This window comes from Podarcis vaucheri (genome assembly GCF_965113315.1).
Source record: "Podarcis vaucheri genome assembly, chromosome: 7".
In the NCBI taxonomy this organism is placed as follows: domain Eukaryota; kingdom Metazoa; phylum Chordata; class Lepidosauria; order Squamata; family Lacertidae; genus Podarcis; species Podarcis vaucheri.
In genome coordinates, this window is record NC_138765.1 from 27,493,003 (window position 1) to 27,553,950 (window position 60,948).

The following is a 60,948-nucleotide window of genomic DNA, read 5'->3' on the forward strand; positions in this document are numbered from 1 at the left end:
TTGCTCTGTCACATTTTTTCACCAATACTTTCGTTTTGCTTTTATTTGGTCTAAAACCTGCTACTTCTCCAAACTTGAGAATCTGTTCGAAGACCTTTGATATGCTAGCCACAGGGTCTTCTACTGTTTTCCTTTGGACCAGAACACCAAGGCCAAAGGTGGGCAGCCCTTGTCGTCTGGGCAGCCCAGGGCCTCCATACATACTGCCTAGGCTTGTGCCCCAGGGACGTCACTTCGATGCTGCTACCGCTGCAGTTTGACTTCACCTCTGAAGGCGCACTCCATTGTCTCTGTTATAAGAATTCTAAGGTCCCAAATATAAAATAAACCTTCATAAATGTACAAGGCAAACACATACATAAGTATATAAACCACGTGTCTGAAATAGTGCTATCCTGAAGCCATTTGCTGAAGCCATTTTGACTCTCCCAGTGAACTGAAATATTTCTCTGCAAGGAGAAAGGAAATGGGAAAGCCTCCCCATTGTCTTTTGCTTTCAAATCCTGTCTTAAGGGTGTATTTGTGTATGAATAGGGTGAGCCTGTGACCTGGATTCAGGAACTAGAAGTATTTACCATCACAAAAGAATGGCCAGGCTGCCCATGTAAAGCAATCAGTGACCATTATCAGATTTCCTGGCAGACAGGATTTATGCTGTAGACTGCCTCCTTCTGTGATGTATGTATGATGTTTTAGGAGGGTGGTCTTGGGCTACAGGGTGGGCAATTTCAAAAGTCTGTGTAAGGGCTTGTGCACCATCGTTCTGGGTTCTCTTCTCCCTCCTGTGTGTGGTGAGTGGGGACCCTGTTGCAACAGTTAATAAAGATCAGGTTTACAAGCTGCTTTGCTTCTCAATATACTTTGGTTGGCCTCTGTTATTTTCTCCAACCGATAGGGAACCCACTTAAGGACTGTATACAGGCTCTTGGATACCCCATAAGGGAAAAGGAGCAGGGGGTTTTTTCCTATAACATCTCTCAAGACAGACGGAGGCCAACAACGACTTTCACAAAATCCACACCCTGGCTTAAGCACAATGTCACATCATGTTGCCAAAAGGAGAGAAAAAAAGGCAGTCACTTTCAGTATGGCCTCTAGCTACTCTCAACTTGTGAGAAATCTTTTCCAGAAGAGCAGTTTGCCAGAGTATCTCTTGCTAATTACGAAGCTTCTCTCCACTCTGCCAGCTCCACTAAGTTGGCCAGGATCACGCAGTCAGAAATGAAAGGGCGAGGGAACATCTCCATCGACCCTCTGGCACAAATCAAACCCATTGCTGCCCTGCAGGGATACTAATTGGCGATGTGCTTGCCTTTGGAAGCATCTGAAAAGGCACCCCGTAGGGGTGCAGCATTGGCAGTGAAAAACATACAATGAGATTAAACCAAGCGGCTCTGGGGAAAGATACACCTCCCGTCAGGATCACCTGCTTCGTAGTCCTCGCCTGAGTATTTACACAGAGAGTTTTCCGCAAATGCATCTGTGCTCAAACAGGTTCACGTTAAATAAATAAATAAACAAAGCTAAAACCAGTATAGTATAATAATGGTACAAAATAAAAAGTACAATATCTCTGCCAACATAAAAAAAGCATTTAAAAAGAAAGTCGAACGTCAGCATTCATTTAACATTCATCAAAAGCGAAGTGAACTTAAAGCTCACCAATAAGTCCAATAGAAACATCCATCAACTTCACATCCCAAAGTAGCCCCCAAGCTGATGACTTACCGTATACCTGAAGGAGCATCTCCACCCCCATCGTTCAGCCATGATATCCAGCTCCAAGAGCCTTCTGGCGGTTCCCTCCCTGCGAGAAGCAAGGTTACAAGGAACCAGGCAGAGGGCCTTCTCGGTAGTGGCACCCGCCCTGTGGAACGCCCTCCCGTCAGATGTCAAGAAAATAAAAAACTATCAGACTTTTAGAAGACATCTGAAGGCAGCCCTGTTTAGGGAAGTTTTTAATGTTTGGTGTTTTATCGTGTTTTTAATATTCTGTTGGGAGCCGCCCAGAGTGGCTGGGGAAACCCAGCCAGATGGGCGGGGTATAAATAATTATTATTTGTAGCCAACTACTGTAACTTTTACTCAGAGTAGACCCATTGAAATTAATGGTCCTAACATAAGCCCCATCTGCACTACACATTTAATCAGCCATGGCTTCCCCCAAAGAATCCTGGGAGCTGTACGCTAAGGGTGCTGAGAGTCATTAGGAGACCTCCATCTGCCTCAGAGAACTACAGTTCCCAGAGTTCCCTGGGAAGAGAGATTGGCTGTTAAACAACCCTGGAAATTGTCACTCTTTGTTGGAAACAGGGGTGTCCTAACAACTGTCAGGACCATCAACAAACTACCAGTCCCAGAATTCTTTGAGCGAAGCCATGGGCAATAACCCTGCAAAAAGCATTCATTCCATTGTTCCTACATGCTGCCCTTCCAACCAAATTCTCTGGGTGACTCGCAGAAGCAATAAAACACAGAAGACAATTCGCAATGCAGTCACTGAATGCGGAACAAAATGACGCCCCAAAATCCCATTCCCCAAAATCCCACCAACCCACCCCGCCTACCGAAAATAACCACCAATGAAATCAGCATGAATCACAGCAGCTCAGACAATTAAAAACCAGCATAAAATCCAGCAATGGGGGAACTTGGCACAAAAATGGGAACACCCAATGGAATGCATTTTAAAAACATGGGAGAACATAGAAGACAGGAGTGCTCCTGTTGGATCAGACCCAAGACTCATCTGTTTGGTCCAATTGAGTGCTAAAGAGAGGTTTTCCCTGGGGGGGGGGGAGCAGTGGGACAAGAGGAAGTGTGGATGACACTTCAATTGAATCACTCCCCCAATCCATAATTCAGTGGCAAACTCTGTCTGATACTGGAGACTAGTAGAAGAATGGCAGATGAAGACGATGGATTTTATGGAGCTAGCCGATCTAACCAGCAGAGTCCGCGACCAGAAGGAGGAGGAACACCACGAAGAATGGAAGAAATTCAATGATTATTTAGCTAAATTTGTTAAACTAAAAGAACAGGAAATAGCGTCCAGATACTTAATGGGCTTAGGATTGTATTTATGTTAACTGATAAAATAATATGTTTAATACAAGAAGGAGAAGATTTAAGGATGTTAATGTTTAATGTTTAAAGGGTATTAAAATTGGGATTTGGAAAACCGATATAAGGATATGCAATGAAATTCAACTAAGGGGAAACGAGGAAGTCGTCCTACAAAGTAAATAACTGTTATTTTCAATAAGGTTATGATTTATGTTTGTTATGTTTTGTTTGTCTCATGTTTTTGTTTGTCGTTGATATTGTAAAAACCAATTTAAAAAAATTTGGGGGGGAAAAGATACTGGAGACTTGGGGCTTCTAAAACCAGCACTTTGAAAAGTAGAACTGGAAACAGAATGGAAGGAATTGCAAATGTGACAGAGCATTGGTGACATACAAAGCTATTAAAAATTCCCCTGGCCACCTACTGCGTGGGCCAACTGAGGCACAGGGTATATGTCATGAACAGATAGCTAGCTCTCCAGAGACAGACGGACAGAGAATGAGAGACCTTCTGGAGCATGTCAAACATTTTCTGACTGATCCATATAACACCTCCCCAACTGTAAAAACATGATTTCCCCCTGAATAACCCAAGCTCTCTTGTATCCTCAGAGGCAGTTTCCAACAAAGTGAATCCGAGCTGGGAACGCGGCCCAGATGTTCTCCCATCTATATTGGCTACCCCATTCTTTCTGTGTGCAAAGTTAATTACTATTTATGAAGAGCTTTCATCTTTATTTCAAAAGTGTCATTGTTTGGTGAGCCACAACGCTGGCACATGCATATAGATAGATAGATGTATGCTCATCTGGCAACATCATGATTCAGATCTGCACCTACCAAGATAAAGGACACAGATGGAGGAGAATTGGGGTGGAGCAAGGTGCAGCAAAAGGGCTGCTGGAGCAGCAAGGATAGGGCCGGCCCTATCATTAGGTAGAAGGAGGCAGCTGCCTCAGGGGATCAGGAATAGGCACTGAGGAGTTGGAGGACAGGGCTGGGTATGCTGCTCTGTACTCCTCAAGTTGCCCAGCTGCCCCTGTGGTGGCCAAGGATGCTTTCTCAGTGACGTAGTGTCAGGGGGCACGAGGCCCAAAAGTGTTACAGGGTGCAAAATTACAACACCTGGCGCTGCCTCAATATAGCTGTGTGCTTCTGTCACTGGGCTCCATTGAAAATGGATTTTCTTTGAAAACCAGGAATTCACCTCTCCAGACAACGGAACGATTCTTCTTTTCTATATCTCTGTGGCTGCACTCTCCTGGGTGATGCGGACCCTATTAAGCAGTTGAATGTGCACGTGTACTCTTTTCTGTTTCCCTCCTGCACCGCCCCAGCCCCAGGCACTGGCAACCCACGCTACACCACTGCCAGAGTTGAAATGAGATTCAACACAAGTGTGGTAAACTCAGAATAAACCTTGGCGACAGCCAAGGCTTTTTTCAGTAGGAACTTGCCGGAACTCAATTCCAACACCTCTCAGGGGGGCGCCATTGCCATTATAAGATAACAAGGGAGATGTTCGTGGTGAGTTCCTGCACCTCTTTTTCTAGAAAAATAGCACTGGTTACAGCTCATGGTTTGCCTGGAGCAAGAATGATGCACTAGGCCAAGCCATAACTTAGTTTGCAGCAACAGGAGGACAGAACAGCTATGATCTCTTTTTTGGGAGCCCACACACTCACACATCTGCTCTAAGCCGTGGTTTGGCTTAGCATTCCACCTAAAATTTACTGCGAAGAAATTCCAGAATCAAGCACTCAAGGACTGGGAAGCAAATCCTCCAATGGGGACTGTGCAAAGACAGCTTTATATACATGAAGAAATATCCACAAAGAATTTTCCATCTAAAAGGAGTTGGGAAGTAAAAGACTCTGGTGCTTGCAGAGACCTTGGAGACAGATGTGTCCTTGCTGGCAGCTGGCCTTGTTTGATTTAGAGATGCTGTTGAGAGAGCACCTTTCAAACACCAGACCATGCCTTTAAGATTTACACCCCGGTCGGTACCTAGGAGATAACTCTTTTTGTTCAAACTGCTCTGCCCTGGTGAAATTATTTCGGGCTAGGTCATACATATTTGCAACTTCAGGTATTAGATCTTATCATTAATTCAGTTTTGGAGATTACATCCCACTGCCATTCGATTTCAGAATGGTTTATGATATAAAGTTCTGTTTTTAAAAGGGTGTGTGTGTGGATTTCTCCACTGTAAGGGAATACATTTATCTCTACAACATCCATTACTTATGGAACATTTTAACGCAAATCTGGACATCAGCTTCCTCAGTGACAGTAGCACCAAATTAGGAAATAAAAGAGATTGTGCATAGTTGCCGGTTTGACAATACCATTTTTGCTAGTTGTGTTTGTGTCTCTCGGCTGCTGAGTTGTCCATAGGGGTAGGTGAATGTATCAATTTCAGTGTGTCATTTTCCCACTCTTAATTCCATTCTCCAGGTTGCTGCATCAGTTTGCATAAAAAAAATAATCCTAAAATTCATCAGTATTTTAGTGCTAATTTTCCCTAATGTAAACATTTGGGTAGACACTATATTTTCCAAATATAATGCATTTTTATGTATTATTTTCAGCAATATACCCAGTATGCATTTCTGTGCACTCTTTCCACTAATAACTGCATTTTTCTACACATTATTTCATTGAAGAACTGCACCACAAAATTCAAGATATGCAGATTTAAAGGATTAACTGTGTTTTAGTTTGCATATTGCATCAGAATGAGCAAACTTAGTAGGTATGCATTCAAATTTGAACTGAATTAAATTATGTTCCCCATCCCTAGGCTAGGTTAGGCTGTGATTCGTTTTGTGCTTTGTACAGAAAGTAGGAAACCAGTAAATTTGCCTTTATACGTGTGCTGGATCGAATTCCACCCCCACCCCCCAATCCCTACTCTCTTGTAAACACACAGGATCTTAGCCTTAGTGACTTGAGCTGCAGAAGCCAATCCAAACTGAATGGAATTCCTATACTCCTGCAACTCATCAATCTTTCCATTTTATAATTGGTTTTCCACCACACTCATGCATCATCACCCCTTTCTGGAAAATAAATGCTCTGAATTAATTTCATAGGGATTATTTATTGGTCCTCAATTGTCAACGGTCTGTTCCATGTTGTGCTTTCCAGTTTTATAGCATCTATGAGTTAAATAGCGTGGCGGGGGGTGGGGTGGGGAGGGACCGTTAAGACTCATGCTGGTGGATGAGGGCTGAAATAATTTCCTCTCTGTTCCTGAATGCGAAACTGAAAATCATCTGGGCATCAACAAAGCCATCATCATTCGCAAAGACAAAGTCCTGCTGTTCCCCAGTATTGTTACTGATTGACTCCCCACACACACCAGCAGCATTCTCCCCACCCCCACCCCCAGATATCCACTTCTAAATTGTGGGGGAAGGCTTTAATCCCCATATTTTTTTAAAAAAATACATTTCTCCCCCCCCCCAAATAAAGACACTCCTATGCTTCTCTGAACAAATTCTTCTCATCCATTTGCAACAAGATTAGTGGCAAAAAAAACACACCCTCTGATTAATAAAAATATATATAATTGCTGAATAGAGATGACTTGGCCACATGCTCTGGTAACTTCCAGACTGGATTCTTGTCATCCACTCTACGTGGAACTGCCCTTGAAGACAACTCAGAAACTTCAAGTGGTCCAAAATGCAGACGCCAGATTGTTGGCTGGGGTTCCCTTCAGGTCTCATATGCTAATCGCTGTTTTAAAACAGTTGCACTAGCTTCCTGTTTGTTTCTGGGCCCAATTAAAAGGTGTTCACATTGGTGTTTTGTTATGTACTGAGCTGAATCCTAGAACTATAGGATCCAGAATGCAGCAGTCTGATTGGTCCACAGGAGCCACCCAATCCAGCTCCAGGTGGAAGTGACTCAGTGACCTGATTGGCCTGCAGGAGCAGCCAATCAGGCTCCTGGAGGAAGTGAATCAGCAACCTGATTGGCTTACAGGAGCAGCCCGGAATTAGCCAATCACGCGGGGGCCATTGTGTAAATAATGTATATATAGCTAGACGTTTTGGGGGAAGTTTCATTCATTGCTACTACGAGCTGAATAAAGAGCATGAAATTCACACTCAGCTCCAAGTATAAAAGGTAAAGGGACCCCTGACCATTAGGTCCAGTCGTGGCTGACTCTGGGGTTGCGGCGCTCATCTCGCTTTATTGGCCGAGGGAGCCAGCACACAGCTTCCAGGTCATGTGGCCAGCATGACTAAGCCGCTTCTAGCGAACCAAAGCAGCGCACAGAAACGCCATTTACCTTCCCACCAGAGCGGTGCCTATTTATCTACTTGCACTATGACATGCTTTCGAACTGCTTGGTTGGCAGGAGCAGGGACCAAGCAACGGGAGCTCACCCTGTCGCGGGGATTCAAACCACTGACCTTCTGATTGGCAAGTCCTAGGCTCTGTGGTTTAACCCACAGCGCCACCCACGTCCCAAGTATATTTCATGTTTAAAGCCCTACGTGACTCAGGCCCCAAACACCTCCTTCCTTACAGACCTTCTCAAGTACTAAGATCAGCGGAAGATGCCCTATTGGTTGTTCCACTGCCTTCAAATCTCAAAATTCACTCACACACCCCCCCCACCGCCTCTCACTTTCCATTCTACAGCATAGTTGCAGTGCCTCCTGCTGCTACACGCCCAGTGGAACTGAACTGGTTGTGATCTCCTAAATCCACCTCTAGTAGGCCAGCTCCTGCAGCCTTTTGCCTAATTTTATGAGGGTGGCAAGGAGGAAGAAACTTGAGGAGGGGGCAACATAAAGAGAGAGAGAATGAGGTGGCCCCACTCACTCTGCTAGCCACAATAGAGGGTTCTACCTCCACATTTAGAGGCAATACTGTTCTGAACCAATCCTTTGGTTCCAACACTGTCCTCTTTTGACTCACCCATTGCCAGCACACAAACCTGCAAACTACCCCCCACTGAATGCAGCCTTTGACAGAAAAAATGGTTTCCCAGCTTCTCTCTTTGTGTGCCACGAACAAATCTGTTTCTTTTGCAAGTCTGGCAGAGAGAGATGAGTGCTTCTAGGCACCTTGACAATCCAGTCAGCTGAGCACCCCGTCAGCGCCAAAACCCCAGCACAACAGTCCTTATAAAGCCTTGGGACTTGCACCTCTGTTCAAGCAATCTGCCTCTGGCAAGAGGACTCTGCTTGTCTCCTGACAGTCAGTATTTTTTGGGGAGTGTCCGAGCACATATCTGGAAATGCAGATCTGTGCAATGAATGTGTATTAAAGCAGTCCATCACCCTTTCAATTTATTTATTTATTTTTAAACAGACTTTATACATTGAGTGAAACAATGGGGAAACGTGCTGAAAAGTATGGGATGAAGGAACAATTAATGGGATGACTCTTACAGTAAGTACCATGCAAGCAAATCAGGAAGAATTCAGAAGGATAAATGCTTGTTGTCATATAACCAGCCCACAAACAAATCAGAAAGAATTAGCAATAGAGGCCAGGTATAGTCTAACCCAGGGGTCAGCAAAAAAAATTAGCCGCAGGCCAGTCCACTGTCCCTCAGACCTTGTGGCAGGCCAGAGAAGTGGCACTGGGGGGAGAGTTGGAAGAGGTGAGGGGGGCAAGTAGTCCTCCTCCACACACCCCAGACCCAGCTGCTGCACTTACCTTCCCAGGGGCTGCCACCACCATCACTATCACTACCACCACCATCACCACTTCTGCTGCTTCTTGTGGGTAATAATAATAATAATAATATATTATTTATACCCCATCCATCTGGCTGGGTCTCCCCAGCCACCCTAGGCGACTTCCAACAAAGTGTTAAAATACAGTGATCAGTTAAATATTAAAAGCTTCCTTAAACAGGGCTGCCTTCAGATGTCTTCTAAAAGTCTGGTAGTTGTTCTTCTCTTTGACATCTGGTGGGAGGGAGTTCCACAGGGCGGGTGCCACTACCGAGAAGGCCCTCTCCCTGGTTCCCTGCAACTAGGCTTCTCGCAGTGAGGGAACCGTCAGAAGGCCCTCGGTGCTGGACCTCAGTGTCCGGGTAGAACGATGGAGGTGGAGACTGTCAGGAAAAAGCAGCAATGCAAAAGCCAGCTGCAGGTGGCTGGAATGCAAAACAGGATGTTGATGTCTGCAACTGTACTAGTGGAGAAAGGGGGCAGTCCATTCTCTGTACTGAGCACCGGATGTTAGCTCAGGGTGTCATCTAACCTGTACTGGAAGTACAGGGGCGGAGCTGTGACTCTACTGCCAGAGTCTGGAGGGTACAGACACGTTTCTCTGTACTGCTGAACGACAGGAATAAAAGACATGTAAAAGGACTCCTGTCTGTCTTTCTTCCCCTCCCTGGGGGAGTGCAGGGAGGGAGAGAAGGAGGAGGGTGTGTTCTCCTCACGTTTGAGGAGGATCGCCGATTTACGACCTTGCCTGCCGGAGGACGCAGACGGAAGGTCAGCAAGGATCCCAGCCGAACGCCTGGAGTGAGGCCAGTTTACCTGTGACCTCGGCTGGAATCCTCCTTTGGGAATACAGGACCGAGGTCATTTAGGGCTTTAAAGGTCAGCACCAACACTTTGAATTGTGCTCGGAAACGCAGAGCAAGCTTGTCCGCTCCGCTCTTTGGCCCACAGGAGCACCAGGGAGGCAGTGGCGGCGAAGGGAAGATGAGTGGTGAGAAAGGGCTGGCTCCAGAGAGGGGCTGCTTAAAATGGCGCTCAGTCAGCTCAGCCCAGCCCCCTTCCTCCTCTAGGCAGGGCAGGGAGAAGCCAGGAGGAAGGAGGGAGGAGGCACTGCCATGGTGTGTGTGAGGGAGGGGCGGGATGGAATGGCGCAGGGGGGAAATGGTGCAGCCCAAACGAACAGAATCCCCACATCAATCCATGGACAGTCCACGAGCCAGATCCTGAAGGCAATTTGGCCTGATCCAGCCCGTGGACCTTAGTTTGCTGACCCCTGGTCTAACCTGTGCATTAGCTTTGTGCAAGCAACTCAGGATGAATGCTCAATCAATGGGTCATCTGCAAGACCCATCTTCCTGGCTTCTGATTCTTCGGCTCCTGAGCTCTCTATCTGACTTTGATTGCCTGCCCAATTCTGTCTCCCCTGATTCTCATTTGCTGCTCTGGAAGTCAAATGTTGCCTGATCTGAATTACCAACCCACTTATTGGACAGGCAGGAGTCTGGTGTCCTGAAGTCCGACCCTGCCGAGGCCAGATGCAGACAAAAGGATCAATTGGATGCTCTAATTGCCTATCACCAACAGCCAGATGTTCCAACCTCCTCTTGCCCTCATCTGCCTCATCTTCTCTTTCCTTCAACGTAACTTCTCTCCCCAGCTTTAATTAGCCCATAGCAAAGGTCAGCATTACAATGAGGAATACCAAATGACAGATCATTACACCAGCCAGACTTCAAGGTCTAGGGGTAGCAGTCCCCTTCATCTCATAAATACCAAAGAGGGAAATGTGGTCAAGAAGAGGTCATCCCATTCCAAAGATCAGTTCAAAAAACTGCTGATTGGACGTCAGTGTATTCTGCATCATTGGCTGGGGCTGCAGCCTGCTAATCTTTTTCTACACCAGGAAAAAAATTCTAGGAAATGCTTGCCGTGGAAATAGACATTGATTATTCCTTTTAGTCACCCTGTAGTACACAAAACGTGATATTTAATTGGATCAAATCCGTATTCTGAATGAAGTGTCAAAGCTAATCAGTTATTTCCAGCTTGTTAAAAACTTCCTGTGCCTCAGCTGTGATTCTTAATTGGGAGGGGGGGCATTCCTTAATGGATCTCAGGAGGAAAATAGGGAATGTATCAGAACAGTAGATGAAATGCTTAAGTGTAGATGTCACACTGATGAAAGGAGATTGGTTCGTGTTAATACGAATCATACAAAGTTATAGAAACAGAAACTAAGTGAAGCAACAGGGCAAATTAAATATTGAACCTGCTAGTAGAAAGCTGATGGAGCTCTTCTTCAGACAGAATTAGAAAAACTCAGGATCCAAAAATGGCTCCTCCAGGATTTAGTTTATTGTTAAATATCAAGGTGGAAAACAACAATATATACCAATACAAGTAAACACAAGATTCATAAAGACAATACAAGATAATCACAAAGATGGCAGGCTCATTTTGGAAAACAACTGAATAGGACTGTTGACATATTGTTTTAGGTAACTCCTCCCCTTAGGAGACAGAGCTTTTAAGAATTATTTGCCAAAGAACCCTGTTATCCAGTCAAGTTGCTGGAAAGAAATACAGTTCTTTTTGAATAACATAATATAACAGAAGCATGAAAGGAATATTAGAAAACCACACAGAAGCAGCAGTTTTATAATAATGAAAGCTAACAAAATATTCCTCATGTCTGACTGCACCCCTGATATACTCAGGAGAATTCTGAGCCAGACCTAGAATCATAGAATCATAGAATCATAGAATCATAGAGTTGGAAGAGACCACAAGGGCCATCGAGTCCAACCCCCTGCCAAGCAGGAAACACCATCAGAGCACTCCTGACATATGGTTGTCAAGCCTCTGCTTAAAGACCTCCAAAGTAGGAGACTCCACCACACTCCTTGGCAGCAAATTCCACTGTCGAACAGCTCTTACTGTCAGGAAGTTCTTCCTAATGTTTAGGTGGAATCTTCTTTCTTGTAGTTTGGATCCATTGCTCCGTGTCCGCTTCTCTGGAGCAGTAGAAAACAACCTTTCTCCCTCCTCTATGTGACATCCTTTTATATATTTGAACATGGCTATCATATCACCCCTTAACCTCCTCTTCTCCAGGCTAAACATGCCCAGCTCCCTTAGCCGTTCCTCATAAGGCATCGTTTCCAGGCCTTTGACCATTTTGGTTGCCCTCCTCTGGACACGTTCCAGTTTGTCAGTGTCCTTCTTGAATTGTGGTGCCCAGAACTGGACACAGTACTCCAGGTGTGGTCTGACCAGAGCAGAATACAGTGGCACTATTACTTCCCTTGATCTAGATGCTATACTCCTATTGATGCAGCCCAGAATTGCATTGGCTTTTTTAGCTGCCGCGTCACACTGTTGGCTCATGTCAAGTTTGTGGTCAACCAAGACTCCTAGATCCTTTTCACATGTACTGCTCTCAAGCCAGGTGTCACCCATCTTGTATTTGTGCCTCTCATTTTTTTTGCCCAAGTGCAATACTTTACATTTCTCCCTGTTAAAATTCATCTTGTTTGTTTTGGCCCAGTTCTCTAATCTGTCAAGGTCGTTTTGAAGTGTGATCCTGTCCTCTGGGGTGTTAGCCACCCCTCCCAGTTTGGTGTCATCTGCAAATTTGATCAGGATGCCCTTGAGTCCATCATCCAAGTCGTTGATAAAGATGTTGAATAAGACCGGGCCCAAGACAGAACCCTGTGGCACCCCACTAGTCACTCTTCTCCAGGATGAAGAGGAACCATTGATGAGCACCCTTTGGGTTCGGTCAGTCACCAGTTACAAATCCACTGAGTGGTAGCATAGTCAAGACCGCATTTTACCAGCTTCTTTACAAGAATATCATGGGGCACCTTGTCAAATGCTTTGCTGAAATCAAGGTAGGCTACATCCACTGCGTTCCCTTCATCTACCAGGCTTGTAATTCTGTCAAAAAACGAGATCAGGTTAGTCTGACATGACTTATTTTTCAGAAATCCATGCTGACTATTGGTGATCACAGCATTCCTTTCTAGGTGCTCACAGACTGTTTGCTTAATGATCTGCTCCAGAATCTTCCCTGCTATTGATGTCAGACTGACTGGGCGGTAATTATTTGGGTCCTCTCTTTTCCCCTTTTTGAAAATAGGAACAACATTTGCCCTCCTCCAGTCTGCCGGGACTTCGCCTGTTCTCCAGGAATTCTCAAAGATGACTGCCAGTGGTTCTGAGATCACATCTGCCAGTTCTTTTAATACCTTTATTACTTAATATAACTCCATCAAGGTTCATGGTCTTTCCAGTGTACAAGAGCAGAGGTCTCTGCCTGAGGAGCTTACAATCTGAATACCATCCCTCATAAGTTGGACTTGTGGCTGCAGGCACCTAGACAAGGCTAGGGACAAAGGGATCACCACTTTACCTGTGTTCCCATATTACTACTGCTATTCATTTATTCGTTTATTTACTATTAATTTTCAAGGGTTCTCCTATCTGCGGAGGCTGATGGCTTTCCATTTGTGAGAGGAAGCACATATTGCAAACCAACTTAATTTCCCAAAGGCCCAAAGAAGACTTCTGTAATTACTTGGCTCCGTGACCACAAACCCCTCCTTACTCTGTAATGAAGCCAGATGGATCTTTAGCAACATAGAGGCTCAGGTGGAGTTTTCTCAGAGTTAGAAGATTGAAGGGAATTTCACTGGGTATGAGGAAATTTTGTCAGAAGAAGGGGAAAGCATAATAAAACCACAGGGTCCTGCCATCGTGAAACTGATGAGACTTTGAATACTGTCTGCTTGTTTCCTGAAACATTTTCCCCTTTTAAATATCTCAATACTAGGGATGGATGGATGGATCGGCCTAAAGTCAGATTGTTTGCTTGGGCTGTGTACCAGATTCTGTCAAAGCCTGAAGTCCAAATGGAATTGGGCAAATTCAAGGGGATCTGGGCTTGGGCCAAGTAGGGTTGGTTCCCATTTTTCATCTTCCGCAATAGCCTGTCCAAGGCCTGATACCTGCATATATTAACAATTTATCCTTAATTTCCATAGTATCTTTGTTCATTAAACATTGAGGAGTATGTGTGTGTCCTTTATTTCCTAAAACATGCCTACCGGTTGATTGATGACTAGTCAGCCACCATCGTCTCTCTGTCTTTTGTGGTTTCACGCAAACACCAAAGCAGGTTAAATTGAGGCCATGGAGGGCCATTGCCCATCGCTGGTGAGACTGCCTCTTCCTCAGTAAGAGCTCACCCACACTTGTCTTTGCCCTGTGCTTAGAAAGCATGAGTCTGGGAGGTTTTTCACTGGTTCCAAGGTTTCTGGTCAGAGGTCTGAGTAGTGTTTTTGTTTGTCCCGCAGCCTTCCCCAGGAAAACCTGTGGGTTACTGCTGAAGAGGAACAAATCAAAGAAAAACAATTGATGCTTGCTCAGTTTCGGTGGTAAACAGCAGGTTTTCCCCGGGGGGGGGAGGGGCAGGACAAGTGGAATTGTGGACAAGCCCATATCACCAGCAGGCCCAGTGATGAGCCAGATTTATTTTTGTTCAGTGGGGGGAATGAGGTACAGTGGTACCTCGGGTTACATACGCTTCAGGTTACAGACACTTCAGGTTACAGAAATAGTACATTGGGTTAAGAACTTTGCTTCAGGATGAAAACAGAAATCGTGCTCTGGTGGCGCAGCAGCAGCAGGAGGCCCCATTAGCTAAAGTGGTGCTTCAGGTTAAGAACAGGTTCAGGTTAAGAACAGACCTCCGGAACAAATTAAATACTTAACCAGAGGTACCACTGTACAGTCAAAGAAATCCACAGATTTCTCAGGCCTCCAGTAGCAGACTTTGGGCTCTCAGATTTTGGCAGTACCCTGTGTGGTGCTAAAATTCAGTGCCCCCCAGCCTCTCGCACAGCCTCTGTCCCACAGCATTGGAGCCACACCAGTCGAGCTACCCTAAAACCACATCTGGAGACTTACATGTCCCAGCAGTCAAAAATTTCAGTTCTTTGCAATCAGCAGCGTGTGTGAAAATGCATCACCATTGGCGGAGAAAGTCAACAGAGAGGTTGCACTTAAGTTGAGATACTCAAGAGCCACAGTGAAGAGCAGAGAGTCCCAGTCCCCATCCCCCAACTCAAGTGCTTCTGAAAAGCTGTGCTTGACTGTAGCCTCTTTTCTGCCTGAGAGCCCAACAAATTGCTGGTAAACGAGAGGGTAAATTATGACTTCATTGCTAGCCGTCTGTCCACTGCGACATGCAGGGAGTTTTTGAAAGGCAGAAGGATCTGGACAGACACAGTTAAGGGGTGGGGAGAAATTAAGTTCAGTTCATATCTAAAGGCAAATCTGCAGATTCTGATGTAATGTGCAAATTGACGTCCTTTGAGATACACATATCTCCAAAATTGAGAATGCAGCACATTATAAACACACTCCTTCCCCCCCGCCCCCCGGAAAGCAATCATAAGGTTGTCTGCCCTCTCTCACTTTGACTAAATTAGTCAATTTCTTCACATTTATTGCAACCCAGTCTGTAATCGTTCAGTCTTCCAGTGTGGGAGTTCTTGTCTTTTCCCAGTTATAAAATATGGATATTCATGCATCAGTTAATATATTAATAGCCCTTTCTTTGTTATCTAGTAAGATTATGATCTTTGATATATCCAAGTTTTGTGGCTATTGAATTCATGGGCAGTATGCCTCCTGCCATGGCTTCTATTTCTGTTGAAATCTTCCTCCAGAGTTTCTTTACTTTAGGACAAGTCCAGAAAATATGCTGCATGTTGGCGTTGTTCATTTACAGCACCTGGACAAATTGCTTGCTGTTCTAAATATAGAATTAAGACGTGGCAGTGTCTTATAAAAACTTACTTTGCAATTGATACTTAAGAGTTTGCAGTGGTATATTTAATCAAAGTCACTTCAATGCTTTATTTCTGAAGGCTCAGGTAGCCTCAGTGGTGCAGAGTGCCTTCCATCAGCTTCAGCTGATGGCCCAGATCCTCCCCTATCTGTGCAGGGATAGCCTAACTTCTGTTGTCTAGCTCTGGTAACCTCTAGGTCAGGCTACTACAATGTGTTATACATGAGGCTGCCTCTGAAGATGTTTCAGAAACTTCAGCTGGTGAAGAATCTGGTGGACAGAATGATGCAAAATGGATTGAGCATATAATCCCAGTACATTTCCGAGCACAATTCAAAGTGTTGGTGCTGACCTTTAAAGCCCTAAACGGCCTCGGTCCTGTATACCTGAAGGAGCGTCTCCACCCCCATCGTTCAGCCCGGACACTGAGATCCAACACCGAGGGCCTTCTGGTGGTTCCCTCACTGTGAGAAGTGAGGTTACAGGGAACCAGGCAGAGGGCCTTCTCGGTAGTGGCGCCCGCCCTGTGGAACGGCCTCCCATCAGATGTCAAGGAAAGAAGCAGCTATCTTATTTTTAAAAGACATCTGAAGGCAGCCCTGTTTAGGGAAGTTTTTAATAATTAATGCTGTATTGTTTTTAACACTCGAATGGGAGCCGCCTGGAGTGGCTGGGGAAACTCAGCCAGATGGGCGGGGTATAAATAAATTATTATTATTATTATTATTATTATTATTATTATTATTATTATTATACCAATCCTGCCATGACTGCCAATTAGTTTTCAGGCCCAATTAAAAGTGCTGGTTTTGGCCTATAAAGCCTAAAATGGCTCAGGAACGCAGTACCTCAAGGACTGCCTCTCCTCACATGAACCGACTGGGACCCTGTGATCATCATCTGAGGCTCTTCTTTGTGTAGCTCCTTCATGAGAGGTCTGGAGGGTGGCAACACAGGAACAGGCCTTTTCTGCAGTGGCTCCCCATTTGTGGAATGCTCTCCCCAGGGAGGCTTGCCTGGAACCTTCTTTAGGCGCCAGGCAAAAATGTTTCTCTATAACCAGGCCTTTGGCTGATGAACCATCTACGGCTTTTTAAATGTGTTTGTGAGAGGGGGTTATTGGTTTATTTGCTTCTTATTAAGTTGTCATAGAATTGCAGAAACACAGAATTGTAGAGTTGGAAGGTACCACAAGGGTCATCTAGTCCAACCCCCGCAATGCAGAAACCTTTTGCCCAATGTAGGATTCAAACCCAAGACCCTGAGATTAAGAGTCTTCGTGCTCTACCGATTGAGCTAACGTTCTCTCCTCATTTGTATTTTTATGTTGTAAACTGCCCGTAATCTTTGGATGAAGGGTGGTATAGACATTTAATAAGTAAAATAAACAAACAGATAAATAAAAATTGGTAGTTTGGATCCTCATCCTTTTCTTTGTTCTTCAGTTCATACACCAGGGCTGGGCACAATGTCCAGTTTGCATGTGGAAGACACAAGGTTCCATCTCGACCTTCCCCAGGAGAAGGTCTGAAATCCAGGAGAGTTGCTGCCAGTCAGTGTAAGCAATGTTGAGCTAGATAGGTCAATGACTCTGTATCAGGCAGTTTCCTGTATTCCCAGAGTGGCATGTCAGAAACAAAATTACAGGGTTTGGGGTTGGAGATTGGGGCAGGGTGCTGCAGAGAGAGAAACATTCAGAATCTTCAATAGCAGTCAATCGACAGCTGCACTTAACAATGGTTATAATTTCAGTGCTGATGTTGCCTCGCAGAAGGTTCTGCGGCCTTCATCGTTCCAGCCTGAGTCACATTGGCAAGGGAAGACAACTGGAGGAGCAGGAGCGAAAGAATTATCATCAACATCACCACCACCATCTGAAAACATCCTTGTTTAGACAAGCCTATCCAGATGTCCTGGGCCCATTGTTGTTCAACATCTTTATAAATGATTTGGGTGAAGGTACTGAGGCTGATCGCCGAAGAATTGATGCTTTTGAATTATGGTGCTGGAGGAGACTCTTGAGAGTCCCATGGACTGCAAGAAGATCAAACCTCTCCATTCTGAAGGAAATCAGCCCTGAGAGCTCACTGGAAGGACAGATCGTGAAGCTGAGGCTCCAATACTTTGGCCACCTCATGAGAAGAGAAGACTCCCTGGAAAAGACCCTGATGTTGGGAAAGATGGAGGGCACAAGGAGAAGGGGATGACAGAGGACAAGATGGTTGGACAGTGTTCTCGAAGCTACAAACATGAGTCTGACCAAACTGCGGGAGGCAGTGGAAGACAGGAGTGCCTGGTGTGCTCTGGTCCATGGGGTCACGAAGAGTTGGACATGACTAAACAACAACAACAATTGAGGGGATGCTCATCAAATTTGCAGAGGACATCAATCTGGGAGGGTTGACTAATGTAGAGTTGCCATATTTCAAAGAGCAAAAAGAGGACATATTTGCTACTTTTAACTATGGATCTCTATGACGACTCTCATCATGAAAAAGAGGACGTGTCCTGGAAAAAGAGGACATATGGCAACCCTAGAATGCCACAGAAAATGGGGCAAAGTGCACATTAAAATGTATGTCGAAACAAAATTTTAAAAATTCCTTCCAGTAGCACCTTAGAGACCAACTAAGTTTGTTATTGGTATGAGCTTTCGTGTGCATGCACACTTCTTCAGATACACTGAAACAGAAGTCACCAGACCCTTATAGTATGGGAAACAGCCTTACTAGAAAAATTAACGAATAAACTGAAACTGACACAGGAGCAAACAGAAAAAGACGCCTTTGTATGGCTCCCCTTTATTACGTACACAGCCCAACAAGACAATGACAAAAATCCACCAACAGCATACAAATCAATAAGGCTAACCTGATCCAAAACACCCACCCACCCCCCACAAACATGAAAACAAAGATCACCACAGCTGACCACAAACAAACAACCACACCCTAGGCCAACCCCAACCTCTCTCACCACCAAAGGAGCACAAGTGAACAGCAGAGAACCTGCACAAGCGACGCTGACACAAAACCCCACATATATTAAGTAAAATAGAAACATCACCACCCGACCCCACCCCCACTCACTTCCCCCCCCCACCTCTTTCCCCCTTTTCTTCCTAATGTCTCAACAAATGAAACTGATCTGTAAAAATGGGGGTTGAAATACAAGAGAGAGATGTTGGATACACGTTTGTAAATCAAGAAAACCTTTAATAAAAAAAAAGTGTGTCTGGTGAAAAAAACCCCAGAAAGGTCAAGCAGCAACAACTAGCGACACCACCGATTCTGTCAGGGACAATACAAGATGCTACAGGGGTCCTGAGCCTTCAGTTTCCATGGCAATGTATGCAACAGGGAAAGGAGGGGGGATCACTAGTGATTACAAGGATACAACATGAAGTGTGGGGGGGGGAGAGGCCATCTCTTTTTCAGATGCGCTGCCTTTCCCAAACTTGCCTTTATCTAGGTTGCTAATGGAAGCAGCTGTTGAAAACGCCCACACCTCTGTTTCAGAAAATGTATAATGTGCCTTGCTTATTCATCTCAGAAGTCCATCCCCTCTGATGCAACTGTTATCCTGTGTGTGCTCATTCATGGGTTTTTTTTTCCATAGAACCATAGAACTGTAGAGTTGGAAGGGATACAACCCCCTGCAATACATCTAGTCCAACCCCCTGCAATACAGGAATCAGAATCCCTAAAGAATCCCTGACCGATGACCACCTAGCTTCTGTTTAAGAACTTCCAGTGGAGGGGGAAAGAAGGAACCTTTTACCACATGTGGTGGATGTGCCCCAAGGTAAAAGACTTCTGGGAAAGGATTTATAATGAACTAAAAAAAGTGTTGAAAAACACATTTATTAAGAAACCAGAAGCCTTTTTACTTGGTATGGTGGGGGGTGAAATCCCCAAAAAGGATGTTACTTTTTTTCTGTATGCCACAACAGCTGTGAGAATATTACTAGCGAAGAATTGGAAGAAACAAGATTTACCAGCTATCGAAGAATGGCAGATGAAGATGATGGACTATATGGAACTTGCCGAACTGACTGGGAGACTCCAGGACCAGAGAGAAGAGATGGTGGAAGAAGATTGGAAGATGTTTAAAGAATATTTGGAAAATATCCTTCCAGTGGAGGAGAATCCACCACCTGCCAAGGTAGTCTGTTTCACTGTCGAACAGCTCTTTCCATTAGAAAGTTATTCCTAATGTTTAATTGGAATCTCCTTTCCTGTAATTTGAATCCACTGGTTTGGGCGCTACTTTCTTGGTGCATGTGAAACATCCCATGATGGTTCCCAACTATAATCCTCCAATCCTATAAGAAGATTACAAATTCAGGAAGTCTACTTCAAGGGATATACTTGTTCCTTAAATTCCCTGCTCAAAATGGTCTTTAAACAGACCATAAAGGGATGGACAGATCAGCCTATTTGCAATTTGTGTCAGTTTCTGCATGTGTGCAGAATGCATTCTATCCCAATTCCGCAATGATCTGCAAATAAATAAAAATAAAAATCCATACAAGAGTTTGTATTTGAGTATTCAAACACATACTTAAAAACATGGTTCATCCCAAAATATTATTTCAATTTTATAATCTCAGTTTATTTTTCATTTTAATCTTTCAAAATGTGTTTTATCCTAAAATATGCATTTTTACACATTTTTGTATGCTCTTTTAGCTGAAGTCTGTAGCGCTCGATTTTGAGAAGTGCAAAATCTAAAGGATAACTATGTTCTGGTCCCCAGTACTTGTCCAGGAGATGCAAACTAAGTTAGTTCTCTTAAATATGCAAACAAAATGTTTCCCCCCTACAAGATATTGTTATCCTTCCAGCAATCTTAAACTTTTCCAATTGGCATGACTGTCTCTCCTGTCAAAGCCCCTGAAGATGAACTGATTGGCCCACTGCTGTTACTGATATCCATGGACCATCGTCAGCTACAGAGGTGAAGCATGAAGAAGTTTGGACTGAAAGCAGCCCCTGAATTACAATGCCTTCCTCGGCCAGTCAGCTATTGGCTGCTTTGGGTGGGAGCCCACAACAGACATCCAGACTCAGCTCAGCTTCTGGAAGGAAGCCAGAGGTTCTATCCTCCATCAAGTCATCCAACAGCTTGGCTTGATACAGTTAAGCTGGCTGAGAGCAGGAGGAGGTTGTCCCATATGACTGAAGCCTGGAGCATCATGCATTGGGTCTGTTGTTGTGCTGTTACGATTCATAGGCAGCTGAAAGGCTGATTTGGCTGCCTGTCAGCAGCAGCAGGAGGTTAGGAGAATTGGATTTCGGTGGCTTTGTAGAGTGGAGTCATCTTTGAATCAGCAAAAAAAGGTCACAGTACCTTTCATACGACAGAAAAATGGTTCCAGTTCCGCACACATTTTATTTTATTGCCCATTTTATGCAAAAATATATGATAAGTATTTGGCCCTCTTAATGAAGGAGGGGATTTATCACACTGACTCCTCCAGGGTGTCTTATCTGCTGAACAATTATAGGAATGACATTGTGGAGAATGTGGCAAGATTTTTGAGTGAACACCATTAAATTACATCACTATAGGTCCTAAAAGCCATTTTCATACCTGACAATGTCTGGACAGATTTATCCCAAAGTATCTCCTACTATGTTTCGTTAACTGTGTTGTGCTCTGATCCATGTATATGATGCACTTTTTCTATACCAATAAAGGAGATTGATTGAATGACTGACTGATTGATTGATTGATTTCAGATCATCCTTACAACATATGGCCTTGAATGGGGGAGAGGGTCTTCTTTTTTCACTAAAACAGGATAGCAATAGGGTGGCTCAGCTCACTCCTCAAAAGTGAGCTTAGCCTCCTTTCCAGCACCTACTATCCAGGAGAAAAAGCTACAATAAAATGACAGGCAGACCCAGACCCAACATCTGCAGTCAGTACCTTCAAAACAGCTGCCAGGGCCCCAGCAGAACTCACCACTGCACTGGTCTCCCTACTGGTGTTGGGGTCTGCAACTTGCCATTTTAAGCTCCCACACACATATCCCTATCCAGTTCTGAAGGGGAACAGGCTGACTTCAGTCTGAACCAGGTAAGAACAGGACCTCAGACAGCTCCAAGGAAGCCTTGGTTGCACCAGCTCTCTCCTGAGATACAGTAGCTGCTGCTGTGTTGTCACTACAGGGAGCTACATCCAGGTATCGCCTTATGGAAGCAGGCAAGACCTGGTGTGTGGTGCTCTCCATCTTCTTGTAGGACCTGCTTATGTACAACGGAGTCTCAAGCAAAACACAACCTAAGTTTCTCCAAAAGAAGAAATTGAAGCACTCCAATTAATTTGCCTATGTACTTGAACAGAAACTAGCTGAAAGGCAACATTTGGAGATCTACATTGATCGTTACAATGCATCCTTAATTGTTATTGTTGCATAATAGAAGATTATTGTATAATCTTAGAAGGTTGTATAATCTTAGAAGGGGTCTGGCTGTGAGAGGGCACGATAGTGGCTAGCATGAAGGCATACCTCGCTTCTGAATTTGCTCCCAGCTCCCTCCAGAGCCATAGCTCAGTGGCTGACCTTCTGTTTAGCACGCAGGAGTTAGCTAGGGAAAATATCCCAGTCTGAATGAGCTGCTGTTCTTGAGAGCTGCTGCCAGTCAGTGTAGACAATGTGGAGATAGATGAACCAATGGTCTGACTTAGTATAGGGCAGCTTCTTGTGATCCTCAGCACTTGCTAACTGTTCCAATGGAGAAGCCCTGATGATCTTACACACAAATGACTCTAAGAAAACCCTGACTTCCCTCCCCCCCCTTATTTTCTTTTCACAAGCACACATCTGGCACACTGTGGGAGTCAAGGAAGCCGCTGGAGTGGCAATTCTGTGTGAAAAGGTAGCAAAAAGGTTAAGCATCACTTCTTCCCAGTAGCTCCTCCACTTAAAATCTCAGCCTCGCTTATGCACCTTAGACTTGGGGCGGGGGGAGGGATGGAAGAGTAGGAAAGAGTTTTCCCTGGAAAGGAAAGGAAATGAATTTGGCTATTTTAATATTGTGCTACAAAACCAAGGAATAAAAGCTAGCATTCACACTTTTGAAAAGTCTAATAGGGAGCTCTAAATTTGCAAGCGTCAAGTGGGAGTTTCCAAGTATAGACACCCTTTTGCATTCACGCCCCATTGCAAGATGTGCAGGGGTGTGCAGGGAAATACGAAGGTGGGGAGCCCTGTTGGGCAAATGAGGGGCTGCTGCAGGAGGTGTTGGGGTGCCATGCGCTCAGCGTGGGCTCTACACACAGAGACACACACTCACAGAAAGAGAGGGAGAGAGATTCAGGTGTGTGAATGAGCAGTGGTTATGCATGGTGCCTTCAGGCAACCCTCCTGAGAAAATTAACCTAAAGGCAGATCCATGTTTCACACATAAAAAGGGGCAGATCCATGCTACACATTTAAACAACGCAAATTTAAAGCACACAACATCTCCCAGAGAATTCTGGGAGCTGTAGTTTACCAAAGATGCAAGAAATGGCAGCTCCGCGAGGGGGAAACTACAGTTCCCAGGATTCTTTGTGGGGAAAAGAATGTGCTTCAAATGTGTTTTGACTATGCTTTATTTTTTTATATATTTTATATATATTTTTGATTTTATATAGTATAAACATATGATAAACAACAATTCAAAGTCCAAATCTCAATATTACTCTGAATCTCCTGACTTCTCCCCATCCCTTCCATGGATCATAATTATAATATTTACAACTGTATTTCAATATTTATCCAAATTTTTATCCTTCTAAATTATCCATACTTTCTGTTACTTTACAAGGGTGGTTAAAATCCTGCCAATGTTTTAACTTGCTTGCAGTGGTCTCGTAAGTAAATCATAAACTTTTCCCATTCTTTTTAAAAGTTCTTGTCTTCTTGACTTCTGAGCTTCCCAGTTAATTTTGCCATTTCAGCATGGTCCATTATCTTGGTTAGCCATTCTTCTCTGGTCAGGGTTGTTTCTTCCTTCCACCTCTGGGCTAGTAGTATCCGTGTGGCTGTTGTCACATACATAAACATCAAGTTATGTTTATGTATTTGACTATGCTTTAAACGTATAGTCTGGATCTTCCTTCCATCTGTGTACACACTATACATTTAAGGCACATTTAAAACACACTCCCAATCCCCTACAATATTCCCAAAGTTGGGAACAGAGTGATCAGGAATGTGGCATGCAACGGTGTGTGTGTTTGTGTGTGTGTGTGTGTATGTGTGTGTTAGAGGTTAAACCAGGCTTCCTCAAACTTGGCCCTCCAGATATTATGAACTACAATTCCCATCATCCTTGACCACTGGTCCTGCTAGCTAGGGATCATGGGAGTTGTAGGCCAAAAACATCAGGAGGGCCGAGTTTGAGGAAGCCTGGGTTAAACCTTTCCTTCCTGTGCCATTCCCCCGCACAAAAATAAATCACCACCTCTGTATCTGCCTTCAGTTAGGCTGTTCAAAGCAAAGAAGTCATGCTTTAACCAGGAGCGGACTCTTTTTGTGAAAGGACTGTGAGTTACTGAAAACCAATCCCTAGGCTTGCAACGTGCTCAGAAGCACCCTGTTCTTTCATTCCAGCTCCCTCTTCCACTTGGTAGCTCTTGAGATTCTTGGGGAAAAAAGAAGTGGGGATGAACTCCTCCTCCCCCCCAGCTGATTGCATTCTGGCTACATCCTTTTCACACCTCTTTGTTTACATGGGAGAACCATCTGCTTTTAAATGAAGTTTCGCTTACCATTCGAAGCACCCTTGGCAGTGTTTTCCCCCAAAAGGAAGCTTTTAAATATTTTTACGGTAAATAAAAGAATCGCCCAGTTCTGAAGCACAATTGAGCAAGCATCCCATTTTGTGCACCCTCTGCTGGAAGAAGCATATTCCAAATGGGCCAATCATGCTCTCTCTTCCTTCTGTAGCAGAATGGCCCAATCTATGCCTTGGGAGCCAGTGGAGTAATTAGATAAAAGATAATTAAAGCACTGGACCCAATTAAAGGTACTACTGCTGGATCATGAAATTGTGAACTGGTGAGCTGTTTGAGTGTTGTAGCAAGACTGATGGAGGCGAAAACTGTTAAGGCCCAGGAATTCAGGCAACTGTTTCTTTTCATGGTTTTTTAAAAAGAATTTTTGAGAGCCAATAAGCATGTTGGCTGGTTGCAAGAAGTGATGGGGAGGGATGCAGGCTATACAATTGTTCCAGGTAAATCTAGGACTCCGTTTCTTACCTTTTGGAACTGCATTCATGAGAATTCTGAAGCACAACATTTACATTTCAATAGGGTTGCCATATGTCCGGAATTTCCGGGACATAGCCGGGATTCGGCCATCAGAAACAGTGTCCGGGTGGAAATCAATGAAATGTCAGGAAAATCTGGACATATGGCAACCCATGTCGGAAGTGTAGATTTTGGTGAATATCCTTTAAAATAGCTCAACAACTTCTTTTGTTCTTTGAGATTTTGCAAAACAAAATTCAACAACTTTGCCGAACGAAAGCTCAACAGCTTTGGTTTCATGATTTTCACTTTTTGAAATATGGCAAACCTAATTTAAATAGCATGGCTCCCACCACCCCACCTCCAAATCCAGGGATGTGTAGTTTCCCCCATCCTCACTGCTACAAACTACAGTACCAGGATTCTTTGGAAGAAGTCATATTCTTTCAAACACAACATTATTTGCACCTGGTCCTGCCTACTTTTTACACTTTGCAACGTACAGACCACCAGCAGCGGAATGTCCTTTAATTAAGTCTGTTGAATTAAGCAGACTTTTGACCTTGTGCTGATATATTTTTTTTCTTTTCTGCTGCTCTTTTCTTCCATTTAACTTACAGCTTGGCACATTTTTAACTCACCGATGCTGTTGGATTTGTAAGCCGCCCAGAGTGGCTGGGGAAAACCAGCCAGATGGGTGGGGTATAAATAATAAAAATATCATCATCATCATCTGCTCATATTTGCTAGCTCAATTGCTTACCATTTTAATGCCGGGATGGGGAGCATCCCAGAAGATAGTGGCATACAACTCAACAACCAGCATGGGCAATGATCAGAGACAGTGGGAGCTGGAGTCCAGCAACATCTGGGAAAACCACAGGCAGGGCTGAATTATTATTAATAATAATAATAAATTATCTGTACCCTGCCCATCTGTGGCCCTGAGCACCAAAAAGATTATGGTGCCCACCATATGTAATCCAAACTAAAACCAATCTTATTTTTCAAAATGACACAAAACTTACATGCATGCTGAAAGGCACATGCATGTATGTCATGTACAACACATGGCAGCACCTGATTTCCCCACATTGTTTAGATCTAAATCAGTAGGACACCCCGTAGTTGAGGTGGGAATAAGTAATAAAAAGAGAGCAAAAAATGGGGGAAGAGTGCAGAGCGGCAAATTCTTTCAAAGAAAGTATCCTTATCAGCTTTGCTGGTGTCCTAAGCATGTGAACTACTTCTGTCCAGTTTGGACGACCAGCTTCCATCCAATTGAAAATGCTGTGGTTAAGCCGATGTGTTTGCATTGTGGAATCTGTAGTGCATGCGGAAATGACAAGAGCATGTGCCGATGATGTGCTTCATTGAAAAGGAGGGTTGGGGAGGGTTAAAGCAACAGATAAGAAATCAGGTAATGGTGTGTATAGCCATGTAAAATGTGATTTGAAATGCAGTGGGGGGGGCAGGGAGAAAACCTCGCTGCCCTTGGTTCAGCAACATCTGGAAGGACACACATCCCTGAGTCAGATCAAAACAAATTCCATCCAGGGCTGCTGGGATTACGAAACAATTATTGTTCTCCCTCCCTCACTTTTATATGCCTGTTGTCTTTGTCCATGGAGTTTTCTTGGCAGGGATACTGGAGTGGCTTGCCGGTTCCTCCTCCAGGTGGATCACGTTTGGTCAAAACTCTCCACTATGACCTGTCCATCTTGGGTGGCCCTGCACGGCATAGCTCATAGCTTCTCTGAGTTATTCAAGCCCCTTCGCCACGGCAAGGCAGTGATCCATGAAGGGAAAGATGGAGGGCACAAGGAAAAGGGGGCGGCAGAGGACGAGATGGTTGGACAGTGTTCTTGAAGCTACCAACGTGAGTTTGATCAAGCTGTGGGAGGGAGTGGAAGACAGGAGTGCCTGGCGTGCTCTGGTCCATGGGGTCACGAAGAGTTGGACACGACTAAATAACTAAACAACAACAACCCCCACTTTGGAAAAAGAGAAAATAGTTATTCAGGCCAATCTCCAGCACTAAGCAAAACCCGTGTTAATGTTCATTATTTTGCTTTTTCAGCAAATGTGCATCTCCCAAGTATGAAGATGGTGCTGCCGCAACAAGACAAGGCTACACCTGTTGGATTTTCCAGGTCTCCTTGCTTAAACATAGCCCTGTTTGTTGTTCCATTGATTTCAATCAGACCCCACATCAAACGTGCTCAGGTCTGAAGCATTTCCCTATGATTATCAAGTATCATGAAACTCTCCAGTGAGCCAAATCCCTGCAAAAGGCCATGAATGTCTTGTTAAGAAAGATTTTGCTCATCTTGGCTGTTTTCCCAAGCATCCTTTTTAAACGGCTGCTACATTTCCAGGGCACTTTGCAAGAAAGGCAGAACATTCGCCGCTTCATTCGCTCCCACTCCAAATCTAGCACTGTAGCTTCTCACTCTTAGCCTTTCTGGGCCTTGCTTCATTAATTTCTTTACAGATCTTTTGATCTAGCTAGGAAAAAAAGGGAGAAAAAGAAATATTATTTTCTATTCGTGGTCCATGTCTGCCTAACTGCTGCTTGCTGCTGCCATCTTGTGGGCTGTTTTTAAAACTACAATTACATTTAAAGGAGTTCTACTGGTTTAATCAAGAGTGAGTCCAGCAAGGATGAAATTTCACGAGGCTTCCAACTTTGGAAGATTTTCGGAATTCAAATTCAACTTTTTTGAATTTTTAACCTTATCATGCTTTTTTCTATAACCGGCGTGTGTGTGTGTGTGTGAGTGTGTAAAACTTAACGGAAAATCAATAAAAATAGAAATAAGGAAAAGCAAAGCATGTTCATGCTTTCCTTTGGGGATTCAGCTTGAAGGAATAGCTTTTAGATAATAAAATGCACGTTGCTAATTAGTTATAAGACAACAGCGTTGTGCATCAAAATGTCAAAGTCAAGAGTTTTCAAGTCCTGCCCCCCCTCCCTCACTCCTTTTAAAAACCCCATAAATCTAACAGCATTCATAACTGATGATGTTGGTGGAGCGGGGGAAGAAGATAAATTTGGAAAAATATATATTCAGGGAACAAGCTACACAAAACTGAGGATTTTAAATTGACAAACATTAAGCATCTGCTGTGCAGTTGAGCCTTACACCCAGAAGTCTCCTTGAGTTCCATGGAACTCACAGTTCAACATGTATTTAGAATTACAGCTTAACTCTCCCGCCTAAAACAAGGAGACATAAAATGTCCTTCATCTAGCTGGATCATAGCCTCAGAATTTAATTAGTAAGTCTGAATTGGATCGATTTATTTAGCCTGTTCTGTACGATCTGAATCCTAAACACCTGTGTCCTAAACACCTGATCTATACATTCCAGAACAGCCCTCCAGGGACTGCACCACTTCAGAGTCATATTGCAGAGTCCCCATGTCAAAAAACAACCCCTGAACGTAGAAAGCTAGGTTCCCAGGGAAATGATAGCCCATATCTTTCTTCCCGATATTCTAGAATTCTCTTTAAAATGGAGCTGCACTGTCTCCACACTGCATGCGCGCTAATCCTCCCGTTATGCCAATGAGCTTCTTGAATATAGTTGTATATGCCCATCGTTCATCTCACTTGTTGGAGTGGGCTTAGTTATTGCAGCTGTTCACACCAGAGTGGAATAAAGGACACTTCATCATTAAACAACTGAATAGATTTCAAGAGAGCAATTGCCCAGGTCGCATTCTCTTCGCATTTCTGAAATGTGTTGGCAAAATCTGTGCTGGTGGCTTAATTGATTTAAAGCAGGGGCGATAACTCTCTTTTTAAAACAAAAAACAGTTTCTTGTTTTGGGAGTTTGTCCTTTGGGCATCAGAATCCTCACACTGCAAATTGTGTTGTTGCAATGGGGGCAAGCGATCAAGGTTAGACACCCAGAGTTTCTTAAATCACTTTGCCCCTCTTGTCTTAACACAAATGGAACACAAGAAAGGTTGGATTACAGCATTCAGGTCACCTTCCGGGGATGATCTAATACATGGTAGTACAGTGGTACCTCAGGTTACAGACGCTTCAGGTTACAGACTCTGGTAACCCAGAAATAGTACCTCGGGTTAAGAACTTTGCTTCAGGATGAGAACAGAAATTGTGCTCCGGCAGCGCGGCGGCAGTGGGAGGCCCCATTACCTCAGGTTAAGAACAGTTTCAGGTTAAGAACGGACCTCCGGAACGAATTAAGTTCTTAACCCGAGGTACCACTGTACCTAACATTCCACATTGTGGCACCACTCTGGAAGCTTGTTCTAATGGAATGGATATTTGGAGACCTAAGAATTGCATTGGATTCACCAAAAGCTAGAAAACAGGTCAGTGCGGAGCCTCAAAACACCACTGGGTGAGAGAACCTAGTACAAGGAGTCAGAGAGAGCAGGGGCTGTTCCTAATCAATCAAAATCCCAGGTTGCCATGGATGCCTTTATAAGCAGGGGCAGCCAATCTAGTGCCCACCAGATGCTTTCGGAATCTGCTGTCCTCCTTTCCCAGCCAAGATGGCCAATGGCTGAAGATAATGGGAGTTGTAGTTCAACGGTATTTGTATATTTCATTATTACAGTGGTGCCCCGCAAGACGAATGCCTCGCAAGACAGAAAACTCACTAGACAAAAGTTTTCCGTTTTGGAGGTGCTTCGCAAAACGAATTTCCTATGGGCTTGCTTCGCAAGACGACAATGTCTTGCGAGTTCCTGCTGGTTTTTTCCCCTTTCCCCTCCCTTTTTCTAAGCCGCTAATCCGCTTATCAGCTGATCCAATCAGCAGATAAGCCACTAAAAGCCGCTAAAAGCCGCTAATAGCGCTAATCCGTCAATGAGCTGCTTGCACTCCCGGACGCCGCGCCGGGCTACCAAAGGTTGTGCAGAGCTGCCTGCGCTCCCGGGCTCCGCGCAGCTCCGCACAACCCTCCAGAGCTGGGCGCAAAGCCGCGCCGGGCTCCTGAAGCTTGCGCAGAGCTGCCTGCGCTCCCAGGCTCCGTGTAGCCCCATGCCTGGGGGGGGTAATCCCCCCCAAAAAATCTAGGTGCGTCCTTTAGGGCGAAAAATACGGTATATATTAGCATTAATGGGAAAACTTACCAGACCCCTGAAAGCTCAGAGGAGTGAACAAGACGCAGATGGCTATATAGAAACATGGTACCCTTTACTTTCTCAACTGATAATCTTACAGTGTGGCATCCTCTGAACACCCTTGTTCAACTTTGGAACATTTTTAATTAAAAATTCTGCCCCATTCCATTATTGCAGGGGGGACAGGGGGATGTTATTGCAATTACACACACAAACACAGACACACACATACCAACAGGTGATAATCAGGACTTGAAGCACTAGGTAAGGCTTGCAAAAGACCTGAGCAGTAGTTAAAGCAGCACTGATCAGCTGAGGATTGAAGTCACCGCCTATCAGCTGACAGGCAGCATTTTAAAGCTTGCTTTCTGCAGGGATTGGCTGGGCAACAGAGTTCCCTGTGCAGAACCGTCACATAGCCTATCCAGCCCCGTGCCTGATGACATACGTCTGGTGCAAGGCAGGCGAGTGTGGTTTAGGGGGAAACAGCCTCGTGGGCCAAACGGAGACCCTTCCTGGGCCAGATCTGGCCCCTTAGGTCAGAGGTTCCCTACAGACAATACTAGGACTGACCTAGCTAGCAAGGCCAGAGCTCAGGGATGATGGGAGTTGTAGTCCAACAACATCTGGGGACCCACAGGTTGAAAACCGCTGGACCACATAGAAGGAATCTTCCTCCTTTCTTTCAGGTGGACTGGGCCTGTCACTTATTCAGTCCCACTACGCACAGGAGAGCACCTCCTTCCTAATGAGTGAATACACTGACCATTCATAGCAGTTTCCCTATCTTGGGCCTCCAGCTGTTTTTGGACTACAATTCCCATCATCCCTGACCACTGGTCTTGCTAGCTAGGCATGATGGGAGTTGTAGTCCAAAAACAGCTGGAGACCCAAGGTTGGAAAACCCTGATTTATAGTGTGGACCAGCCTTTCTAAAGCCCACCACCTTTCACGTGTTTTAAGTCCCAGCAGCCCCAGATGATATGGCCAATGGGATTTGTGGTCCAGCAATATCTGACGAGCTCCAGGTTGGGAAAGGCTGACATGGATGTTACTTGTTTATACATGCATACCATCAATCTGGTATATGATGCAGGTGTAGAGGAAGAAATACTATACCTTATCCCCAGCTTATTTCAGGGCCTCATTCACACCATACATTTAAGGCACGGCAGAACCACCTTGAGAAGTCATGGCTTCCCCCAAAGAATTCTGGGAGATGTAGTTAGTTAAGGCTACAGAGACTTGCTTGCAGACCCCTATTGCCCTCAGAGCTGCAATTCTGTGAGTGGTTTAGCAAACCCCTTCTCTTCGCAGGTAACTGAGAATTATAGCTCTTCCAAAGGTAATCTTTTTTTTCTGCACAGCTCGTTTTATTTTTGGCTGGAAGCATCTCATGGCTGGCTGATCCCTGCTTTTGTCTACACGGGACAACCATTTTTAGATTATTTTTTATTGCACATAGTGTCGCTCCAATGTTATTTCTGGTTACTATTATTATTGCATCTTTTTGGTTTTGAATTATGTTTTACATGCTGCTGAAAACAGCCTTGAGGCTTACCTGAAAAGGCAGCTTATTAATATTTTCAATACGGCAATCACCCTATTCTGAAGCTGAGTTGAGTAAGCATCCCATTTCTTGCTGCGTTTGCAAGCTGCGCGCCCCTAAACTTCAAATCGGTCCTAGGGATGGTGTATAATAAGCAATAAAAATGCAGGCGACAAAAACAGAATCAACGGCCCTGCAGAAGATGCACACTCAAGAGTTATCAAAACTCAATTTATTTCAAATGTTAGAATTTTTACAGATTCACATCTCTCCTGCAAAAAAATAAAAGCCACTTTTTGCTTCCCTTGCTTCCTAAAAACAAAATAAAAACAAAATAAAAATACCCAGGGCGCCCAAATATTGCCGACAACTCGGCATTTTCCCAAACACAGCCCATCGTAGGGCTAGGCAGGATCTTCAAAACATGGTTGAAGGAGACAACAGCAAGAAAGTGGGCAGAAGAGATTGACACACAAAGTTTCTATCCCAGTTGGATTACCACACACGATCCGTGCGTCGGTACAATCTGGCTATTTTTCCTCCACTGGCTTTACCAAAGCCTACATCTGCCCCGCAGAGCCAACACTCAGCACAGGGTGAGGCCCTCCAATGTTGTTGGACTCCAACTCCCATCATCCCTGGCTGTTGGCCATACAGGCTGTGGCTGATGGGAGTTGGAGTCTAGCACCTGGAGCGATACAGGCTTCCTGCGGCTGATGCAGGTAGAAACTAAATATGAGTACCAAGATGGAGAGTCAGGGCAACAGCTCCCTTGCAACCTCCCAGGATTACAGACACAGCTTTAAAAAGGCAGCCGTCTACAGGATATATCCAAAATAATAGAACCGATGCCTCTACCTCAAGTATTCTGAATCAGGAAAACATTTGAGCACAGGCAACTTCCCTGAACCGTCACACAGCCACCCAGATGGGAGAAGCTGCACTCAAAGACTCTGGAGCTCTTGAAAGGACAGGCAATGGTCCTTTGGGGCTGTGGCAGGCGTGGCTAACCTCTGACCCTGCAGATGTTGGACTACAACTCCCATCATCCCTGACTGTTGGCCATGTCAGCCGGGGCTGATAGGAGTTGGGAATCCAACCACATTGGGAGGGTTGCACATTCCCCGTCCCTGTGCTCCCGAGTCACTCCGCAGCGGAGTTCGCAGCTGCCAGAGAACTCTTTAAGACGTCCACGTGTATAAATAAGGAACCAGGGTCACCCTCAAGAACCATCTCTGCTTCTAACTGCCCACCTTGCCTCGGCCAGGAAGGTGGCGGCAGAAGCTTGAAACTACACCTAGATTAAAGAAAAGGCAATCCCCCCCTTAAAAACAGCCTTCACCAACCTGCCACCTGCCAGGTGTCCCTAGACTACAACTCCCATCATCCCTGACCACACCGGTTTGGGGCTGATGGGAGCTGGAGTCCATAGCTTTCAGAGGGCACCAGGTTCGGTAAGGCTGCCTTTGATGGGTGTACAAGTTAATCCATCTCCCAGGACCAAAGAGGGAATGAATGCCAAAACTGAGAAAATGGTAACTTTTGAGGTGAGCCATTAAAAACTGGGGGGCAGTGGCGAGCAAGGGAAGAGTCTAGGAGATGAAAGCCCCGGGTTTGATGGCGAAACCAGGACAACTTGTGCAGATTTCAGAAGCAGGTCAAATCAGATAGCGGAGAGGGAACAAAAGCACCATGTGTTTCCAAAGCCAAATGCTATCCCTTGTCTTGTTTATTTTTATTTTTTTTTAAATAAGACCTTGTCCTGACTATCAATAGCTTTGAGAGCAGTGAGGGAAGCCATTTTTTAAACAAATACCAACATCTTAAGGGAATTATTTTATATTGGCTAATTTTTCTCCCTAGAGAAATATCAGAAAGTTTTCCGCAGGAGCCCCGTCCCAAAGACTCAGGAAAGTGCTGCCCCCTGGATGGTTCTCTCTGGGGCTGCAGGAACAGTTTGTCAACTCTGCCGTTCCTTCACGAGGAGGACGGTGTGCTGCCCTCCGCCGGTCACTGAGAGAACGCTGCGATTCTCCAGCTGCTGGCCAGACATCTGAACGGGGCTCCAGGCATCCTCTTCGTCCCCAGTGGCAAGCTGGAGGTTAGACCCCATGCCCCAGGCAAAAGCTCGGCCTACAGAAGACAGGGAAAGTAGGGCAATGAAAAAGAGCCCTAAGCAGTTGTGCCCTAAGCTGGCTGGGCAATGCATGCCAGGGCTTCTCACATAACCATTGCATAGTATTCACAGCATGCAATATTCAGTTTAAGTTTCTAGACCTCATGAGTTAAATTATCAGAAGACCAAAAATTCTTGCTTTGGGGGAAAACCAAAGCTCAGAAACTGGAAACGTCAAGGCCAAAATTTAGAACAAGTCTCGAACTACAGTGGTACTTCGGGTTAAGTACTTAATTCGTTCCGGAGGTCCGTACTTAACCTGAAACTGTTCTTAACCTGAAGCACCACTTTAGCTAATGGGGCCTCCTGCTGCTGCCGTGCAGCCGGAGCACGATTTCTGTTCTCATCCTGAAGCAAAGTTCTTAACCCGAGGTACTATTTCTGGGTTAGCGGAGTCTGTAACCTGAAGCGTATGTAACCCAAGGTACCACTGTATAAATATTTAGGAATGGCAGTCCAGGCATCAGGGTCCAACAAAATTCATATTAACTCAAATGGGTGTGCCGGAGAAAGATCTGCAAATGCTATCCTTAAATTTTTTAGAACTCAAGGGGTTTTTTATGTCCCCGTGGCACTAAAATTATATACAGTGGTACCTCGGGTTACATACGCTTCAGGTTACATACGCTTCAGGTTACACACTCTGCTAAATCAGAAATAGTGCTTTAGGTTAAGAACTTTGCTTCAGGATGAGAACAGAAATCGGGCTCTGGTGGCGCGGAAGCAGCAGGAGGCCCCATTAGCTAAAGTGGTGCTTCAGGTTAAGAACGAATTAGAATCATAGAATCATAGAATCATAGAGTTGGAAGAGACCACAAGGGCCATCGAGTCCAACCCCCTGCCAAGCAGGAAACACCATCAGAGCACTCCTGACATATGGTTGTCAAGCCTCTGCTTAAAGACCTCCAAAGTAGGAGACTCCACCACACTCCTTGGCAGCAAATTCCACTGTCGAACAGCTCTTACTGTCAGGAAGTTCTTCCTAATGTTTAGGTGGAATCTTCTTTAAGTACTTAACCTGAGGTACCACTGTAAAGCCAAAACGGTGGCACAGCTCCTTTACGGATCCTTTCTGGACCCGCCTCCCTCTCGTTCATTCCCCTTTAAAGAGCGCAATCCAAACTCCTCAGAGCCCTTCTGCAAGTTCCTAGATGCGTTCCAAATGCAAGGGTCAGACTAGAAACAGACCTCATGAGTGCAGACTGTTGTGACCTGAGCAACTTAGGGGCTCAAAGCCTCCATCACCAAGGATCCCAGTCAGGAAGGCCTGCAAGTCTTTAATTGAGATTCCTTTCGTTGGGTCTCAGCTTTAGCTGTGATTCCTGCATTGCCGGGGGGCTGGACTAGATGACCCAGGGGGTCCCTTCCAACTCTACAATTCTGTGATTCTTCAGCAGAGCACATGTGTTGCCTGCAGAATATCCAAGGGACAATCTGTGGCATCTCAGCATCTCTGACAAAAGCCTCGGATAGCAATACAGAGCTAGATGGACTAATAAATAGCAACTTCCTACATTCCCATTTTCACGAGTATTCTGAATACATGAATCCATTGTGTGGGTTTACGGGGGGGGGGGGGGAGAGTTCCAAATCTTTCCACGCTGACTGCAGAACCCTTTTCAAATTCCTCTCAGAGAAGCGAGACCTACAACAAAATGTTGCAACATGGTATGCTCCCTGTTCAGGGTTCGCGACACTTCCATTCTCCCTTTTCCCTGTTTTCCTTCCCACACCCGACAGCTACACAACTTTTAGAAGACACCTGAAGGCACCCCTGTATCAGGAAGTTTTTAATGTTTGACGTTTTATTATATTTTTATATGTGTTGTGGAAGCCGTCCAGAGTGGCTGGGGCAAACCTATGAGCAAGAAGCTGCTGTAATTAACTTTAGGCCAGATCAAAACCCTGTTTAAACAGGGTGGCGGCAACAGCTGTTCTGCCTCAGCCTGGCAGAGGGAACACAAGGCTTCCAAAGTGTTCTAGGCCAGGCTGCCACGACCTGTGGTATCCAGCCTAAGCACCCCCCTCTCTGGTCCCACCTCTGCCGAACATCCAAAATGCCTTTTTGGGGACCCTGCACCAGCCTCAGGCTCAGCCTGCTGAATCCCAGTTGAGCCAGAATGAGAAAGCGATGCCAGCGTTGGGGGCTTAAGATCAGCTGAACCGCTGCATCCTAAGCTGCTCACCTTGCCATTGGATCCCCTCCCCCACAAGACACAAAGTCATTTCAGTGGGTTTACCCTAAGTAGAACATAGCTGAATGCCCTGCACCTGTATACTCAAGTTACTACCAACGAGTAACCACTCACTCCAGAGCTTCAACAATTAATTAATTCTTATTTATAACCCGCCCAGCCAAAGCCGGGCTCAGAGCAGCCAACAACAATAAAAGTAACACAGTTTACATAAAATCATAATCAATTAATTGTAATGCATTCTAAAATCAAGTCAAAATAAAATCAAGTCAAAATAAAATTAATGGCAACCATTGGGCTAGAGTTCTATGAGGATTACCGGAGGGGGTCAGACTGTGCCCTGGCCAAAGGCCTGGCGGAACAGCTCTGTCTTGCAGTCCCTGTGGAAAGATGTCAAGTCCCGCAGGGCCCTGGTCTCTTGTGACAGAGCGCTCCACCAGATCGGGGCCACAGCTGAAAAAGCCCTGGCTCTGGTTGAGGCCAGCCTAACCTCCCTGTGGCACAGGATCTCCAAGATGTTTTTATTTGAAGACTATTCCCCACAGCGCCACAGATTAGGCACCTGCCAACCCAGCGCAGGGCTCAAACTCACCGTCTTCCGTAACCGCAAAGCCAACCCGTTCCCCACAGGCGACCGATGACACTTTCGGCAGCCCAGGGACAGCCGTTGGGGCGTTCTTGTCCGACGCTCCCTCTCCCAGGCCCAACATGCCGTAGTCTGCCCTGCCAAGGCTACACACAGTTCCTGCGGAAGGTGGGAGAAGAGACGTCACTCTGTTAGGAGAGATTCAGTGAAGAGCGCCGCAGGCAGGCTTAGGATCAACAAGGGACCAACCATCACCCAGACTGCGTGAGCATGAAGGCTGTTTGGGCCACTCTGAATGTCTGAAGAGCTGTTCAACGGTCTCCCTCGGGAGAAGGTGGTCTCTCCTTCCTTGGAGGTTTTTAAGCAGAAGCTGGATGGCCATCTGTCACGGATACTCTGAGCTGAGATTCCTGTATTGCAGGGGGTTGGCCTAGATGTCCCATGGTGTCCCTTCCAACTCTACAATTTTGTCACTGGAGAGAGGTTGCTTAACCTGACAGGAGTGATAAGGCCTGGTTCCCTCTCATACATTCCATGAATATAGTGGTACCTCGGGTTAAGAACGTAATTCGTTCTGGAGGTCCCTTCTTAACCTGAAACTGTTCTTAACCTGAGGTACCACTGTAGCTAATGGGGCCTCCCACTGCCACCGTGCCACTGCCGCACAATTTCTATTCTATTCTATTCTCATCCTGAAGCAAAGTTCTTAACCCAAAGTACCATTTCTGTGTTAGTAGAGTATGTAACCTGAAGCGTCTGTAACCTGAAGCATCTGTAACCCAGGGTAACACTAGTTCCACACAGATCCTCAGCTATCTGCGCTGCACCATACAACAATGCGGAGGGGGCTGCCTGGATGTGAATTAACCTGTGGATTGTGTTGCTTAGCTATCACTGTATTGCAACAGGAAAATATCCTTCGCCTTTGCAAGCACAGTACTTTCCACTCGACTGTGTTGAGTGTGGATGGTTTGAAAGCCTTAAATGAATATATTTCTGACTGGGGGGGGGGGGATTATAGCATTAAAAGAGTCCTGTATTGAGAAATCCAATCCTAATTTCACCAAATCATCTAAAGCAGCCCTGGGGCCATGGCTCAGTGGCAGAGCAACTGTTATACATGCAGAAGGTCCCCAGTTCATTCCCAGGAAGGGCTGGGAAAGGCTGGCCTTGCTTGCTTGTCTGAAACCTCCGGAGAGCCACTGCCAGTCAGTGTAAACACTGCTGAGCTAGATGGACCCACAGTCTCGCTTGGTATAAGGCATTTATGTTCCTTTGAAGTCATGGAGAGGGAGCCTGCAGCCTTCCCAACGCTGTTGGACTACAACTCCCATCATCCCCTGCCAGTGTGGCCAGGGATGATGGGTGCTGTAGTCCAACAGCTTCTGGAGGGCCATAATTTCCCCATGCCCGTATTATGTTCCTCTCCTCCAGCCCATCAAAGAGCAGCCACTCACCTTCTGAGTCCAGACACACAGTATGATGTTGCCCAGCTGAGAACCCAACCCAGGATCTGGTGGAGTTCTTGAACGCTGTCAGAACCTTTGGCGAATAGTAGGTGTCAATTCCTTGTGATCCTGGGAGATAAGCAAGAAAACCCAAGCCAGTTAATAAAGTGTAATGTATACTTATGGGAGAGAAAGTGGACTTGAAAAATTCAACCTGGCATTTTGGAGGTTTAAATCTCAACACATTTCGACATAGTCTTAGCCCCAAGCTTACAGAGGTTGCCACCAAGTTAGACTAGAATGATCTGAGACTGGTGTGGGCAACCTTTTGTCTCCAAGGGCTATAGCAGCAGCACACATGGACACTTTTGAAGTCTCTCTCTCAGCTGAGACTGAAGAAAGCAAGACCCTTCTTCCAGCGCAGCAGGAAGAGAAAAACCCTTTGAAAAGCAATATTGCGTCTTGGGCCCAAGTCCATCATTTTTAGACCTTTACACAGGATTAAAGGGGGGGAAGGATGGGTTTCCAAATGTGGAAGAAGAATCTAATCAGGGTTCAAGATCTTGTAACTAAGGGATTGGTCACTTCATACTCAGAAGTTAAAAGCAAGTTTCAAGGCAGAAACCCCAGAGCAAAAATCTACAGTGGTGCCTCACAAGACGAAATTAATCCGTTCCGCGAGTCTCTTCGTCTTGCGGTTTTTTCGTCTTGCGAAGCACGGCTATTAGCGGCTTAGCGGCTATTAACGGCTTAGCGGCTTTAAGAAAAAGGAAACAAACTCGCAAGACGTTTCATCTTGCGAAGCAAGCCCATAGGGAAATTCGTCTTGCGGAACGACTCAAAAAACGGAAAACTCTTTCGTCTACCGAGTTTTTGGTCTTGCGAGGCATTCGTCTTGCGGGGCACCACTGTATTCACTTTTGTTCAAGTAGGAAACTGAACTGAAACGATTATTTCATGAAATGGGTCCAACAACCAGGGGGAAAGTCCCACTGGATATATGGGGAAACCTGTGGAAATCTGCACATGAATTTTCTTTAAATGTAGAGAAGAGGAAACTGTTTTAAAATCATGAGAGCGGATTGTATATCGCTCATGTAAAGATAAATAAAATCAACAAAATCTAACCAGACACATTCTGTAAGGGCCAAAAAGGCTGGTGTTTGATCTTTTTTTAATTAAAAAGGGAGCAGGCATCCAGGGGAAATAGGTTTAGCAATCCATATCCGCCATTGCACCCAATGTGTTTTGACTATACAAAATTTGGCTTAAAGCGCAATCCACAGAACGTAACCCCCTTGTAATCTGGGAGTCACCTGTTTAAAAAAAAAAAAGGAGGGGACCACAAAACCCCTTTTCTTTTTTTCAAAGGCTAAGGTGTTTCATGGCGTTACTGTTTTCTCCAGGTTATGAAAGGGAGGGAGGGAGGGAGATATCTGTACTCACACAGTAAGGGGAATCTTCATTTTCAAAGTGTTTTTTCTGCTCAGGTGGAGGAAAAGGCAAACCCCAGCAAAGAGAGATGTCGTTTCCACCAACCACCTGTTTGGCAGGCTGAAGGGCAGGGGGCGCAACTGCAATGGCCACGGGGGCAGTAGCAAATTTGGCTACAGCAAAATAAAAATTTGCTTCAGCAGCAATGGGCAAACAGTACAGGAAGAAGGGGAAAGCCCTACAGGGCCTGCAGGATACAGATCTACGCAGCGGAGGCTGATCCATTAAGGTACACAGGACAGGGCGCCATTGACCTCCACCAGCTGTGTGCTGGTCACACTGTTTCCCACCCAAGGGGCACCAGCCATCACCGCATCTGCCATTGAGGACACTGATTCTGGGAAAGGTTGCTGCATGTTCTTCCTCTGTAGTGCAATCCAGGTGCTGGGAGCTGCTCCCTTTTCCCTTGGCAAAAGAGGGGCAACCAAGCCGACCCCACCTTCCCTCCCGCAAATTTGGCACATTTTGGAAGACCCTCGAAAAACAGCCCCCACCAAATCCACTTGGCTCCTTCAGAGCTTGGACGGCAGCACACAGGTGGCCAACTCACCCAGCTGGAAGTAATTGGAGAGGCCGAACCCAATGACATGGCCCTCCTGGGTGATGGCGATGGTGGAGTAAGAACCGCAGAAGACGTCCCGGATCTGCCCCTTGGTCTTGCAGCCTCTCTGCTTGATAGCGACAGCTTGTGGGAGCAGCAGCCGTTCTGGAAGAGAAGTGGCGGGAGGAGGAATGTTTAGGAGGAATTGGGGGGGGGGTGGTAGAAAGAAAGAAGAAGCCACCCAGCACAAAGATGCCCTGGGTGGCCCAGCCTTCCTTCTGGAATATAATGTAGGCTCCCTTATGGGAAATCTCAAAGGTCTCCTGCCTGGGCCCCCTCCCTTTAAAGCCATCCCTGTATAGCAGGTGTGGGGAAACTGGGGCAGGGAAGTAGATCAAAGCTTGGCCCCAAAGACTCTTTCCAAGCCTGTGACAGGAGCATGCCAGCAGTAAAAGACACCGAGTAAGTTGGAGTTACCGTATTTTTTCGTTTATAAACCTATGCTTTTTGCTTTAAAAAAAAGGCAAAAATTGGGTGTTGTCTTATACATGGACAGTGAATGAAGAGGGGGGACGTGCGGTTAATGGCAGCGGCAAGCAGGAGATTGGCAGCGGCGAATGGGCGGGTGACTGGCGGCTGCGGCAAGTGGCCGGGTGGGCTGTTGGTAGCAGCGAGCGGGCAGACAATTGGCGGCTGCAGCAAGGTGTGCGATCGGCAGTGGCTGTGGCAAGCGATTGGCAGTGTCGGGCAGGAAGGTGAGCGATTGGCGAGCTTCCCCACCCCCCAAAAAAGCTAAACAACTTAATTTTGGTTAAAAAAATAGGGGTTGTCTTATACACGAGGGCGTCTCATACATGGAAAAATACGGTAACTCTTTATTGGCAAAAACAGGAGTGTCAGGCCAAATGAGCACAGCAACTCATCTCTGGCAGGTCTTGCCCACATGAAGAAGTTGTTGAGATTGAAGGTCCCCTGTCTTCCCACAGCTGCCTAAGTCCCCTCCTGAGACTGTGCCTGTGTGAAGCCAACTTCTCCACCCTCTTCAGGCCTCTTCTGATTCTAGGAGACTGGGGGAGGGGAGATTGTGAGAGAGGGGGAGACGACTCCTCACCAGCTGGACTCAGCTTTTGGCAGAGAGTTAATGACTGTTACTTCAACACTCTCTCTCACTGCCCCAATCCAATCTCAACATGCCCCCCCTCCATTATCACCAGTGACGCGGGGCAAGAAATGTCCCAGCGCCTTGTTTTTCCACGTGTTCATTCACCACTATGAACAGATTCAAAATGCAAATGCAGTATTATTGGGCAAGCTTGCCACTGTCAAACTGTTTTGCTTGAGTTCCGAAATACAAGTGAAATGCATGTGCGAAACTAGATCACTCTCTAGAGCAGAGGCAGCCAGGCTAGTGACCTACAGAGGCTGCTGGACTCCAACTTCCATCAGTTCCAGCCAGTTTGTCCAGTGGTCATGGATGACAGGAGTTGGAGTCCAGGAAAATCTGGAGGGCATCAGAAATTTTTCCAATGCAAATTCTCAGAGGGAATTTTTTTTTGGGGGGGGGGACGACAGGGCATTTTTTCAATTCTATTTTTACCCTAAATTGCATAGATTTTTTCCCCAATCGGGATGGAATCTATAAAGTTTTCCCAATTCAAGATTTTCCAGAAAACCCTTACCACTGGTCACCACCACCCTCAGACCACTCCAAAGCAACAGAATGAATCTGATTCCAATAAACTCACCCAATCCTTTTCTTCCTCCTCTGGCAGTGAAGACTTGGGGGACTCGCCCCAGTTGGCCGTTGTCTCCACAACCGCAGGTGTAAAGTCCTCCCGCCATGGACACTAATGCCAAGTGATGGCTCCCTGAGAAGCGAAAGCAGAGGCATAAAACTACCCCATTCTTTAATCCCACACCAAGCAATTAGGTTTCCAAAGCATAGTTTTGATGGTTGGGTGGGAGACTGAAAAACAGCCAGATTGGGACATTCTTCTGCAGATGCATTAGCTACCTGACATCCCATCTATGGGTGACCGCACAGGAAATTACGTCAAGGAGGAACACAGGAGAACAAGGAAAATGTCCTCTTTACTACCACCCAAAGCTATCAACTTGAGATAACCGCTTCAGTCTCCTATACAGGAGCTTTACAGGAAATAAAAATTCAACACTGGAAAGTCAACACACCAGTCTGCATAGGGGGAAATGGTTGCTGTGCATCATTCACTAACCCGGTTCACACACAACACAAAACCAGGGCTTATATAACTATGCCTTAGTGTTATGTGGAGCCTTGCCCAGCAACTTAACGATGGTCTGTTTACTGCCAACCAACTTCAGTCTGAAGTCATGGTTTGCTGTTGGCTTACAAACCTTGACTTGTTTTATCTATGGCTTTGTGTTATGTGCAAACCCAGCACACATCCTTAAGCATAGTTTCTTTGACCACCTCACCCCATTCTACACACAATCAACACACCTTAGCTGGTTTGACAGTCAATGCAAAGCGGATAGGAAAATTCTGCCTAAGGCAATTAGGGATTTTTTTTAAGGCAAAATAATATTAGAATTGGAGCTGTCAGAGATGCAAAAGGGAAATTGTGTTTTATTGCTCAGGAACTTGGCAGTCATATATATACAGTATTCAACTAATTTTTATATTATAGATGTATGTTCTGTATTATTTTAATAATACTATAGCCTCATACAAGTTTGTCATGGCCTTTGGCTCGAACAATAAACTTATGAACTTGAACCTCACCACACCGACCAAGGCACAGGGCAAGAACAGTTGGCAAACAAAAACTTTGGAGCAATAGGTCATGGTTTGTTTGACTGCCTGAAGGACAACTCCCTGTTAAAAAAAACCATGGTTTAGTGTGATATGCAAACCAGGCCTCTGTGACTCACCTGAGGCAATTTTAACGACTGGCACATCCAACTGCAGCTCCACAGGAACAGCACTGCCACTGGTAGACTCCAACTGCTCTCCGCCCTTCAAAGGAGCCAGTAAACCGATGACTCCATTCTCATCCTGAGTAGAGGCAGATGCACAAAGAGAAAGGTTTAGCTAGCAATCCAGAACAGAGGGGCTGAATAAGCGTTTATTCCTCCAAAGCAAGGCAGGCAACATACCCGGAAAGCTCCCCAGATGAAGACACGCCCGTCGTCTGTCAGTGCCGCCGTGTGGCTGTCCCCAGCAGAAACCTGCACCACCTTCTCCTTCAGATCAACAAGTCCCGGCAAAAAGTCGGACCCCTCCTCTGAAGTGTCCCTCCCCAAGGCACCCTCGTCGTTGCAACCAAAAGTGTAAATCTGCAAAACAGAAGGAAACGTAAGAAATCGTCTTGCTGGGCCAGACCAAAGGCAGATCACGTCCAGGCACATCCTGATTTCCACAGTGGCAGATGTCTCTGGAAAACCCACATGGAGGAGATTAAAGGCCAGCAACTGGTAACTCAGAGCTACCATGACTAGCAGCCATTCTCCATGACTATAGGGAGGGCCATAGCTCAGTGGTAGAGCATCAGTCTTGCATTCAGAAGGTCCAAGGTTCAATCCCAGGCATCTCCAGGCAGTCCTGGAAAGCCACTGTCAGTCAGTGTTGACAATACTGAGCAAAAGGAACCAATGGCCTGGCTCAGAAAAAGGCAGCTTCCCATGTCTATCCCCATTTTAAAGCCATCTGTGGTGCTTGCTGCCAACACAGTTGTGGTCAAAAAAGGCCACACTGTGGAAAGGGAAGCCAAGAGGAAATCCAAGGGCCCGTTATTTCAGATGGAGGGCTGAGACAATCGGAGAACAACTTTCAACCAGAAGCAGGGAACCCTGCTGCATCTGCAAAGCAGCTTGAGCCGCTGGTCTTCAGCTGGCGGGGGAGGACTCACAAGTAGGTCGCCACCATGTCTTCATCACCACCGCCTGTCTCGTTGGCACAGGGGTGGGGAACTTCCGGCCCAGGGACCACATGCATCACTCCAGGCCTTGGGACTGTTCCCAGGCGGACACTTTCCCTAGGTCTTGCTTCACACCCTCCATGAGACTAGTTTCTACACACACCTCCATCCTGGCATTTTTCTGAGTTCAAAATCAAGTTACAGCCAGGCAAAATGACTTGGGGTGCAAGGAAGAGACAAATAAGGGGTGTGGGGAAGGGGCATGGCCTAAAGAGTTTCACAAGGGCCAGACAGAGGCATAGAGGGTCTTTTTTGGCCTCTGGGCCTGAGGTTTCCCCCACTACAATGCTTTGGGGGTTTGCAAGCACTACTAAAGGAATGCAAATGGTTAGGACGCAGGTGGCGAAGGCAGAACGAGACTCACTTGGCCTGTTTCACTGAGGCACACCGTGTGAACCCCTCCCGCTTCAGCCTGGATGATCTTCTCGGGGAGCTGCAGCAGGGCAGGCCTCTTCCGCGCCAAGACGTCCGGTCCGAGGCCCAATTGCCCAAGGTCGCCCTGCCCCAAGGTCAGAACCAGTCCGGGCTCCGTCTGGTGCGACTGATGGCTGACTGGAGAGGAACCGTGAGGAGTCAGAAATGGAATACACGGGGCAGGGGCAAGAGAAGAAGTATCACATGACCACCCAAATCCATTCAGGAAGCTCTCGGCTCAGGACCCAACCGTTCTGAGACTAGCCAGCGTAGTCCCTCCTGACATTGGGCTCCAACTCCCATCCAACCCCAGCCAGTATGGTAAATAGCCAGAGCTGCTGGGAGCTGCAGCCAACATCTAGAGGACAACAGACAACTAAGAGCACCCTTAGCAAACCTCATTTCCCAGGATTCCTTCAGGGAAGGCATGAGTGCATCATACCACGTCATGGTGCTGATGGGGCCTTAAACAAACATGGCTATTCCACATCAGTTACAGGCTTTTGTGAGCTTTGAAGGAACAAGAATTGCACATGACAGCAGTTGCAACCCACAGCAGCCTCCAAGGGTACAAAGTGGGTGGGTGGCAGAGAAGGCTCTCAGCAGATTGGCGTGGACAGGCCAAGACAGGGGACTCCCCCTTTACGCTCCAGGCACCCATGCACATAATTGCAGAAAAATGCCAAGCACCCTGGAGAGCCCCCCAGGTTGGGAACAGACCCATACTAGAGTCCGAAAAGGTTCTCTTCAGACTCTGGTGAGGATCTCCTCCCAAACCAGAGGGGCAGAGGAGCTTTGTGGGACTCCTTAGCTTCCCAACTTAACAGCTGACATGCGAGGTAGCGCAGCAACATCAGCCACTTCCCTGTGCATCAGATGTGGAAGCCCTGCTGATCCTCCTGCTCGCGCAAAGACCCTCCCCAGAGCCCAAAGAGGATGCCGTCTTCAGGCTCCTGGGAGGGTCTCCTCGCAAACCGGATGCTTAGTGAGCTGGTCAACCAAGCCCCACCGTCCCTCTGGCTCGTGCTTGGTTGACCAGGTGCTCCCCCTTTCCAGGTACCATTTCTGGGTGCCCGGCACCACACACAAACAGAACATGAGTAAATGGGGAGTGGCCTGTAGTCATTTATTATTATTATGACTTATTTCAAAAAGCTTAATGAACTATTGGGTGAGATCCCAATAGATTCAAGTTACAAGAAAGGAGATTCTGAATACACATCAGGAAGAACTTCTGACGGTTAAGACCTGTTCGACAGTGGAACAGACACCCATGAGAGGTTGTGGACTCTCCTTCCTTTGAGACTTTGAAGCAGGGGCTGTCACTGTTGAAATTCCTGCATTGCAAGGGGTTGGACTAATGAGCCTCAGGGTCTCTTCCAACTTTACATTTCTATGATTCGCTTTGCATCCAATTGTCATAGACTGTGTGATCCTCATATATTTTGTTGTGTCTATGGCTTGCAAGCCACCTTGTGTAAAGAGATATAGAATTGCAGTATACAAATTAAATGACAAACGGAACGCAACCTCACCTTTAGTTCGCTTCACTTTGACAGCGTCATCTTTTTCCAGCACCCGTTTTCTTGGCATGTTTCTTTAGTGCTGTTAGGGAGGGAGAAGTGGAAGAAATCCCCAGTCAAAACATGAAAGGCTGCCATGGTCCAAAACACAGAGCAGGATTACTTCGCTGGAGCATTCTTGAGTTCTCTTTCACGGGTAATTATTTTAGTACAGTGCTTCTTATATTTTAACTGGGAAGCTGTGAGTTTAATGGAACACCTGAAGCCATTTTCTGAACTGAAAACAAATACTCCCTTTTTTTAGGTACAGTGGTTTTTGTGCTCTATTTGTATGATCCCTGCCCTTGTGTTTCATAATGCTCCTAGAGCTGTGAATCTCTGATGAAAACATCTGCCTTTCTGTTTCCATAGAAGACTGCTCTGTCCATCTACAAATATTCAGCAATATGTTATGTGTCCCAAGAAAGTTTGTAGGAGGCATCTTGAAGTGTTTTGAATCCCCACCCCCAAATATATTTGGCTACCGGAGGGAAGGGCAGATCACAGAAAGGGAACCTGGGCCTTCCAAATGTTGTTGGACCCCCATTCAGTGTGGCCAATGATAAAGAAGGATGGGAGTTTGAGTCCGGCCACATCTGGGGCCCACAAGTTCTCCATCCCTGCCTTATGTTCTACAGCTGCAGCAAGAGGGTAAATAGGATCCTTAAGTAAGAAGAGAAGTGTTGGATGAGACCAGGAAGATGATGCCAATGCAGAAAGGGAGAACCTGTCCCTCAATAGCGATGAAAATGTTTTGGCTGCCAAACTTTCAGAGCCTAACCAAAGCAAATTCAAAAGTCAAAGCCCTCCATTGTTCCACATCTCCCCAAGGCCATTTGCCATGGTGCCTGGCTAAAGAAATTTGGAGGGGGGGTATCATTATCATTATACACACAGTGCCTCACTGGCCCCCAGGGCCACCTGTTCCATCCTCTCATGGTTTGGCCTGGAAAAGCACAGCATCAGAAAAGATGTGAGGGGGAAATTGCCATTTTTTAAAAAAAAGGACACAAGAAGGATCAGAAAACGCTTCGAGGCATCATACATGGTTGACTTTGGGAGATGCTTAAATGAACACTTTTCCAGCTCCAATGAACAGGGGTAATGTGTGAATAACTGGATTAGGGGAACAAAGGCCAGCTCTGGCAAAGAAGAATTTTACTTGACGTACTTTGCACAATGCAGGAAATTAACTTCACTGGTATTAATGCCAAGCCCCCTGCCCCACCACCAACCCAGATTCTGCACTCAGCGAGTTATGCAACTCATGCCACTTTGCACAACTTTTGGAATACGCTTGTTTAATTTAACAGTAATGCAATGTTGAAGACTTGTTATTGGCTGCAATGGGAATGTGCCTCTTTGGCTTCAGCAGTCATGCCAAAACTTGTTTTTTCTAAAAAGTGTGTAATTCATTGCAATAAATCTAAGTGTCACAGGACATCAAGGACACAGATTCCTCAACGCAATTTCTGCAGGAGAGTAGATGTCACATAATCTGGTACGGTTATTTTAGCACCATGAAAACAAACTAGATTCATGTTTGGCTTTGGTCAAATCTATTTTAGGCAGTTTTATGCCACTTTAATTTCTCTGACTGCCCCCAAAGAACACAGAGAAATGCCGTCTTGTGAACTGGTGAGAATCCACAACGCAGGGCAGGAATTTCTCCAGTGCTTTATTTTTCCGTGGGAAATTTCCCATTTCATAAGCTCATTAGTACCAATGAGTGGATATCAAATGCAGGCACAGTGACTAGGCAAGCTTCCCCGTTTCAATGTTTTTAGCTTTGCTTACTAAATACAAGTAAAATAAACATGCTATCACACTAGAGGCATCACAAATAAATACAATGCAAACTGAAAATGTTCCAATGCAAATTAGGTTAATTTGCACAGGAGACATTTCCAGAAAACTTTCCAATTCAAAATTTTCCAGGAAACTCATACCACTGCTGAGAATTCTTTATTTGGGATTCCTAGCTCCTAGTCTCACAAAACTACAATTCCCAAAAACACCCTGGGAAATGGCCAACGACTAATAAATCAGTTTGCATCTGTACAGTATTGTGCATGTATTTCCCTGGTATGATGCGCCTTCTAAATCCCTTCCCAGTACAATATTGCATATAAAGAGAATAGCTGGAAGGTTCCATTGAGACAGGACTATACCCTGCTGCCTTTTTAGCCTTTTGGGGTGTAATTTTGTATGTTTCTACACAAGTGAGGAAGTGTGTACAGTCTTCAAAGAATGGGGGAAAGATCTCAAAAAGCTGGCCCATTCTCCAGGGTGCACTGATGCTGTTAATCAGCATGGAAAAAGTAATAAATAGCAATAACAATAGGAATAGACACAGCTAGTGAAACTAGGTATAAAGACTTTGACTGGCAGCAGGGTCTCAAGTTGTATTTTCCATCATTTAGTACTACCTGGTCCTTTTAACTATGGATACCAAAGACTGAATATGGGATCTTTAACATACAAAGCATGTACATTACTACTAAACTATGATTCTTAACTGGCCATAGTAAGACCCCCCTGAGATCAGATCAAAGGTCTATGTATTCCAACCTCCTGTTCACCTAAGGAAAACTGTGAGTCCCCAGATATTGATGGACTACAACTCCCATCATCCCTGAGCTCTGGCCTTGCTAGGTAGGGGTGATGGGAGTTGTAATTCAACAACATCTGGGGACCCACAAGTTGAGAAAGGCTGCCCTAAGGGGCCAACCAGATGCCAATGGAAAGCCTATAAGCAGAACATGAGAACAAAAGCTGGGCACTTACTCATCATAGAATTGTAGAGTTGGAAGGGACCCCAAGGGTCATCTAGTCCAACCCCCTGCAATGCAGGAATCTCAGCTAAAAGATCCATGACAATTGCTATGGACTGGAAGCTGTCTTGTACCATATCTGATTGTCCATGTGCACTAAACATTTAAAGCAGTATCATACCACTTTAAACAGCCACGGTTTCCCCCCAAAGAATCCTGGGAACTGCAGTCCGTTATGGGTGCTGAGAGCTGTTAGGACATACAAACACACATATAAAAAGGTAAAGGACCCCTGACAGTTAAGTCCAGTCGCAAACGACTCTGGGGTTGTGGCGCTCATCTCGCTTTACTGGCCGAGGGAGCCGACGTTTGTCCGCAGACAGTTTTTCCGGGTCATGTGGCCAGCATGACTAAGCCACTTCTGGCAAAACCAGAGCAGTGCACGGAAACGCCGTTTACCTTCCCGCCAGAACAGTACCTATTTATCTACTTGCACTTTGACGTGCTTTCAAACTGCTAGGTTGGCAGGAGCAGGGACTGAGCAACGGGAGCTCACCCCGTCACAGGGATTCGAACCGCCAACCTTCCGATCAGCAAGTCCTAGGCTCAGTGGTTTACACCACCCACCACACACATACAGACCTACAATTCTTAGTGGTTTAACAATAAATGCCTCTTCCCGGTGAACTCTTGGGAACTGTAGTTCTGCAAAGGGAATATCAAGAGGCATGCAGAGGACAGCTGGGTGGCTTGTCACTATATTTTTTTTAAAAAAACACACACACAACAACAACAACCCTGCAGTAAATGCTCACACAGCCATTAGAATCACAGAAATGTAGGGTTTGAAGGGACCTTGCACAACTGCATTCCACTTCTCTGCCAGTGAACACCACACCTGTTCAATAGTTCCACCTGTTGCACAGCTGAGGGCATGAGAAGCTGTCTGGAAACAAAGATGAGCCCTGACTGCAAAATAAACCAGTTGTGCTGAAAGGCAAAAGGCAGCTAAGAAGCCAAGCTCCAGAACAGAAAAGACACACACGCACAGTTCATTTTTTCTCTCTCTGCAGCAACCAAAGAGACCCAGATACCTCGCTAATCCCTCTCAGCCACAGATCCCTGGACTACAAAACAGGGAAATCAATACTGGTCTACCTAACAGGGTTGTTGAGAGGGTTACAGAGAAAGCAGAAGTGAAGTGCTTTGAACACCCAACACCCTTATACACTTTTTAAAAAAGAGAGACAGAAGAAAAAGTGACTTATAAACTAGAAAATAAATGTAAAACATTATCATTATATTGCAACTACTAAAATGTATCAGTGAAGCGTCCTGTTGTTCAAACAATGTTAGGTTGTGTTTGTGAGAAGGCTCCCTGGACTTACTAGGTCAAAAAAGAAGGAACTGTAAGATATATTTGAGAAGGAAAAGTAAAATGTACCTGGGAACTGGGTGAATGCAGTCTGAGTATTATTTCTTCTGACTGACACATGACACGTGAAGAAAGAGCCTTCGGGCCAGATTCAACTACTCAGTTCCACCACCAGATGCCAGTGCAAGAAATCCAGCTGTGCCTAATCTCCCACCCACGCACCCACCTTCCTGTTTATGGGATGGCCTCTGGTCCCAGTACTACCAGGGAGAAAAACACCTCTGCCCGCTTTCTCCACCCGCGGATCATTTTACGCTCCTCTATCACGTTCTACTGCCGTGCCCCCAACCCTCCCCCACGCCAACTCCCCTTCTACAGTGGTACCTCGGGTTACATACGTTTCTGGTTACAGACTCCGCTAACCCAGAAATAGTGCTTCAGGTTAAGAACTTTGCTTCAGGATGAGAACAGAAATCGTGCTCCGGCGGCGCGGCAGCAGCAGGAGGCCCCATTAGCTAAAGTGGTGCTTCAGGCTAAGAACAGTTTCAGGTTAAGTACGGACCTCCGGAACGAATTAAGCACTTAACCCGAGGTACCACTCTATTTCCCTTTCCCGCAACTCTCAAGGAAGCTGCCTGGATTTGAATTTCCCGCGCTGACGCTCCCTTCCTTTCCCGCTGTTGCAAGCCGCCCGAGGAGAGAGGGAGGGAGAGAGAACCTCCGACTTTCTCCTTCTCCCAGGAGGGAGCGCGCGCACTCGCCACCCGGCTTTGGAACGCGAGCCTGCAACTTCGCGTTCCATCCGTAGAACGTTCAGACACCAGCCACGCCGCTCTCAAGCCACGTGGGGACGAGGCCGGTCGGGCCCTTCCAGAACTTAAGACGAGATTCAAAGGGGGCGAAGCGCACCAAACCCGGGCTGGTTCTCTCTTTCTCACCCCACCGCAACCGACCGTCCTGGGCAACCCCCGTTCCGCCATGCTGCTGCTGTCGGCGGTGGCAGACTCACTCACCTCCTTACTTGCCTTATATTCGCTTCCCCACTCCCAAGTCCGACAAGTCTTCTGTTCTTCTTCCCCACAAGCACTCCCTCTGCCTTGCCCCCTCCCTCCCTCCCCTGGCGTCCTTATCCGTTCGAGCATGCGCACTGAGACGCCCCGGCGCAGATACCATTGGCTGGCAAGAAAGGAGGAACAGAGAAAATTTACTCTGGAGCGCCAACTATCGGCCGCTGGAAAGAAGGGAAAGGAGATCCCATCCCCCAACCATTCGAACAAGACTGAGGTTAAATAGGAGAGGTAAAGCCCGGACGCTGCTTCAGAGGGTAGATCACGGATCATTTGGCTGAAGCCTGAATACACGTACGCATGGAATGATCTTAATAAAGTGGGTTCTTTTTCAGGCCACGATCCTAGTTACACTTAGCTGGAGGAGTAAGTGAACACTACAGAGTACCTAGACAGGGGTCAGCAAACTTTTTTAGCAGGGGGCCAGTCCCGTCCCTCAGACCTTGTGGGGGACCGGACTATATTTTGAAAAAAATTATGAACGAATTCCTATGCCCCACAAATAATCCAGAGATGCATTTTAAATAAAAGGACACATTCTACTCATGTAAAAACACGCTGAGTCCCAGACCATCGGCAGGCCAGATTTAGAAGGCAATTGGGCCACATCTGGCCCCCAGGGCCCTAGTTTGCCTACCCATGATCTAGAATTTGGCTGTATAGTTGCAGTCCTGCACACGTTTACTTGGGAATAAGCCCAAATAGACACGGGGGGGACTTGCTTGAGCGTCAATGTGCCTCAGGTTAGGCTGCGTGTCTTTCAAGGTGGGCCGGAGCGCAACAAAACTCTGATAATTACTTTTATTGGTAGTATTTTTACCAAAAATAAAAATATTGCTTTTACTACTATATCCTGCCTATCTTCAAAGAAGCTAAAGGCTCACCCAATTTCCATTTTATGCTCAAAACAACCCTGTGAGAGCCCCTCACAGAGCTACAATTCCCAAACAACAGTGCCCAGAATTCTTAAGAGGGAAAGAAAGTGCTTCAAATGTGTTCTAAAGGTATATAACATTGTACACAAGCCTGTAAGTCCAATTATCCCTGAAGAGAAATTTAGCTGGAGTGAACACAGGTGCCATGGAGGAAGGATTCCCCAACAGGGTGGGGAATCTGCCCCTTTTCTCTTGGCCATGCTACCTGGGGCTGATGGGAGTCCATCTGGACCCAACATAGTAATCACTGTCTGGTCAATCATCCACTCATTTTGCCAAGGGCTTTCTTCCAGCAAGGGAGGGACTTACAAAGGGGCTTAGAGAAGTTCCCACATAAACCTTAAAACCAGGAAACAAACAAACCCCACCAAAAAACCCTCTGTATTGCGACTCTTCAGTGGATGCCCTTGGGATTTGGGAAAGTGAACTATAGGAATGTACGTACTTGCTTTCCTGTCTCACATAAGATGCATTAGTGTCAAAACCAACAGTCAATCTACCTTGCATTCAGACTGGCAACAGCTCTCCAAGGTTACTTTCCCTGCCCTACCTGGAGATGTGGGTGATTGAAGCTTGGACCTTTTGCATGCAAAATAGATGCTGTTCCAGTTTCAGCTTATCCCATGCCTGCTGCAGTTGCTGTTTGAACAGGTAATTTGGGAGGGCAGCAGCATGAGTCACTTAATTACAGGAAGCAAAGTTTTGCAATGCACAGAATACATGTACTGGCCAGTAAAGATGGATTGTTTGATTAGTTAAAGGTCAGGCTGAGCAATCACATCGCACTAAAAATATACCTTCAATAGTCACATGGTGCTGTTTTTTAAGTTTTGCACACCATTTTTAGTGCTACCTGGAACCTGTTGGAAAATTTTCAAGCTTTAGCTTCTTCACAACTGTAGAGTAAGCATCACCTGCAATTTACCCAAAACCAAATTCCAGAGTGCACTAGGACTGGCTGAAAATAGAAGTCTACTTGCAATTACTTAACATGTTGGACAAAGAGGCCTGGGTTTCTTTCAGAGGACAAACTCTGTGTGATCTTTGGCTAACCAAATGCCTAGTCACAGGACCGTTGTACAAATAACATGGGAGAACTGTATCACCTTAAGCTCTTTAGAGGAAGAGATTAAAAAGTGGTTAAGCTGATCACTAAACTTCTAGAAATTTGCTGTCATAATTACAGACTATGTTATTTGATAGGCATAGGAATTACATGGGAAGGATGCAAAGAGCAAGCTACAGTTGCAGTCTACTTTGAATAAGATCTGTGCAGGTGCAGAAAATTACAGTATAAAGCTGCATTGTAAGAACATACAAGAGCTTGTGATGGAGCTTGCTATCTCAATCCTCTTTCCTCAAAATGTCAAGCCTTTTTAACTTGTGAGCCTGAGGGTACTGAGTTTTGCTCTGAATTTTTGGCTAAAGGGTGGGATATAAATGCCATACGTGATCCAATACAGGATGTAAGGTATGTGATCACATAATCAGCAACTCACTGGTGTGTGCAAAGAACAAAATCTCAAGTTTACTTCCCACAATCGGTAAGCTAAAGAAACTGCACACTTCAATTAGGCAAACACAAAAAACTAGATAAACTGACGTTATCAACAATTCCAAGATATCAGATACTGTGCATATGCCAATCCCTTTTGTTTTTTTCTGTTATAGCCAAAGCTACTCCTACTCAGAGTAGACAACCAAAAATTATGGTCATAGCTAACCTAGGCCCATTAATTTCAATGTGTCTACTATGAGCAGAACCTAGTTGGATGAAACCCTGTTTCAAAGTCCATTTTAAATTGTCAGGCATTGTTGGAGCATGGTAGAGCTGCGTAATCTCATCTTCTGTCATCTGTATACCCATTTTCTCTAACAATGTCAATACCAACTGCAGATCATGTCCTAATGCATGAATAAAAAAACTTACAGAATAATATGCTTTATTGGTGTTCAACAAGCTATCTCTTACAGGTAAATAGCATAGGAGTTCTTGAAATCTTAAGCCGCTGTTACTTGCAAGGGGGAAAAGGCATGCATGCAGTTGTCAAATTCTGCAAATGCAGAAAACCTCTTCATCCCAACTGGTTAATTTGGTTTTGGACCATTATCTTTGTCCCCATTTAAGTGTTTCCCTCGACCACCTTTGCTCAGAACACACAAGCACACAATCAAGATGATAATTCTCCACATTAAAGCTTTGGAGGTCATTCCTGCTCATTAGTATCCACAGCAATGCAGCTTTTCTTCTATCATGTTGCTGACAGAGAAAGCCATTGTAGTGCCCTGTCAATGTTGGGGCCTTCCAAATCCCACCAGCATAGTTGGCAACCAGGGATGATGGGAATTGTAGACTTGAAGGCATACTGAAGGTGGAGACCAAAGGTAGCAGTTTCTCCAGGATTGTTCTGTTGATCTGTAGGACTCTTGTTCTCTTCTGACCTACGCTTAAATAGCTGATGTTTTCACAAGACCACATCCTCAGCATCTTCTCCAGCTCTTTTTCTCCTGGTTGTTATTCTTCCTTTTAAAATGGCCTGATAAATAAAAACAAAAACATCAACAGGCTGTTTCTGGTTCTCAGCTTCCTGAACATAAAATCAGCACATTTTAACTGATTTTAAAGCTTTTTTGTGTTGTACAGACTTAAAATTCACTTTTGAGACCTTGTGGAGAAAGCAATGAAAAAATAATTGAGGGAGGGAGAGAAATCAATCAAGCATCCACTAATAAAAAGCAGGACCTCAATCACTCCAATTAAAAAAATAAATCAGACCCCTATGTAAAGACTTCGAACTAGTCACTGCACAAGCACTGAAATTATGTGAATATGCAAGGACCAACTTGAACAAGCCCAAGTTTATAAAACTTGCATAGGTAAGGATGAAAACGTAATATTAACAGTAAAACTCAATATATCTGTGGCTCCCATAGCTTCTTCCAACCATGAATCACAAGCTTAGGCTTATTAACACAATTATGACATAACACTCTGGTGCGTATGCCTCTTACAAGGCCATTAAGTGCCTTAATTTTTCACATCCCTCATGTCATAGTACCAAAAACTCAAAAAAGAGCAAGGCAAAAATTGAACACAAGAGCCCTGCTGGATCAGGCCAAATGGCACCTAATCCATCATCCTGTGGCCAACCAGATCCCCCAACAGGATCCCTACAAGATTTAATAAGGGTTTATGAACGAAGTAGCAAACAAGCACATGTCTCCTGCATGGTTTATCTCCTCAGTCACCGTCCAAAGACTCAGAGAAGCAGTAGGAATATGCAGGTTGCAGACCACGAGGGTCCAGCTTGCTCTCCAACGGTGTGGAAGGGGACTATACGTCACAGAGCCCAAAGGCCTACGCTCCCATACGCCACATGGACAGAGCTGAGAGAGAGCAACCTCTCCAGATATCCCCGTTGGTTGAAGGCAGGACAAACTGCAAAGTGCCTCTATAAGAAGTTACTAGCCTCTATACCAGCATGCCCCAAGGTGGTACTCGCCTTATATTTGTTGGGACTCCAACTCCCATTAGCCTCAGCCAATAAACCAGAGTTTATTGAGATGGGAGATTATAATGAGAGTAGTAGCCCAGCAACACCTGGCATGTTTGAAAAACACTTGCTTAATATCCGCTTCTAATATCATGATCCCAAATACTACAAAGACTGTTGTATGCAGGCCAGCAGGACATTAGCAAACTCTCTTCTGGAAGGAAAAAGCAACCCTTTTACCTGGTTGACTCTTGTGGAGCTCCAGTGTCCATGATGTGCAGATGTCTGATCCTCACCACACCCAGAAGTCAGTCCCTCATCCTTGTTCAGGCTCCAAGTATGATATACAACTAGCGGCATGACATAGCAAATGCAGAATGCCTGCTACTAAGAATAAAAAAGCAGGGTTATCTTTCAGAATTGGGTCTCTGACAGCAGAGGGCATTTGCCCAACAAGAAAAAACATCAGGCAACCCTTGAACAAATCTGCATTCCCACATACATGCCATACCCCCCACAATATCCTTTAAAAGTGATTGTATTCTTTATGATCAGGAGAAAACTGTTGCAGTTTCTTTGAAAAGTGTATGGAAAACAAAACCCCATTAGCAAAGCTCTTGCCTGAGGAGTGTCTCCTGCATGGTTTATCTCCTCAGTCACCGTCCGAAGACTCAGAGAAGCAGTAGGAATATGCAGGTTGCAGACCACGAGGGCCCAGCTTGCTCTCCAACAGTGTGGAAGGGGACTATACGTCACAGAGCCCAAAGGCCTACGCTCCCATACGCCACATGGACAGAGCTGAGAGAGAGCAACCTCTCCAGATATCCCCGTTGGGTTGACAGCAGGATGAACAGCAAGTGCATTTGTAGAAAGCTGTCCATTGTCTAGGCCAGCATAGCCAATGGCCTGGAATAATGGGTACTGTAGTCCAGCAAGAATTACTTATACTAAGACAGCATTTTATATTTCAATGCACTTTTAGTCTAAACCTAAAAGTACAGCATTATTTTCACAGTGGAGTTTATAAAGACAACACCCCACAGTGGTCTTAACAACACATGCACCCCGACCCGTAAAAGGCAAATAGGAAAAAATAATTATTCTCATTAATACCTGGAGAGTGAGAACTGCTGTACACACCCATTTCAGGGTTATATGGCCATTCCAACAGCATGCAATGAACTTTCAAGCGTACTGTAATGGGAAGAACAGAATTGTACAATAGTTAAGACAGCTGCTTCTCAAACTGGGAGTCCCAATGTATTCCTGGGCTGGTCACACAAATCAGTATGTGTCTGTGTCATTTCTCCCCCCCCCCCAACCCCAATTTCTAGGGATTTTAACGGAAATTCATGATGGGCCCACAGCACTTCTGTCGTAACTTGGTTACTGACCCCTTGATTAAATTCTATTTATATAAGCAATATGTACTCTAACACCAACATGCTAATTAAAACATGGAATATATAATATGCAATTGCCGAGTGTTAAATTTGAACTTGAAAGTCTTGTTTTGCTTTTCAGCAAGAGTAGGTAGGACTAGAAAGCTTAGCTGCTTGTGCCGCCATAGTTTTTTGCTGATGTTATTGGGGGAGGAAGATGTTTTGGTTGATTTCTATGAATTACACGTCATTTTATAATAACTCTTTTTTACTTAAGCTCTTTAAAATATTGCTAAGCGGCCTGGAAACCTTTGTGCAACAGGCTACTTGTAAGTTCAATAACTAATAATAGAAGGGGCACAGCTCAGTGGCTGATGATCTGTTTTGCATGCAGAAGGTTCCAGGTTCAATCCTTGGCATCTCCAGGTAGGGTTGGTAATGACCCCTGCCACAATCCATAGGGAGCCACTGCCAGTCATTGTAGTTTGATGGACAAATGGTCTTAACTCAGTATAAGGCAGCTTTCTATGTTCCTAAGTAAATTATATTTATAAGTGGATCTCACTCCCAAAGGTTTAAGCAGCACTGAATTAAACACAACTTTTTAACAATACCACACCAGCACAAAGCAACAGCTACAGTAAGGATATACTATCAAAGTGAAGCAATGTCTCCTGCATGGTTTATCTCCTCATTCACCGTCCGAAGACTCAGAGAAGCAGTAGGAATATGCAGGTTGCAGACCATGAGGGCCCAGCTTGCTCTCCAACGGTGTGGAAGGGGACTATACGTCACAGAGCCCAAAGGCCTACACTCCCATACGCCACATGGACAGAGCTGAGAGAGAGCAACCTCTCCAGAGATCCCCGTTGATTGAAGGCAGGACAAACTGCAAAGTGCCTCTATAAAAAGTTACTAGCCTCTATACCAGCATGCCCCAAGGTGGTACTCGCCTTATATTTGTTGGGACTCCAACTCCCATTAGCCTCAGCCAATAAAGCAGAATTTATTGAGATAGTAGTCCAGCAACATCTGGCACATTGGAAAAACACTTGCTTAATATCCGCTTCCAATATAATGATCCCAAGCTACTACAAAAACTGCTGTATGCAGGCCAGCAGGACATTAGCAAACTCTCTTCTGGAAGGACAAAGCAACCCTTTTACCTGGTTGACTCTTGTGGAGCTCCAGTGTCCATGGTGTGCAGAGGTCTGATCCTCACCACACCCAGATGTCAGCCTCTCATCCTTGCTCAGGCCCCAGGTATGATATACAACTAGCAGCATGACATAGCAAATGCAGAATACCTGCTACCAAGAATAAAAAGCAGGGTTACCTTTCAGAATTGGGTCTCTGACAGCAGAGGGCATTTGCCCAACAAGAAAAAACATCAGGCAACCCTTGAACAAATCTGCATTCCCACATACATGCCATACCCCCCACAATATCCTTTAAAAGTGATTGTATTTTTTATGATCAGGAGAAAACTGTTGTGGTCTCTTTGAAAAGTGTATTGAAAACAAAACCCCATTAGCAAAGCTCTTGCTTGAGGAGTGTCTCCTGCATGGTTTATCTCCTCAGTCACCGTCCGAAGACTCAGAGAAGCAGTAGGAATATGCAGGTTGCAGACCACGAGGGCCCAGCTTGCTCTCCAACGGTGTGGAAGGGGACTATACGTCACAGAGCCCAAAGGCCTACGCTCCCATACGCCACATGGACAGAGCTGAGAGAGAGCAACCTCTCCAGATATCCCCGTTGGGTTGACAGCAGGACGAAGTGCCTCCATTTCTAGACGTTTTATAGTCTCTAGGTCAGCAAGGGCCAAGTACCGTATTTTTCGCTCTATAACACGCAGATTTTTTCTCCTAAAAAGGAAGGGGAAATGTCTGTGCGTGTTATGGAGCGAATGTGTGGTCCCTGGAGCCAAAAAATCGGGCAAAAATCAAACCGTGCTTCACGGAGAAGGGAAGCCTTGAAAAGAGGAAGCGGGTGCTTTCCTGCATTCTGCCTCCGGGTCTTACTGCCCACCCTCTTCTGTTTCGTTGCTGTGTTTGCTGAAACGGAACAAAGAGCAGGGAAAGCCCCTCCCCTCCAGGCAAGTAGAGAGGAAAAGCAAACTGTCGCTCCTTCCTCTCTGTGCTCCGCTCCTTCCTCTCTGTGCTCCGGTGCTGCTGAAAACATGCAGGTGGGAGAGAGAGAGAGAGAGAGAGAGAGAGAGAGAGAGCAGAATGTCGTTCTTTCCTCTCTGTGCTCCGGTGCTGCTGAAAACATGCAGGTGGGAGAGAGAGAGAGAGAGAGAGAGAGAGAGAGCGAGCTGGCTGGCTTGGGTGGGTGCGTGGGGGAAACTTTTGCCTTCCTTTCCTCCCTCCCGTTATACCCCACTCCTGCATTCTTAGCCCTTCTGTGTTTTTCCTTCCCTCCCCACTTAAAATGTGGTTAAAAAGCATGGATCCACATGGATCCTCAGGATTTTTGCACTGGGTCACCCCAAATTCACCATCAGAGCACATAGCATGTCCATGGCTACAGCCTGCCCCCCAAAAATCATGCACCCACTGTTGCCTGGGGCTGCAATGGTGCAAAAATGTGGTTAAAAAGCATGGATCCACATGGATCTTTGCATTGGGTCACCCCCAAATTCACCACCAGAGAACATAGCATGTCCATGGCTACAGCCTGCCCCCCCAAATCACGCACCCACTGTTGTCTGGGGCTGCAATGGTGCAAAAACGTGGTTACAAAGCATGGATCCACATGGATCCTCAGGATCTTTGCATTGCGTCAGCCCAAATTCACCATCAGATCACATGTCTGTGGCCACAGCATGAAGCACAAAAATGATACATCCAATGTTTCATTCAGAATGTTTTTTCCCTTGTTTTCCTCCTCTAAAAACAATGTGCGTGTTATGGTCAGGTGCGTGTTATAGAGCGAAAAATACGGTAAGCTCAAAATACTGGTGCCCCCAACTCCCATGGGTAAATTACAAGGAGCAGAACTTTATTTTTGCAGTGGAGACAAGTGATGTGCTCCATAAGGAGTTTGCACTTTCAATAGATCAAAGAAAAACCTTTTCCTTTAGATATCTCTGGGAAGGAGGCTGTGTACACACTTTACCTTCAAAATACATTCTAAACACATCCCCCCCCCCCGAATTATGGGCACTGTAGTCTACCCCTCAGTTTGCAGTAACCGGTAAACTACAGTGCTACAGAAAAGCACATTCTTCAAAGTTATATACACAGCCAAAGTATAACATCTGCATATATTCCATTTGTATAAAATTATGCTGTTCCTATCTTTGCAAGTCTTCCCAACCAATTGCCTTTCAGGTATTGCTAGATTACAACCCCCAAGCATTCTTTGCTATTGGCCATGCTGACTGGGGCCCAGTAAGAGCTGTACATAGTTCAAAACATCTGGAGTGCACCAGGTTGATGAAGGCTAGTTCAGGTAATTTGCTGATTAAGATCAAACAAAAAAAATTCTCCAATACCTTGCATTCCCAAACTGGACATGTTCACCTGTGGATCAAATGCCCTCTTCAGCAGCATCTAATGAGGTTCACAAGCTTTCTGACCACAAAGAAGAAAAGTGTGCATTAGTTTTTTGTAACTGCATGAAATACAGCTTCAGACAGTACCATTGGCACCAAGCAAGGTACAGCCTAGCATCCAATAATACATTGCACAAACATTTATGCCCAAACTCGTATTTGGTTTCAGGCAAGCTTTAAAGCATCACAAAGATCAGAAAAACTGTTAGGCAAGTCTGTATTCTTGCAGATTAAATGCTTCAGTGTCTCAGTTTTTAAACACAATCTTGCTTGAAATTATCAACGTTGAAAGGTTTCTCCCACCCATCAGCACCTTGACATGCACATGTGTACACTGTTAAGAGGTCACTAGCAAGCAGAAAAAAAGGTTTTCGAATCAAGCGTAGGATCATGCTAGTGCAGGTTTTTAGTGGTTCAATAAATATAAACCTCCAACAAACATGAGGCTTCTTGTGAGGATGAAA

General features: G+C 45.5%; 1 protein-coding gene and 1 long non-coding RNA gene across 4 annotated transcripts; both read right to left on the reverse strand.

The window, feature by feature from the left end:
* Nucleotides 1-10,649: 10,649 nt before the first annotated feature.
* LOC309537364 lies at nucleotides 10,650-60,562 on the reverse strand. Of its 2 annotated transcripts, XR_014221828.1 has the most exons (6): nucleotides 60,425-60,562; nucleotides 58,095-58,238; nucleotides 56,687-56,740; nucleotides 55,787-55,933; nucleotides 54,214-54,589; nucleotides 10,650-10,659 (listed from the first exon to the last, which is right to left on the reverse strand). It is a non-coding gene; the product is annotated as an uncharacterized lncRNA (long non-coding RNA). The 2 variants fall into 2 exon arrangements; XR_014221829.1 differs by lacking the exons at nucleotides 10,650-10,659; nucleotides 54,214-54,589 and adding an exon at nucleotides 55,537-55,711 and having other exon boundaries at nucleotides 55,755-55,933.
* On the reverse strand, nucleotides 31,744-51,172 carry RCC1 (regulator of chromosome condensation 1). Of its 2 annotated transcripts, none has more exons than XM_082231798.1 (10): nucleotides 51,076-51,172; nucleotides 45,875-45,944; nucleotides 44,290-44,477; nucleotides 43,105-43,284; nucleotides 42,880-43,003; nucleotides 41,712-41,834; nucleotides 39,976-40,131; nucleotides 37,941-38,060; nucleotides 36,490-36,642; nucleotides 31,744-33,659 (listed from the first exon to the last, which is right to left on the reverse strand). In XM_082231798.1, the coding sequence occupies exons 2-10, from the start codon at nucleotides 45,930-45,932 to the stop codon at nucleotides 33,487-33,489; spliced, it is 1,275 nt and encodes a 424-aa protein (XP_082087924.1). In that variant the 5' UTR covers nucleotides 45,933-45,944; nucleotides 51,076-51,172; the 3' UTR covers nucleotides 31,744-33,486. The 2 variants fall into 2 exon arrangements, with proteins under 2 accessions (XP_082087924.1, XP_082087925.1); XM_082231799.1 differs by having other exon boundaries at nucleotides 51,064-51,146.
* Nucleotides 60,563-60,948: the final 386 nt, after the last annotated feature.

Excerpts from the sequence above, each read along its gene's own strand:
- RCC1 (XM_082231798.1), bottom strand. The coding sequence starts at position 45,932 with ATGCCAAGAAAACGGGTGCTGGAAAAAGATGACGCTGTCAAAGTGAAG. Across the intron at positions 43,285-44,289 it reads GCCTCAGTGAAACAGGCCAA|ATTTACACTTTTGGTTGCAA; the intron begins GTGAGTCTCGTT and ends TCTGTTTTGCAG. Across the intron at positions 40,132-41,711 it reads AGGAGGAAGAAAAGGATTGG|AACGGCTGCTGCTCCCACAA; the intron begins GTGAGTTTATTG and ends CTTCTCTTCCAG.